General features: G+C 45.6%; 3 protein-coding genes across 3 annotated transcripts; all 3 read right to left on the bottom strand.

Annotated features, from left to right (window-relative positions):
* Window positions 1–12,809: 12,809 nt before the first annotated feature.
* On the bottom strand, window positions 12,810–13,673 carry LOC146063048 (taste receptor type 2 member 3-like). The gene has a single exon (XM_083175061.1). It carries the CDS (start codon window positions 13,671–13,673, stop codon window positions 12,810–12,812), a length of 864 nt encoding a protein of 287 aa, XP_083031187.1.
* A 23,844-nt stretch (window positions 13,674–37,517) lies between these two features.
* Window positions 37,518–46,230, bottom strand: LOC146063047 (taste receptor type 2 member 40-like). The gene is made up of 2 exons (XM_083175060.1): window positions 46,184–46,230; window positions 37,518–38,130 (listed from the first exon to the last, which is right to left on the bottom strand). The coding sequence occupies exons 1-2, from the start codon at window positions 46,228–46,230 to the stop codon at window positions 37,518–37,520; spliced, it is 660 nt and encodes a 219-aa protein (XP_083031186.1).
* A 4,407-nt stretch (window positions 46,231–50,637) lies between these two features.
* LOC146063046 (taste receptor type 2 member 40-like) lies at window positions 50,638–51,537 on the bottom strand. The gene has a single exon (XM_083175059.1). The coding sequence runs from the start codon at window positions 51,535–51,537 to the stop codon at window positions 50,638–50,640; it is 900 nt and encodes a 299-aa protein (XP_083031185.1).
* Between the last annotated feature and the right edge of the window lie 20,552 nt (window positions 51,538–72,089).

Below are 72,089 nucleotides of genomic sequence, written 5' to 3'. Positions count from 1 at the left end.
CTATGTATTTATTGTAATCCACCATAGAATCTTTCAAATAAAGGCAACTTTCTTTTTCCTTGCAATATTGTATCCTACCAATTAGCTGGAACTGTACTATGAGCTGCCTCTACACAATTGCTGGCGATTCACATATCAATCATAAGTTGCTGGTGCTTGCTGAAAAAGGCAGCTATACGTTGGTTACAAGCTGTCACCCTGACTGGGTTTAGCAGCTCTGTGTCTAGTGCAGTAGGCGGGATTGGAGATGGACTGGGATGCTGGCTATATCGTGCACTAACTGCTGGCGTTTGCTGGGTAGTGTAACAGGGCACTTATTATATGCTGTTCTTTGCCTTGCGTAATCTGATACTTCGCTCAGAGCTGTTCTATCAGTGTATATTCAGGTCTCTAATGCAGAATAGCAATATTATATGACTTCTCCATAGTATAGGTAAAGTATCTGAGGAGATTAACACTGGAAATAAAGTCTATTTTCAACAGCTCCACTTTCATTAATACATATGCATAAGTGGCAATTGCGGTGAAAAAGTCTTTACTTCAGACTATGGTTGAAAGCTGTTTGGCCGCTGTATCAGCTGAACCTTATTAGATAGGATACAGTTCATTCCCAGGCTTTCTTCTTAAATATTTCAGCTTTCGGTATTGATAACCCAGCTGCTCTGTTACTATATAGGGAATGGCCACCCCTCCTTGTCCTTCACAGGTTACACGGGGCTGGACTCACCACACCTCCATTCCCTTTTCCAGCAGGGCTGGCGTCATGGCCCAGCTGTAGCTCTGTTCTAGGTCTGTCAGTCAGCATTTCTATAGAAGCCGCTGGAACTGGCTCCTAATTGTGTGGGCTGGTCCAGGGCTGCACTATACTGCTTTGGGGGCTGGCTCCGTACTCACCACACCCCTCTCTCCTTTTGGGCTGCTGCCGGGCTCAACTACTCACTGCCCCTCTTCACAGAGACTCTCCATCTTCCCCTCACAGACTGCACAGCCCAACTGTTGCTCGCTCTCAACTGTCATGTCCTGACCCTGGTCATGTGACCAACTCCTGACCTCTTAAACAGTTGCAGAGACTGCTGGGAATTGTTCATCACTCAGACAATGTCCCCTAGCTGATTTCTCTGAGTGGCTCAGTCCATTTCCCCTCTGGTGGGGGGGGTACAGAATATATACTACTCTCTATGAAATTCTCTATTGCCTTCTGTGAAGGCTTTTGTATATAGGTTCAGCATTTTGGCTTTCTGTGAGAGTATTTATCTATCAATTCAATGTACCCTTAACTTCCCCTAAGGGGATGACATATATCTATATCAGTCACATGCCAGTATCTTACATTAAGAATATTTAGTATGGCATCATATGCCTATATATGAAGTTATCACACATGTATATGTAGTGATGGTAAAAAATTGAGCTAATGAATGTCCATTCATTTTAACTTTATGTTTTTACTCTTATGGAATTCCACGAATTTAAAATACAGCTATTTTGAGTATTAATAAATATATTGTAAAAGATACCGTTCTACTATTTAGGTTTTTTTCAGCCTGCGCTGGTACATCTACTTGCTTTTGTTCCGACTTCACGATCCAAGTGGGCATAGAAGGAGACTATAATAGTGTGCCGAGCACATTGAGCCATGGGGGGGGGGGGGGGACGTAATGCACTTATATGGTGGCCAAGTCAACATTGACACAAATATGTGAAATACTCGTATCAATCTTTTCCTTTGTCGACCATTTATATGTTGACCTTTTTCACGTGACGACCTATTGTCTGTCTTCCAATAGTGGTCGAGCTGTTGACTGTCGGCCTAGATACTTTCATCCTATTAACCCAAACCCATGATGATGCAATGGAATCCATACATGAGACCAGCAGTTAGGGATGCCGGCGGTCAGAAGACCAACACAGGCATCCCAGTGACCAGATACCTGACAGGGGCAGTATAAGTACACTTACCCACTCCATCTACCCACCTATTACCCTCATTACCTGATGTTTAACCCTTACCCTCCCCCGCAGCCAAACCATCTTTAGAGCCTAAACCTTTCCCTTGCACCCCCGCAGCCTAGCGCTAACCCTCCCTTATTAGTGCCTAATTAGAACCCTTACCCCTTTTTAGTGCCAAGCCTAACCCTACACCCCCCCTTCCTGAAGCCTAACACTGAGGGACCACAGATTACTTACGGACAGGATGCTGGCTGTCCGGGTTCCAGCATCTCCAGTGACGTTGTGATTCCAGCCCCAGGATTTCGCCTGCCGGCATCCCTTTCCACCAGCGTACTGACCGCATCCGGATGCTGTTCCTAGTGAATCACGCTATTACTGTATGTACCCTATCCATCAACTGTAATGGGATACAGATAGACAGCCTACACTCTTAAGGGAAAGTAGTCCTTTCCAAAATTCAAGATCATCCCTGAAATTCCAAGAAAGTGGAAAAGTATGGTCCTGAATTAACTACTGTGTGATAATGCATGGCGCTTCTAGCTATTGTGTATGTATTGCGATGAAACAAGGTTAGTTCCACCAGAGAATGCTGTAAAGGGTTAAAGAGGAGTCGTCCAGCTTCAGAGAGAGCTTTGTAGCCAAGTAGGAAAACCTGGTTCACTGCAAAGCCAGGAATGGGTCTCTGAGGTGTCCTTGAGGGAAAGAAGGGTGGGCTCTCAAACACACGGCTCCGTTCCAAGTTCTCATACCTTTACTGCCACAGCTGGAAAGTGGTCTGATTGCAGTAGCAGGGATTTAAAACCCTGCTCAGTCTGCTGCTTGGGGCACTGATGCCAAAAAGTGGCCAGTTTCAAGGCCCAAAGTATTGTAGCACCAGGGACTTGGACTTGGTCAGTGAATTTGACTCGCCATATTCAGTTCCCATTCCAATTTGTTCCTTGGGTGTAAAATCTGGCATTGTCAAATTTGTCGAATTTGCAGGCATTTTCGGCATGTTTGATGTAATAAAAATGTACTAAAAAACGGGCATGTCTGTAATTGGATACTGATAGATAGATCCAAGTATAATTTTGCATTTTGAAGGCTAGAAATAATTTTAAAAAGTTTATACTGTATGTTACCACTGTGCTGTAATTGGGTACTTGTAAGTGGATTTAAACATTGCTGAATACAGCTACAGTAATTAAAAAAGAAAACGGCCCCGGTTTCAAAGGTGGAGGGTCTGCGCATGAGCATATACAGATGGGGCTTGTCCCATCTTTGCAGGGCTGGCATTTCTAATGCCAGCTCTGCCATCACGCCAGCGAGCGCACCTCCTGGGCAACAGAGCATGCCTCCAGTCCCCGCCGCCGTCGCTGCCCCTCGCCCTCACTGCCACAAGTGCCCCCCTAACCCTGCCCGTCTCCGCTTCGTCGAGAGACTGGGACGCCTGTGCGTGTGAGATGCACGTGCGTCCCAGTTCAGTGTAGCCCCTGCCGCCGGCGCTCGCCAGCAGGGAAGGTCTGGCGAGCCCCGGCCAAGAATAGCAGGGGCTACATCTGTATGCAAACCCCCTGTGCGAACGCCATTGGTGTGTATCAGACAAGGTGGTTGCATGGGCAGGGGAACACCCAGCAGTGTGTGGGAGTCCACATAAAAATGGTAGGTATTCCCCTGGGAACGCAGGTGGGTTGATGCCTTCTCGGGGCAGGCGTTTGACATCACATGACGTCAGCGCCCATCCCCTTTTCAGCTACCTCCGTCTAGGATAAAGGTAAGTATAATCTTTGTTTTGTCAATTAAGAGAAAAAAAAAAACATTTGATGGTCAGCGACCATCCCAAACAATCACATGCTTGCTGCTTTAAAAATACAGTAACCGTTTTGGGTGTGAACCCATCACCGGGACCGCTGTTTAGGATGGCCACGGCACACCTTACACTGACTCTGTTGACCTCCTCGGACAGGTGACCGTAGTCTGCTGGGAACTAGGCTTCTCCTGTAGTCACCACGTTTGAAGGAGCGAGTTAGGCCTCCTCCAACCACTGATACAACCAGGTCTTACATGGTGACAAGACTACGACGACCGTCAGAGGTAGAGCTAGACACAAAAGAAGGTCTAGCTAACTGGCGCTATCTGGGAGTAACACCCTGCCTAGCGGCCCGATGCCAAGGATGGGGAGTGCAACCCAGTCGCAGACACTGGACGCAACAGAACCAGGATGCCTCCAACCTAAAACATGCCAAAGTAAATAATGAGTACACAAACACATGGTACCCCAAAACAAGCATATACCCACTACTACCGTGGACCTCTCCACACCTGGAAGAGCCAAACCGAGGGAAATATAAAGTTACAAAGGAAACAGCGCCGCTTGCCCACGAGTGAATAACAAAAGGAATATGGCAGCTTGCCAGAACTTTATAAATAAATAAAGAACAGAACCTGGCTCCACTGGAGCACTTATGTGACCTGAACTGGACACACAGCGACAGGACCATGACATCCAGCTGCACCAGATGGGAGAGTGCAGGCTGGGAACAACTGGCAGGACTGGGCAAGACAGGAACACTGACCATGACAAGACCAGGACCAGGACAGGACAGGACAAGATCAGGACAAGACCAGGACAGCAGTGAGGCCAGGACACACTGCAAGAAGCAATGAACTGACAGATGACCAGCAGGAAGCAAAGGACTGCAGTTTCCCGCAACAGGAAACTATCACCGGCAGGGTAGTGCAAAGGAGAATGCCTTAAGAAGGGCTCAGGTGATTAAGAACCTGTGAAAGATCCAGCCCCACTCCCATGCAGGGATAACAAGGTCATACCTCCCAGGCTTGTGCATAATTAAGCTCAGAGAATATTGACCTGTAATGGCACAGACTTATCACCGGAGGCCACCAGAGAGTCCAATACCAGAAACAGACTGAAAACAACACAGAATAGACATGACAGGACCGAGCCATAATACATGGCTCCTGACACAGTGAGAAGTTGGATCCGATTTGAGAGTTCCGGTAAAAAGTCCAACTTTGACTAATTTTTTACCAGTCCTTAAAATCGTCTGTCATTACATCCCGGCCATTGGCTTAAACAACTAGAACTAGAATGTTACAGCATTTGCAGCGAGCTCATGGAAAGCTTTTGGCAAAATCAGAAACTTTGGTACTTGTGAGTTATCCGGGCTCCCGATTTTTTGATTGTATGCCTTAAGTTAAGGCATACAATCCGATGCGATGCGATACGATATCGCATCGCATCGCATCGCATCCGACCATCGGATGCGATGACCCGATTTTTCCATAGGAATCAATGTTAAAATGATTCCTATGGAAAAAGGGGTCCTTCTCATACCCCTACTATCCAAGTGGGCATGGAGTTGGATATAAACCTGTGGCGAGCGTAGCGAGCCACCGAGCCCGAAGCGTGGCGAGCGAAGCGAGCCCCGCGAGGGGACGGTATTCCGTGTCCCCTCGCGGGGCTCGCTACGCTCGCCACGCTTCGGGCTCGGTGGCTCGCTACGCTCGCCACAGGTTTATATCCAACTCCATGCCCACTTGGATAGTAGGGGTATGAAAAGGACCCCTTTTTCCCATTGAATTCCATGTTAAAATGGACTCAGTCCATTTTAACATTGATTCCTATGGAAAAATCGGGTCATCGCATCGCATCGCATCCGATGGTCGCATGCGATGCGATGCGATGTCCCGATCCGACCCGATTTTAAAATCGGACGCCCGGATAACTCACAAGTACCGAAACTTTGTATACTTTTAATACTGAGCTGATTTACTGAGAAAAAGGGAGGCTGGTATGGAGAATTACAGCATTACACATTTAAGATAATTGACAGATCTTTAAATGAAAAAAGTGTTGTACTTCTCCACAAGGGAGGGGTACGGGTTGGGTGGCGCTGTGACTTGTGTTGAGTCACTAGCAGCTGCTGGTTTGTGTCGGGGTTGTCAAGCCCGAACTAGATAAATAGAAAAAAAGGGGGGAGGGTAGCAGCGCTGGTTGGAATAAAAATATATTAAATTAAAATAACATAAAAATAATGCAGATTGGACTGATTGTACAGTTAAAAGGAAATACAATTTATTATATGATAAGACCAAAATGGGCTGATAAAACACAGGGAATATGTCCTGGGGGGGTAAATAACAATGGAGGACTGTCCGTTCCTATTACGCCTGGAAGTAAAGTCATATGGTGCAAAATTGCAATAAACAAAGTTGGGTTTACCGTCCACCTGTAGACATGCTGTAGGGGTGTGATGAATCTCTCCCTGATATATGCCTAAAAAGGCATCCCTTATTCGCAATTTCTCAGGATTAGAAGAATCACCAGCAATGAACATAAAGCGGAGGTGCAAATGAATTCTTTATTGGAGAAATTTGTCCACAGGGGCTATAAAAGATCTGAACTCACCAAAGCCAAAATAAAAGCCCTGGCCATTAGCAGAGATGAATGCTTGAAGGTAAAATCCAAAACTGAACACAGCATCTTACCATTTGTAACCTCCTTCACCACCGCTAGCCCTGCAATATCGAGACACTCCAAAAGGTTATGGCCAATCATCGCAAGCGACCCGAATTTGAAGATCCTCAAAGAAACTCGTCTGTTACACTGCCAAAAACGTGGCAAAAATCTAAAAGATTGGTTGGTCAAGAATGACATCACTCAAAAGACCAACATTCAACGAGATCATTTTTTATCCAGACGACCGGGCTGCTATAAATGCGTGGGTTGTGCTACCTGTCGACATATGGAGACAGGGTCCTTCTTCACGCACCCTCATTCAGGTGCAAAAATCCAAATCAAACAGACATTGTCCTGTCAAAGCAAATACGTTATTTACGTTATTAAATGTCCTTGCGGACTCGCCTATGTAGGCAAAACTATCTGCACATTCCGTGAGAGAGCAGGACAACATAGATCAAGCATCAGGCTAGCATGTGAAGGTAAAGATACCGACCAGCCAGTAGCCCGTCACTTCCAAACTGCTAGACACTCACTAGCCCAACTGAGGTATAAAATCATCGACCAAGTTGAAATATCGATCAGAGGAGGTGACAGATCGAGACTATTGCTACAACGAGAAGCTCGCTGGATCGCAAGATTAGATACTGTGGCCCCACGGGGGTTGAATGAACAGTTATCATTTTCTTCTTTTTTCTGATCTAATATATTTTTTGACTAATCCTTTATCCCTTTATTCAGGTCATGAGTTCATTTGGACATTTTTTTCCATATTTGAATATCAATACAGTCATTTTGCATAATCATGGATGTGGTTCACCAATTTGGTCGACACACAATGTGTAGACATTTTACAAATGATTGTTTTTTCTTTTTTCTTTTTTGAGCTTTCATTTGGTGGTTCAATGGGTGTTTGCTGGGCTATCTCATTCATGTTCTTCCCTTAAGGAGTGGTGTTAGTTTCTTTTTCTACCCTCTTTTTTTACACTCTGTTCCACATTCTCTCTCCTAGGCGGTGAAAGGCTGAGATCCCCGCTAGACACGCTCAGCCACGGCGCCCGTCACCATGGCAACCATGAAGCCAGCGCTGCGCTCCACGAGCCAGCGTGAGCACGCGGATGCGCTTCAATGACAGGAAACTCCGATGACTGATGACGTCATCAGAAAGGGTCCTGCCCCACGCCGCACACGGAGGTCTGCTCTCACTGGTGCCCTGTCCTTTATAAGGTAAGCATTGTAATGTACTCATTATCCCTGACGAAAAATCCAGTAAAGATTTGAAACGTTGGCATTTTGATTGACCTTGTGTGGTCCCTTTTTGTCAAACCCTGGAGTGCCGCCCTACAAACATTGCTACAATACAGTGCCTATCGGACCTGAGGGAAGGCAACCAGGTGACTACTTTTGTTTTCGGAGTGCCGGTCCCTGCTGATACATATATATATATATATATATATATATATATATATATATATATATATATATATATGATCCGAGGGAGCCGGCACTCGGAGTTGCTAAAGGGTCTTCTAATGCCCTGGTGCCTTCCCATATGCCAGAGGGCTAGTAGATATGTGTCCGAGGTGGGCGGCACTCAGAGACGATGCAGAAGGTTAAACCATAAAACGGTTTATTGTGAAAAAAGATGAGGCAACGTTTCGGGGATGACCCCCCTGGCTTGAGAAAGGGGGTCATCCCCGAAACGTTGCCTCATCTTTTTTCACAATAAACCGTTTTATGGTTTAACCTTCTGCATCGTCTCTGAGTGCCGCCCACCTCGGACACATATATATATATATATATATATATATATATATATATATGTATGTATGTATGTATGTATGTATGTATGTGTATATATATATATATATATATATATATATATATATATATGTATGTATGTATGTATGTGTGTATATATATATATAATGGTGGTGTGAATTGTAATCCAGGCTCATGATAGATTGACTCTAGGTCAACAGGGTCAAAAGGTTGACAGGGTCAAGAGGTCAACAGTCAAAAGGTCGACAGGGTCAAAAGGACAACAGTGTCAAAAGGTCGACAGTCAAAGGGTCGGCATGGGAAAAGTCGACATGGGAAAAAGGTCAACCTTTTTCATGTCGAACTTTTGACCCTGCCAACCTATTGACTGTCGACCTTTTGACCCTGTCAGCCTTTTGACTGTCGACCTTTTGACCCTGTTGACCTTTTGACTGTTAACCTATTCTGGTTGACCTTGGTCGACCTTATGACTGTAGATCTAGACATTGTAGATCTAAAATACATAACCATGTGAATTATGCACTCTATGAAGCAAATGGGCTGATTCAGGATCATTCGTAGCAATCCAAAGTCGGCCCCAGACCTGATTGTCAGAGTTTGCACATGCACATTTCTGAGCATGTGCAAACCCCGGCACCGAATGGCTTCAGTGAGTTGCACACTCGCCGGGCTGTTTGTTGTGGGGAGGCAGGGCTGGGGGCAGATGGGGGTGGAAATGGGGCTGCAGTAGGGGAACACCAAACATCAGTGCCTGGACCCTCTTTGGCACCGTTTCTGTGCTCAGTAATTAGCGAATATCACTGCTTACTGTGCCAATGTGAATTAGGCCCTGTTTGATATATTGTCAACTGTTTTAAAGTTTTGTTTTATAGATAAGTTCATCTAGCGAGGCCTCAGCACACCATTCACCAGCGGCAATGGACATGCAAGCATGTATATTAATATAAAAATATTGTTCAAACATTGCGCTTTCTGATATATGTATATTTGGTGTATATTTTTGTAGTGTCTGTGCTTTACATAAACATAATAACTATTCAACCTGTGAAGTAAGTTTAGACAATGGCAGCAGGAGTCAGGTGATTTCCCTCATTAGACTTTTGGAAAAACAGCTTGAGAAACTGAAGGAGATGAAATAAATTGAGTCCACTAAGAATGTTGGACTTGTACAGATGGAGCGAGCTCCATCTTTGCAGGGGCTGGTGATAAAATTGCCAGCCCCGCCAGCGGCTGGCTACCGTCAGGGGCACACGCGCACGAGACGCACGCGTGCCCCTTTGCAAACGGAGCCTGCCGCCGGTCCCTGCCGCCCCCCCCCCCCTCCTCTGGTCCCCCTCACTTCACCGACCCCCTCCCCCCGAACTGGGCAGCATCTCCCTGAAGCGGAGACGGGCAGGGTGACGCTGCCCAGCCGCCGTGATACTGGGACGCACGTGCGTGTGAGACGCACGCGCGTCCCAGTCTCTATCTCCAGCGATCGCCAGTGCAAGGGATCTGGCGAGCACCAGCCAAGGATGATGCCCGCTCCATCTGTAGGTCAAGTCTATTATTTGCTTCACCAAGTACCAGAGGTTGGCACTATCCTGAAATTGGATCACTACATTTTGGTGACCATGCTTGATACGCCATGTATTTCTTACCACCCAACACAGATTTTCAGAATTGCAAGAGCTCTTAATGAGAAAATTGTAAGCTCAAGTGACAAATCCTCCTTCAGTTTCTCCAGTTACTGCTGCTGCCAGGAACAACTAGCCACTAATGATGCAAATAAGTCAACACAACATTTTGGCATCAGGTCAGGTCGAAAAGAATTGCTCCACATTAGTGACATGTTTTCCATAAATACAACTGATACAGTCACCATTCAAACAATGGTGGAGGATTATTCTAAGTGGTGTCCTTTAACACTGTGTAGTGCTCAAACTTCCCCAGATGAAGCCATGGATATTATAGGTACTACTAATAGTCCTTCATCTACAAACAACAGCAATAGAGCGGGGTATTAAATAATCAGAACCAGCTTAAGGTACTTTGGGCTCTGGTCATGTAAATCTTTAAAAAGTCAAACATCCATGTGAAGGGAGTAGTAAATCTGTGTTATGTGAATCATAGCCCTTAACCCTCCTACACAGCTCTCACTGGCTGCCTCAAAGGACACAAACACCCTTCTCCTCTCCTCCCCTGGAGGCTTTCTATACCCATGGGGGTGTTTAGAAATGCCAAAATTTCAAGTAAATCCCCAACTCCTTGGTATAACTTTCTGCTCAGCTCTCTGAAGATATATACAGCTATACTCCTAGATGCAGCCATTGATGTGGCCTAATGTGTACCCAGCTTTTGACACAATTACAAAATTTTATTGCAAAGACCTCAATCATCTGACAAAATGTTATAAGCATGTGGTACATAAATATTTTTTAATTTTATACTTTATAACAGCATAACAGCAACATTGATAAGTCCATAAGAATAGGCACCCACTCCATAAATGCAAAGATTACATTAAAAAAGCAAAATCACGGGTTACCTAAGCCCCGGGATTAACTCTGTCTCCATATTTTTAATGCAGCTAAACTCCTCATTGCCACACAGTGGAAACAGCCTTCTGCTCCTCCGATGCCAGCTTTAATAAATACAATTTGGTCCTTAGCATCAATGGAATATATTACTGCTCTTCTCCACAACAGAGTGGCCAAGTACCACGGTGTCCAGGGTCCGTGGTTCTCTCATTTCCAGAGACAACTGCCCGGTGTGGTATGATTTAATTACTCCTCGTAGTGCATATCTGTAACCGATATTATTCTGGTACTATCTTTATTCTTCACAATCCCTCCCCCACACCCCTTTTTCTTCTTTTTTTTTTACTGTTTACAAAAAAAAATGCACCAATGGATACGGTTATAAGTTTGATCTTTGTTTTTATGACTATGCATACAGAAACATATCGGTTTTGTAGTCATTTATTGTTATATCAACATACATGCGTACTGCAGTGCAATGTTTTCATTGTCAAACTTTCCTATGGTGTATATAAATAAAGAGATTTAAAAAAAAAGCTAAATCACAGTTTGAAACCACAAAGATATACAGTATATAAACTTAAAACAATTGCACGAAATGGTCTAACATGTAAAGCAGCTAAACCTGGTGAAACCAACTTGCGCAATGCAAAAAGTCTTGTTTCAGCGCTCAAACAGGATATATTTTGGTAATTTGAGCTCTTCCCCCACCCGAGTCCAAATGCCTGCACCACACCAGCAGCCGATCGCGCCAAAACTTCTGCCAGGCCTTGGTAAAGTAAGGCGGCATGGCTAATAGGTGTCATGGCCAGACCACCTTCTTTGAAGCAGAAGGGGTGCTGGTGTCTAATCCAGCGAGCGATGGGGTGCGTGTGTGATTGCAGGCCCATGCAGGGAGAGACAGGAGAGCCTGCTGCTGCCTATCTCCCCAGCACAGCAAATAGCACTGAGCAGCATGGACTAGGCTGAGGAGAGAGGCTGCTGCAGCAGTTAGTCCTCTCTCTCTCTCTCTCTTCCTGCCTGGTGCTATAGGGGCGTAACAGGCCACTAGCGGGCCCCTCCAAAAGTCCCAGGCCCAAGTAAAGAGCACCCCTAGTTCTCAGTGCCACTCTCAACAGTAGCAACAATTGAATAGCTCTGTTGCTAGAGCAACATTTGAATCCTCCCCCCCCCCCATACTTCACATGCTTCTCATGCTATCATCTGTCTTTTAAGCACCAACATCACTAGAAGTGGGATTTTCATGTTAATTTTTTGAATATTATTATGCTGAATTACTTATTTGACATTGACTACATACTGTATATCGCTATATATATATATATATATATATATATATATATATATATATATAACCAGATACCGCTATATATGTCTGTACACACTTTGCGACACGATCCTGCATAAAACCTCAGCTGTAATCTTCACATCCTGTATCAGACACTTATCTTTCAATGTTAAAGATAATAATATATTGATAGATGTTTAAATAAACATTAATCAGTAGACAAACTGGAATATCTGCAGTATTTCTTTAGCTTCACTAGGGGGGTGCGGGTCCGCGGTACACAGATCCCCAACGGCAAATAGCAGCAGTAGTATGAGAAGCACTGGTGCAGTCGACAGCTTACATCTAAATATATTCTATTGTGTCCCTCTAGTTCTCATTGATTTCATTGGGACATGACGGACATTTTTAAGAAGCTTGTGAGCCCTCTGGGCGGAATGAGGTACATCATTCCACCCACAGGGCTCACAAGCTGCTTAAAAATGGCCGTCATGTCCCATTGAAATCAATGAGAACTAGAGGGACAAAATTGAATATGGTACACCTGCCACCCATTGCGCCAATACTAAGTGCATATGTACTAACATATGGGATTAGCAATGCAAAGGGCAGCTATCACTCTGCAATTCGTTTAGGGGCCTGATGGGAGGAGCCAATGGGGAGGGTGTGACATCATGAGTAACTACACCGGGTCACACCAACCCAAGTGATGCATATACAGTCTACAGTCGATGTCTGCGGGTAGCCGGCACAGATCCATTTAAAAATGGGGCCACTTCCTTACATTGTAGAAAACTGCAGCAATGGCGCGTTACAGATTTACGTTGTTGGCTATTAACATAACAGAATGCAAACCTGGGTAGAAAATACAGCAAATATAGCACAGGAATTTATATAATGTATTTTTTAGCAGGAAGGCAAAAGGTGTCAAGTTTAAACCTATCAAAAAGAGGACGAAGAAGAAGAGAAAAGACGTCATATTTATAATTGTCCTTTTGTGGGCGACAAGCTGAGACTTTGTGAACCCTGAGTTACTGCTCATATTCCGGGTGTGTTTCAGGAGCGACGCAACCAGTAGGGAAACGGCGGCGCAGAATATGAGGAACGGGAAGAAGGATCCTGCAAAGATGATGATTACTAAATTTGTATAATTTGTTTTCAAAGCTATAGTTCCATCATTAGCACCATTAGTGACTTGGGTAGAATTCTTGTAACGCACTGAGTACACAATCCAATCACATGGCAGACTGGAGAGAACAGACACCAGCAGTGACGTCAGGAGCAGCCAGGGGACCATCCTGGAGATGTTCATCTTCAGTCTCAGGAATAACCTGTTGCTGTAGTTTGTGATCCTCACGCAGTAGAAGACGCAGAGCGCGGTGCCCCACCACAGGCTGCAGAACGCCACAAATGTAAGTGCGGTGACAATATATTGCAAGAAGTAAAATGGAAGTGGAATTGTAGCGTTTATGAAAGAGATAAAAGCCACATAAGAAATGAGGAAAAGTATTCTCACTGCTCCCAGGCTGGTCAGGAGAATGTCAATGGTCTGCAGAGAGCGGCCCCTCAGCCACCAGACGATGTTCTGTGTCACTATAAATGCATTAAGCAGGAATCCAACGGCCATCAGTAACCAGGAAACAGCTAATAAGGCAAATTCAGTTGCGTAATTCATCTTTTGTATGTCAGACCCAGGCACCTCTGTCAGGGGATCTGAGATCTCTATAACCAACTAGAGCTGTAGTGTTACTTATCCTGGATGAGACAGGCGGCAGAGTGACAGGGAAATAATGCTGAATTAATATTAAACACAGGATGACTTGCTATAGATTTTACATGATATTTGACTATCAAACTGCAAATAACTAAATCATCAGGATTACCTGTCACAGCAATGACAGCGGTTACTGATGGGCAGAGTGACATTGCCGTATCTATGTGTTCATAAAATCTCATATTTCAGTCAGGATTGGACATTTTTTTACTTTGTCCCTGAACCAGGTGCTGGGTGATTGGGAAATTGCAGAAATACCTCATTACTGATGGTGGGCCCTAAGACTGACATCTTTAGTTGAGTGCTCTATTGTGTGTGCAAGTAAAGCTACTACAGTGCTGGGTTACACTGTGGGGACGTCCTCGCAATTGAGGTGCACAGTATAAGAAATGTCTCAGGGTACTACTGGGCATTCCTGGCAGAGATTGGGTGGTGGCTTCTCAGATACATGAAGATGTATCGTCCGATGGGCATATTATAGACATATTGGTGGAGCACAGATGATCATCTGCTCACATAAATAGCAATACTTGGATGGAGAAAATAAACCTGCCATTTGGTTGGCACAAGTTTGGATGCTGGAACTAAGGATGCACCAACCGGTATTTCAGCACCTGTGAATGCAGATACCAGGAGTCTCAGCCATTGTACAATCAGAACGATGGATGCATGTGTTACCCCACTAATGTCACTGCCTGTGATTATATATTTATTTATATGGGGCATCACTGTGTAAAAGTAAATACACATTTATGAATGTGCACAGGTATCATAACAAAAGAGTGGAGTGAAACAAAGCAGTGTGTGATCTGTCTCTGAGGAGGGGGGCGGAGTGATACCGAGCACTGTGTGATCTGTATCTGAGGAGAGGGGCAGAGAGATACCGAGCAATGTGTGATCTTAATCTGAGAAGAGCGGCGGAGTGATACAGAGCAGTGTGTGATCTTTCTCTTAGAAGCTTGGCGTAGTGTTACAGAGCACAGTGATCTGTATCTGAGGAGAGGGGCAGAGTGATACAGAGCAGTGTGTAATCTGTCTCTGAGGAGAGGGGCGGAGTGATACAGAGCAGTGTGTAATCTGTCTCCGAGGAGAGGGGGGCGGAGTGATACAGAGCAGTGTGTAATCTGTCTCTGAGGAGAGGGGCGGAGTGATACAGAGCAGTGTGTGATCTGTATCTGAGGAGAGGGGCGGAGTGATACAGAGCACTGTGTGAACTCTTTCTTAGAAGATGGGCGGAGTGAAACAGAGCACAGTGATCTGTATCTGAGGAGAGGGAGGAATGATACCGAGCAATGTGTGAGGAGAGGGGTGGAGTAATTCAGAGCAGTGTGTGATCTGTCTCTGAGGAGAGGGACGGAGTAATACAGAGCAGTGTGTGATCGGTCTCTGAGAACTGTGATCTGTCTCTGAGGAGAGGGGCGGAGTAATACAGAGCAGTGTGACCTGTCTCTGAGGAGAGGGGTGGAGTAATACAGAGCAGTGTGACCTGTCTCTGAGGAGAGGGGCGGAGTAATACAGAGCAGTGTGACCTGTCTCTGAGAAGAGGGGTGGAGTAATACAGAGCAGTGTGACCTGTCTCTGAGGAGAGGGGCGGAGTAATACAGAGCAGTGTGACCTGTCTCTGAGGAGAGGGGTGGAGTGATGCGGAGCAGTGTGTGATCTATCTCGGAGGAGAGGGACGGAGTGATACAGAGCAGTGTGTGATCTGTCTCTGAGGAGAGGGCGGAGTGATACAGGGCAGTGTGTGATCTGTCTCTGAGGAGAGGGGCGGAGTGATACAGAGCAGTGTGTGATCGGTCTCTGAGAACTGTGATCTGTCTCTGAGGAGAGGGGTGGAGTAATACAGAGCAGTGTGACCTGTCTCTGAGGAGAGGGGTGGAGTGATACAGAGCAGTGTGTGATCGATCTCTGAGAACTGTGATCTGTCTCTGAGGAGAGGGGTGGAGTGATACAGAGCAGTGTGTGATCTATCTCTGAGGAGAGGGACGGAGTGATACAGAGCAGCGTGTGATCTGTCTCTGTGGCGAGGAGCAAAGTGATACAGAGCAGTGAGTGCAGTGTGTGTGATCTGTCTATGAGGAGAGGGGCGGAATGATACAAAGCAGTGTGATCTGTCTCTGATGGTGTGTACACACGTTAGATGTGCCTTAAGATCCTATCCACGATCTGATCAGATAGGATCGTGGATAGGATCTTAAGGCACATCCGATTTGCATCCTATCTTGACTATATAGTGCAGATCTGCACTATATAGACAAGGCAGCCAAGACTTTCTGGCTTCCGATACGTGAACGCGCATCGGGATCGGATCGGGATCGCAAGGGTTAAAACCCTTGCGATATGCATCCGATTTTGATCCGATGCCGATCCGATGCCGATGTTGACTATATCGTCAACATCGGAAAGGAAATCGGACCGTGTGTACACAGCATTAGTAAAAGGGTGGAGTGATACAGAGCAGTATGTGATCAGTCTTAGAGGAGAGGGGCGGAGGGATACAAAACAGTGTGTGATCTGTCTCTAATGGTCCCTCAGCCAGTTCTGTTCCCATTCCCTCAGCAGGGACACAGGCTAAGACAGTTCTTTTCCCATCCCCTCATGAGGGACACGGGCTCAGCCAGTTCTCTTCCCATCCCCTCAGCAGGGACATGGGCTCAGCCAGTTCTCTTCCCATCTCCTCAGCAGGGACACGGGCTCAGCCAGTTCTCTTCCCACCCCCTCAGCAGGGACACGGGCTCAGCCAGTTCTGTTCCCATCCCCTCAGCAGGGACACGGGCTCAGCCAGTTCTGTTCCCATCCCCTCCGCAGGGACACGGGCTCAGCCAGTTCTGTTCTCATTCCCTCAGGAGGGACACGGGCTCAGCCAGTTCTGTTCCCATCCCCTCAGCAGGGACACGGGCTCAGCCAGTTCTGTTCCCATCTCCTCAGCAGGGACACGGGCTCAGCCAGTTCTGTTCCCACCCCCTGAGCAGGGACACGGGCTCAGCCAGTTCTGTTCCCATCCCCTCAGCAGGGACACGGGCTCAGCCAGTTCTGTTCCCATCCCCTCAGCAGGGACACAGGCTCAGCCAGTTCTGTTCCCGTCCCCTCAGCAGGGACACGGGCTCAGCCAGTTCTGTTCCCATCTCCTCAGCAGGGACACGGGCTCAGCCAGTTCTGTTCCAACCCCCTCAGCAGGGACACGGGCTCAGCCAGTTCTGTTCCCATCCCCTCAGCAGAGACACGGGCTCAGCTAGTTCTGTTCTAATTCCCTCAGCAGGGACACGGGCTCAGCCAGTTCTGTTCCCATCCCCTCAGCAGGGACACGGGCTCAGCCAGTTCTGTTCTCATTCCCTCAGGTGGGACACGGGCTCAGCCAGTTCTGTTCCCATCCCCTCAGCAGGGACACGGGCTCAGCCAGTTCTGTTCTCATTCCCTCAGGAGGGACACAGGGTCAGCCAATTTTTTTACAGGAACAGCAACAAAATTCTCATATCTAGCAACCAGTAAGTGCACCACCAACCTCCATCCCTTTGAGCTGGTGCGCTCTAATCAGTAACCCCCTGGCAATAAACATGTAATCTCTGTGACAACTACTTTTTAACCCCCTGGCCTTTTACCCCCTGGCAAAGAGCAAGAAGTCCCCTGGACATAAGGTTGTAACCCCAGGCAATAAGCATATGTAACTCCAGTAAACAAACAAGTAACCCCTGCAATGAGCACCAAAACCTTGGCAACAAACACAAAACCCCGGGCAACGAACATAAAACCCCATGGCAAAGAGCATGTAGGTAAGACAAATTACAATTAATGTATGGGGGGGGTGGCACTTCTGTTTTAGCCTAGGGAGGCTGGCAGGGGTGTAACTAGAACTCTCTGAGCTCCATAGCAAAATTTTAAGAGGGGCCCCCTTGTACAGGGTGACACACACATGGATGTCACATGTGTGTCACAAAAATATTCACACAGGGTTAGGAGGGTACACAATATCATACAGGGAAGGGGGATGTTTGGAAAGTAATTGGTGTCAAAATACACATACTGTACACAGAGGAAGGATGTAGGGGGGACAGGATTTTACATACACGCACAGGGGTTGTGGGCTACAGGGGGGGGGGTCACACATAGGGAGAAGTGGCAAAGGGGAGTCATGGCTACAGGGGGGTCACACATAGGGAGAAGTGGTACAGGGGAGTCATGGCTACAGGGGGGGGTCACACATAGGGAGAAGTGGTACATGGGGGTCATGGCTACAGGGGGGTCATGCATAGGGAGAAGTGGTACATGGGGGTCATGGCTACAGGGGGGTCACACATAGGGAGAAGTGGTACAGGGGGGTCACACATAGGGAGAAGTGGTACATGGAGGTCATGGCTACAGGGGGGTCACACATAGGGAGAAGTGGTACATGGGGGTCACACATAGGGAGAAGTGGTACATGGGGGTCATGGCTACAGGGGGGTCACGCACAGGGAGAAGTGGTACAGGGGGGTCATGGCTACAGGGGGGTCACACATAGGGAGAAGTGGTACATGGGGGTCACACATAGGGAGAAGTGGTACATGGGGGTCATGGCTACAGGGGGGTCACGCACAGGGAGAAGTGGTACAGGGGGGTCATGGCTACAGGGGGGTCACACATAGGGAGAAGTGGTACATGGGGGTCATGGCTACAGGGGGGTCACGCACAGGGAGAAGTGGCACAGGGGAGTCATGGCTACAGGGGGGTCACACATAGGGAGAAGTGGCACAGGGGAGTCATGGCTACAGGGGGGTCACACATAGGGAGAAGTGCTACAGGGGGTCATGGCTCCAGGGGGGTCACACATAGGGAGAAGTGGCACAGGGGAGTCATGGCTACAGGGGGGTCACGCACAGGGAGAAGTGGTACAGGGAGGTCATGGCTACAGGGGGGTCACACATAGGGAGAAGTGGTACATGGGGGTCATGGCTACAGGGGGTCATGCATAGGGAGAAGTGGTACATGGGGGTCATGGCTACAGGGGGGTCACGCACAGGGAGAAGTGGTACAGGGAGGTCATGGCTACAGGGGGGTCACACATAGGGAGAAGTGGTACATGGGGGTCATGGCTACAGGGGGGTCACACATAGAGAGAAGTGGCACAGGGGAGTCATGGCTACAGGGGGATCACACATAGGGAGAAGTGGTACAGGGGAGTCATGGCTACAGGGGGGTCACGCACAGGGAGAAGTGGTACAGGGAGGTCATGGCTACAGGGGGGGTCACACATAGGGAGAAGTGGTACAGGGGGGTCATGGCTACAGAGGGGTCACACATAGGGAGAAGTGGTACATGGGGGTCATGGCTACAGGGGGGTCACGCACAGGGAGAAGTGGTACATGGGGGTCATGGCTACAGGGGGATCACACATAGGGAGAAGTGGTACATGGGGGTCATGGCTACAGGGGGGTCACACATAGGGAGAAGTGGAACAGGGGGGTCATGGCTACAAGGGGGTCACACATAGGGAGAAGGGATACAGGGGGGTCATGGCTACAGGGGGGTCACACATAGGGAGAAGTGGTACAGGGAGGTCATGGCTACAGGGGGGTCACACATAGGGAGAAGTGGTACATGGGGGTCATGGCTACAGGGGGGTCACACATAGGGAGAAGTGGTACATGGGGGTCATGGCTACAGGGGGGTCACGCACAGGAAGAAGTGGTACATGGGGGTCATGGCTACAGGGGGGTCACACATAGGGAGAAGTGGTACATGGGGGTCATGGCTACAGGGGGGTCACACATAGGGAGAAGTGGTACAGGGGAGTCATGGCTACAGGGGGGTCACACATAGGGAGAAGTGGTACATGGGGGTGATGGCTACAGGGGGGTCATGCATAGGGAGAAGTGGTACATGGGGGTCATGGCTACAGGGGGGTCACACATAGGGAGAAGTGGTACATGGGGGTGATGGCTACAGGGGGGTCATGCATAGGGAGAAGTGGTACATGGGGGTCATGGCTACAGGGGGGTCACACATAGGGAGAAGTGGTACATGGGGGTGATGGCTACAGGGGGGTCACACATAGGGAGAAGTGGTACAGGGAGGTCATGGCTACAGGGGGGTCACGCACAGGGAGAAGTGGTACATGGGGGTCATGGCTACAGGGGGGTCACACATAGGGAGAAGTGGTACAGGGAGGTCATGGCTACAGGGGGGTCACACACAGGGAGAAGTGGTACAGGGAGGTCATGGCTACAGAGGGGTCACACATAGGGAGAAGTGGTACAGGGAGGTCATGGCTACAGGGGGGTCACACATAGGGAGAAGTGGTACATGGGGGTCATGGCTACAGGGGGGTCACGCACAGGGAGAAGTGGTACAGGGAGGTCATGGCTACAGGGGGGGTCACACATAGGGAGAAGTGGTACAGGGGGGTCATGGCTACAGGGGGGTCACACAGGGAGAAGTGGTACATGGGGGTCATGGCTACAGGGGGGTCACACATATGGAGAAGTGGTACAGGGGGGTCACACATAGGGAGAAGTGGTACAGGGAGGTCATGGCTACAGGGGGTCACACATAGGGAGAAGTGGTACATGGGGGTGATGGCTACAGGGCGGTCACACATAGGGAGAAGTGGTACATGGGGGTCATGGCTACAGGGGGGTCACACATAGGGAGAAGTGGTACAGGGGAGTCATGGCTACAGGGGGGTCACACATAGGGAGAAGTGGTACATGGGGGTGATGGCTACAGGGGGGTCATGCATAGGGAGAAGTGGTACATGGGGGTCATGGCTACAGGGGGGTCACACATAGGGAGAAGTGGTACATGGGGGTGATGGCTACAGGGGGGTCATGCATAGGGAGAAGTGGTACATGGGGGTCATGGCTACAGGGGGGTCACACATAGGGAGAAGTGGTACATGGGGGTGATGGCTACAGGGGGGTCACACATAGGGAGAAGTGGTACAGGGAGGTCATGGCTACAGGGGGGTCACGCACAGGGAGAAGTGGTACATGGGGGTCATGGCTACAGGGGGGTCACACATAGGGAGAAGTGGTACAGGGAGGTCATGGCTACAGGGGGGTCACACACAGGGAGAAGTAGTACAGGGAGGTCATGGCTACAGGGGGGTCACACATAGGGAGAAGTGGTACAGGGAGGTCATGGCTACAGGGGGGTCACACATAGGGAGAAGTGGTACATGGGGGTCATGGCTACAGGGGGGTCACGCACAGGGAGAAGTGGTACAGGGAGGTCATGGCTACAGGGGGGGTCACACATAGGGAGAATGTGGTACAGGGGGGTCATGGCTACAGGGGGGTCACACAGGGAGAAGTGGTACATGGGGGTCATGGCTACAGGGGGGTCACACATATGGAGAAGTGGTACAGGGGGGTCACACATAGGGAGAAGTGGTACAGGGAGGTCATGGCTACAGGGGGGTCACACATAGGGAGAAGTGGTACATGGGGGTGATGGCTACAGGGGGGTCACACATAGGGAGAAGTGGTACATGGGGGTCATGGCTACAGGGGGGTCACGCACAGGGAGAAGTGGTACAGGGGGTCATGGCTACAGGGGGGTCACACATAGGGAGAAGTGGTACATGGGGGTGATGGCTACAGGGGGGTCACACATAGGGAGAAGTGGTACATGGGGGTATGCTGAAGTATTAATATGGCCCCTTACTGGAGATAAGGGGCTTAGCCCAAACACTGACACACAGCCCCCAAACCATTATCCCTCCTCCACCAAACTTCACAGCTGGTATAATTCTGTCAGGCAGGTAATGTTCTCCTGGCATCTGCCAAACCCAGACTCGCCCATCTGACTGCCAGTCACTCCACAGAACACGTTCCCCCTGCTCCACAGTCCAGTGTTGGGGCGTTACACCCCTCCATCCTATGCTTGGCATTGGACTTGGTGATGTGATGTTTGCAGGCAGCTGCCCGGCCATGGAATCCCATCCCATTATGCTGCAGCTGCACAGTTTGTCCTGACATTAATGCCAGTGGAATTTTGGAGCTCTCCAGCTATAAAATCAGCAGAGCCTTGGTGATATTTACACACCATGTACCTTAGCAGTTGTTGACCCCGCTCTGTGATTTCACGTGGTCTTCCGCTTCCTGGCTGAGTTGCTGCTCTTCCTAAGCGCTTCCACTTTCTAATAATATCACTTACAGATGACCATTTAATATCAATATCCATCAGGGATGTCATTTCACGAAAAGTCTTATTGCAAGGGAGGCATCCTATTACAGTACAACGCAAAGGTGGCATCCTATCGCAGTACCACATAAAGGTGGCATCCTATCACAGTACCATGCTTGAAGTCACGGAACTTCTTGCAATGACCCATTTTTCTTGTTTTTATACACCTGTTAGGATAAGTGTCTAAAGAAAGACGCAGGGAGAACAAAACGGGTTTTTGGGGCACACTTTAAGTAATAAATGAGTGAAAGGAATGTGAGGAAATGGGTGAAGTAAAATCTAACCTTTATTTCTTAATATTTAAAATACATACAAGCACACGTCAATTTTAATACAAAAGACAAATTTTTATGCAGAATTGCAAGCGAGATAACGCATCAAATTTTAGGCGTAGTAATTAATTATAATCAATATACGACAATGTTCTAAAATGGTTGTTACACAACGTCCATCTGGTAGGCGAAAATGATTTGCAGGGAATTTACCAGTCACAGAACAATTTGTAAGCAAGAAAAAGTAATGACATGAGTAACAAATGTATCAATAAAAATTGATTTGTTTAAATGAATCTTGCTACGGACCCTCAATTGATATCATACAATGTATTATCCCATATATGTTGTATCGGTCACAGGTTAGGTTGTTTTAGTATAACAAAGTTTATAGATGAGAGAGGGGAATGCTCTTCGTGTGCACTCGCTACTTCTGCTGTCTGGATGTTAATACAGCACTGGATATTCCCTGGTGGTCTCCCAAGAGGTACTGATCCAAACAGTCACTGCTTAGCTGCTGAGTTCGGATGGGATCAGGCGGCACAGCGATGTATGGCAGTATATATCGACAGATGAGAGAGCCTCAAAATGTTACTAGGAGCCAGATGTCACTTCTGCTTTTCACCTGGTGTCACCCAGGTAAATGAGAGAGTGAGCGAGTCCAGGTGATAGATGGTGATCAGGATGGAATAGGCAGGAGAAGAGAGAATAATGCACAGATAAACTGAATACATATATATGTGCCCACTGCTAGAGTTTTCTGGTTTGTAATTACCGTACCAGTAATGGAGAATACTGTGCACCGTACTACATGCAGGGGTGAGTAGGGTCTTTATGATCAGTAGATTAGTGTATGTGCGTAATGGTCACAGAATCATTAGCGGCACCATACAAGATAAAGTTTGTCTTGTGCTTTTATAAACAGCAGATAGAGAGAAAACAGTGGTCACCTCTTATGGTTTATAAATAGGCAGTTGGTTTTGTATAAATGAAAACAGATGCAACGGCAATTATATAATTATGACAATCTTATATCAAAACCTGGTTCTAAGACCCAGAGCGAAGAAGTAACCACTATTATGTAACGGTCAATAGGATTACTCTAAGCAGAGAGCGTTGTATTAAATTCGAGTAGGGCCAGTTTGGATGATAGTAATAAATGGCAGCAGGTAAAGGCGCCTGTAAACGAATAAGTAACTCTCAGGAAATATGAGATTTGTGCTTGTATATTATGTGCAAGGCGCAGGACGGTTGCTGCCAGCGTACAGGAGGAATTCCCTGTATGTTCAAAAACCAGTCTAAAGCAATGTTAGACGAACCTGTGAGAAGAATATACATATGAATAAGTAGTGCTAAAACCTAGCGCCGGCATTAAGCGCTGCGGGCTGCTCGTTGGAGTCACCCTGCCAGGTGAGGTGCGAGCGTCCGGCTAAGTGCTTGTATTGGTAGCAGCGGGGTCCCGTAACAGACACAAAGTCTGTCCGTGAAATGTTATACAGTCATGAGGATTAAATACCTGTGGATACAGCGGCGGGGTTCCGTCACAGACACGAAGTCTGTCAGTAAAGAGTTACACCGTCGGAGCTGCTAGACCGCACTTGCCGGGGGGATAATGGAGGAGTGGTCCGTGTGGCTGGGAAAGCCCTGACATCAGAGACACGTGTTTCGCCCCAATTGGGCTTGATCACATCGCGTCAATACTCTCTGAATAAAATTTGCCTGTGACACTTCTCTCAGTTATCATCAATTTTTTTTTTTTCACATAAAATTTTTATTAAGAATTTTTTTTTCTTAGAACAATAGCATAGATGGTGATCAGGATGGAATAGGCAGGAGAAGAGAGAATAATGCACAGATAAACTGAATACATATATATGTGCCCACTGCTAGAGTTTTCTGGTTTGTAATTACCGTACCAGTAATGGAGAATACTGTGCACCGTACTACATGCAGGGGTGAGTAGGGTCTTTATGATCAGTAGATTAGTGTATGTGCGTAATGGTCACAGAATCATTAGCGGCACCATACAAGATAAAGTTTGTCTTGTGCTTTTATAAACAGATAACTGTTCTATGTATGAATATATACATTATATATTCATACATATAACAGTTATCATCAATTTTATACACCTGTGGCAACAGATCTGATTAAAACCCTTAAATCAATAATTAACCCTTTAAGTGCAAACATCTCTGTGAGAGATGTTCAAAATATCCATTAAAAATGCCGGCGCGGCTCACATTTGTTATATAAATTCAAATAAAAAATGTTGCGTAAAGAAAAATATATTTCCTATATAAGGTGACATTACAGGTAATTGTGATGGATACGAATGTTTGCTTGGCAATTTTCACACCGATTTTGACAAATTCACTTGGCACTCAAAGAGTTAACAGGTGTGGCCAAATACTTTCATCCATATAGTGTATATAGCTATATATTTCACCAGATACATATTTCTGTACATAGTTTGCGACATGATCCTGCATAAATACTCAGCTGCAATCACCACATCCTCTATCAGACACTTTAATAATAATATTATTGATAGAATATTGATTATATATTGATAGATGTTTCAATAAACAATTAGACAAAATGGAATATCTGCATTATTTCTGTACAGCTGCTGTAGATCTGACATGTATATTACAGTCAACATCTGCTGTAAGCTTACTGCTGACAGAACCAACACAGATCCCTTTAAAAATGGCGCCACTTCCTTGCGCAGCAGAAAAAAGCAGTAATGGCGCGTTTCAGATTTACGTTGTTAGCTATTAACATAACAGAATGCAAACCTGGGTAGAAAATACAGCAAATGCAGCACAGGAATTTATATAATGCATTGTTTACCTTGTAGGCAAAAGGAGCAGAGTTTAAACCTATCAAACAGAGGACATAGAGGAAGAGAAAAGACGTCATATTTATAATTGTTCTTTTGTGGGCGACAAGCTGAGACTTTGTGAGTCCTGAGTTACTGCTCATATTCCGGGTGTGTTTCAGGAGCGACGCAATCAGTAGGGATATGGCGGAGCAGAATATGAGAAATGGGATGAAGGATCCTACAGAATTGATGATGATGACTATATTTGTATCATTTATTTTTAAAGCTGTAGTTCCATCATTTGTACCATTAGTGACTTGGGTAGAATTCATGTAACGCACTGAGTACAAGACCCATCCACATGGCAGACTGGAGAGAACAGACACCAGCAGTGACATCAGGAGCAGCCAGGGGACCATCCTGGAGATGTTCATCTTCAGTCTCAGGAATAACCTGTTGCTGTAGTTTGTGATCCTCACGCAGTAGAAGACGCAGAGCACGGTGCCCCACCACAGGCTGCAGAAATCCACAAATATTATTACAGTGACAATATATTGCAAGAAGTGAAATGGAATTGGAATCATAGCATTTATGAAAGCCATATAAGTAATTAGGAAAATTGATCTTGCCGTTCCCAGGCTGGTCATGAGAACATCGATGGTCTGCAGAGAGCGGCCCTTCAGCCACCAGACGACGTTCTGTGTCACTATAAATGCATTGAGCAGTAATCCAACCGCCATCAGTAACCAAGTCACAGCTAGTAACACTAATTCAGTTGCGTAATTCATCTTTTGTATGTCAGACCCAGGCACCTCTGTCAGGGGATCTCAGCTCTCTATACACAACCAGCGCTGTAGTGTTACTTATCCTGGCTGGGACAGGCGGCAGAGTGACAGGGAAATGATCCTGAGCTAATATTAAACACAGGATGACTTGCTATAGATTTTGCATGATATTTGACTACCAAAATAAAAGTAACTAAATCATCAGATCTCCTGCCAATGCAATAACTGCTGTTACTAATAGGCAGAGTTACATTGCCGTATTTATGTGTTCATAAAATATCAGGATATTTTCAATCAAGATTGGGGAAATGTGATTTTTAAAATTGTTTAATATTCCCCTGACCCAGCCGCTGGGGGATTGTAAAATTTTGTCAATGTATAATGGCCCTAAGACTAATCTAACAGACTGTTTAGTTGAGGGATTGTTTCACTATTGTGTGCGCAACAAAATCCCTAAAAGCTCCCACAGGGCAGGGTTACACTGATTTTACGCTCTTGCAATTGACAATAACGGCATATTTATATCTAATACTCTAGGGCAGTGGTTCTCAACCCTGGTCCCCATGTACCCCCAACAGTTCACGTTTTTCAGGTCTCCACACAGAATCACACATGAAATAATTAGGTCCAGGACCAAGGTTGAGAACCACTGCTTTAGGGTACTGGGCATTCCTGGCAAGGATTGGGAAGTGGCTACTCAGATGCACGGAGATGTACCATCTTATGGGAACTCTATGCATGTGTTGTGGAAGTGTTTGCATACACAGATGTTCATTTGCTCACAAAGAAGGCAATACATGGGTGGAGACACTGCAATTTTATTGCCAGGGGTTACATGCTTATAGCCAGGGATTTCATGCTCATTACCAGGGGGAACTCAGAGATCAACTGCGTAGACATAAAGGTACAATTTGAAATATAAAACACTGGAGGTTTCCAAGGCGCAAGGACAGAGGAGCAGCTCGATATAACCAAAAAAGCTTGTTCAACCAAAACAAGTAAACAATGATATACAAAAAAGAATAAGGCTATATTCCAAGTGCTGTCTGTATAGGAATTTTTTCCTTCTCCCATTCTCACAGATGGTGAATCAATAACTCACAATTCCCTGGAATTTTTAAAGCACATCTGGGTTTCTTTCACTTGGAAAATACTTTTATTGCCACACAGAAAAACAATATAAAAAAAGAACCACAAGTACACTGAAGAAATAGATCCAAGGGTGAGTGAGTGATGTTTTGTAGGATTCAAATTAGCAATACATCAGAAACTTTTCCGGATAAGTCTGAGATGTTTGGTGAATGAACACCCAGTACCTTGGTTCAATGTCCAACAGTGACAAGATGGTCCAATATAAAAGGAAAAAACTCTTTGTGCAAGTCCAGAAAGCCAACCAACGCGTTTCGATTAAAATCTTTTTCAAGGCCTGTCTCTGGAGTGCACTGCATCCATATTTATACCCAGGGATCAGGAAGTGAATACTCCAGGAAGAGGAGGAACCATAGAGAAATTTGTTTCATAAATGCATATCTACACATTTCATAAGAGTAGGTAACATAACTTATAACATAGCTTATTTATAAATAATTCAAATCATGCATCAAAATACAGAAAAAAACGGATGAATAAAGCTAAAAACGCCTGTGCGTTCCACACACTTGGAACGCACGGATATCCGGATCTATGATGACCGGCCTCACACCTCCTGCAATAACGCCTCCCACAACATAGCCGTAAATCACTGGCCAGGGACAGCATCTGCACGCAGCAGGCTGGAGCCGTCCTTACATAATGGCTATGTGCCATTGGCATCTGTCAAATGGTGGCTTGAACCAGCGCTGCGCCCGGAGTGGTCCCTCCGTCGCGCGTCATCTGGTATCCGCCTTCCCAAAAGACGTCAGCCAAATGCTGGGTTTCTGCGGCGCTTGTTCCCAAATATGAATTGGAACGCATAGCGCTGTTTTGAGAATAATATATGTGGAACGCACAGCCATATCTGACCTTCTATCATAAAAAAGGGTGCTGTTATTAATTGATTTTTACGTAAAACAGCATGTGTAAAGTGCTTGTGCCTGATAACAATAATTAATATAAGATGTAGTGAATATAATAAATATAAATAAAAATATTGATGTTAAAAACACAGATATTTACAGAGTTTTTAAATAAAACGAGATACATTATAGAAAGTCTATCGGATTAGAGGAGTGTCAATAAAATCTACTATAAATCAATTTAAAAACCACTTCAACTCAAAGTCTGCATTCAGTCCATTAGGGACCATAGTATCCAAATTAAAAATTTATTTCATTTCAGCTCTCGCTAATTTACTCTCTGTGTCTCTATCTTTCCAGTTTGCTTTAATATTCTGGATGCCCATAAACCTTTTTATTGCATTGACTGAGCAATTGTGTTTTAACGTAAAATGCTCCTAATGCACAAATAGGGTATGCGTGACTTGGCCCTTTTTAATATTTCTCACATGCTCGGAGATTCTTGTTTTTAGGGCCCTAGATGTTCGTCCAACATAAATCAATCCACATTCACATTCAATAAAATATATAACATTACTGGTATGGCAAGTAATAAAATCTTTAATTTTAAAATCTCTGTCATTTATTTTAAAATCTGTGAACTTTGATGTTTTTGCAGGAATCGCTCTACATGCTATACATGTTCCGCACCGGTAGAAACCCTGTGTGCGGACTGCATTAATGGCTTCAAAAGGAAGAGCACTTTTTACTAGAGCATTTTTGAGATATGGGGCTCTCCGATAAATAAATTTCGGTTTGGTGGGTAAAGAATCTTTGAGAACTGGATCTCTTAGGAGAACGCCCCAATGTTTTTTGATAACGCATTCCATTTGTTTGTATTCTGAACTGAAACCTGAGAAGAAGGCCCATTCTATATAACTCTTGTCTGTGGGTTCTCTTATTTTTTTCTGTAATAGAGACTGTCTATCCAGCAAATTAACTTCTTCCTATACGTTTTCAATGCTTTCCATTTTGTAACCTTTATTGATGAATCTTTTACCCATAGTAGACATTTGCGTTTCCAGGCGGTCAACCTCACTACAATTTCGTTTTAATCTAAGGAATTGACCCTTTGGTATTCCCCTCAGCCAGTTAGGGTGATGATTGCTATTTTGTGGAATATAGCTGTTGGAATCTGTCGGTTTTGAATAGCCTTTACTTTGTATTTTATTTTCTTTAATATAAATCGTGAGATCCAGAAAATTGACAGATTCCCTACTCATTTCAAATTTCAAAACTATATTCTTAGTATTTGTGTTTAGTAGTTTGCAGAATGTCAGGAGATCTGCTTCTGTTCCCCTCCAAAAAAATATAATGTCATCTATAAATCTGTGCCAGGATACCAAGTCCGCACCCGCGCCCCCAAGTATCTCATGATCCCACCTAGACATGAAGAGATTTGCGTATGCGGGCGCGAACTTGGTACCCATGGCTATTCCAACCTTCTGGAGGTAATAATCACCTTAAAAAAAGAAGTAATTATTTGTAAGAATGAATTCTATTCCTTCAAGAATAAATTTGATTTTTTCCTTTTGCATCTCGGATTTTTCCAAGTGCCATTTTACCGACTGAATTCCCTGTTCATGTTGAATAATTGTGTATAAGGAAGTGACATCGGCTGTCACCAACGTTAAATTTTCTACTTCTTTTATTGTTTCCAATTTTTTAATTATGTCAAGCGTATCTCTCAAATAAGATTGGCCTTCTTGAACGAAGGGTTGTAGGTAATAATCTATCATCTCCGAGAGATTAGTGGTGAGGCTGCCTGATCCTGCAATAATTAGACGTCCTGGGGGGGGCAATAGGGTCTTTATGTACCTTGGGGAGACAGTAGATAGATGGAATTTTCAGATTCTGTATGTTTAAATATTCAAATTCTTTCTTTGACAGGACACCATTTGCTAGATATTTCTCCAAAAACTTTAGATAGTTATTCTTAATTTTTAATGTGGGGTCATTTTTTAATTTTGCATAGATGTTGTCACTTTTAAGTTGGTTTTTTAATTTCTTTTACATATTCTATTTTATTTAGAAGTGCTATGCCACCCCCTTTATCGCAGGGCTTTATTACAATGGAATCGTCATTTTTTAGAGCCCTTATAGCTTCCCTTTCTTTCTTCGTGATATTTTGGGTCTTTCTCTTTTTAGTTCTATTTTTTATTGTCTTCAAATCTGAAATGACAGATTTAGTGAAGCAATCTATCATGATTCCTCTTACATGCACGGGGTTAAAAGTGGATTTTTTCTTAAACTTTGATGGTTCATTGGTAGTGGCCCCACCCACTGTTTCCTTTATTTTGAAAAAAATTTCACCGTCAATTTTCTTGAAAATTTATGGACATCTACAAATGTTTTAAAATGATCTATTTCATTATCTGGGGCAAATTTTAGTCCCTTTTTAAGGATTTTATCTTCCTCCTTTGTGAGGGCCCGATTAAGTTGAATATTTTAGTTGTTTCATTTTCCTCTAATTCCTTATTAGGTGTAATGTTATTTGATTTGGTTTTCAGTTTGTCTCGTTTTCTTTCTTTTTTTTTTTTCAGACCGCCTCTTTTCCCTCTGGGTCTTTTATTTTTGACGATTAATATCGTCCTAGGTAGGGTATGTGACTTCTGTCTAAAAAACTCGGCCTATTATCATTCCACCTGGGGTTTTTTGGCCTATTTTCATTGGGATCACGATAATCATCTAATGGATCGAACCTATTTTGATATGAGGGGTAGTTGCTTCGTCTCTCATAGGGTCTAAAATTACGTCTATAGGTGTTTTTGGGGTATATCCATTCATTATTATCTCTAGTATTATATCGGTCATTTCTATATCTTGGATGGGTGTTCCATCTTTGGTCTTCCTGATAAGATCTATTTGTGTCAAATCTAACTCTTTTTTCATTCGTATCATGCCATTATCAAAAAACATTGGGGCGTTCTCCTAAGAGATCCAGTTCTCAAAGATTCTTTACCCACCAAACCGAAATTTATTTATCGGAGAGCCCCAAATCTCAAAAATGCTCTAGTAAAAAGTGCTCTTCCTTTTGAAGCCATTAATGCAGTCCGCACACAGGGTTTCCACCAGTGCGGAACATGTATAGCATGTAGAGCGATTCCTGCAAAAACATCAAAGTTCACAGATTTTAAAATAAATGACAGAGATTTTAAAATTAAAGATTTTATTACTTGCCATACCAGTAATGTTATATATTTTATTGAATGTGAATGTGGATTGATTTATGCTGGACGAACATCTAGGGCCCTAAAAACAAGAATCTCTGAGCATGTGAGAAATATTAAAAGGGCCAAGTCACGCATACCCTATCGGAGCATTTTAAGTTAAAACACAATTGCTCAGTCAATGCAATAAAAAGGTTTATGGGCATCCAGAATATTAAAGCAAACTGGAAAGATAGAGACACAGAGAGTAAATTAGCGAGAGCTGAAATGAAATGGATTTTTAATTTGGATACTATGGTCCCTAATGGACTGAATGCAGACTTTGAGTTGAAGTGGTTTTTAAATTGATTTATAGTAGATTTTATTGACACTCCTCTAATCCGATAGACTTTCTATAATGTATCTCGTTTTATTTAAGAACTCTGTAAATATCTGTGTTTTTAACATCAATATTTTTATTTATATTTATTATATTCACTACATCTTATATTAATTATTGTTATCAGGCACAAGCACTTTACACATGCTGTTTTACATAAAAATCAATTAATAACAGCACCCTTTTTTATGATAGAAGGTCAGATATGGCCGTGCGTTCCACATATATTATTCTCAGAACAGCGCTATGCGTTCCAATTCATATTTGGGAACGAGCGCCTCAGAAACCCGGCATTTTGCTGACGTCATTTGGGAAGGCGGATACCAGATGACGCGTGACGGAGGGACCACTCCGGGCACAGCGCTGGTTCAAGCCCCCACTTGACAGATGCCTCTCCCGGCCAATGGCACATAGCCATTATGTTGTGATGGCTCCAGCCTCCTGCGTGCAGACGCTGTCCCCGGCCAGTGATTTACGGCTATGTTGTGGGAGGCGTTATTGCAGGAGGTGTGAGGCCGGTCATCATAGACCCGGATATCCGTGCGTTCCAAGTGTCTGGAACGCACGGGTGTTTTTAGCTTTATTCATCCGTTTTTTCTGTATTTTGATGCATGATTTGAATTATTTATAAATAAGCTATGTTATAAGTTATGTTACCTACTCTTATGAAATGTGTAGATATGCATTTATGAAACAAATTTCTCTATGGTTCCTCCTCTTCCTGGAGTATTCACTTCCTGATCCCTGGGTATAAATATGGATGCAGTGCACTCCAGAGACAGGCCTTGAAAAAGATTTTAATCGAAACGCGTTGGCAATCTGGACTTGCACAAAGAGTTTTTTCCTTTTATATTGGACCATCTTGTCACTGTTGGACATTGAACCAAGGTACTGGGTGTTCATTCACCAAACATCTCAGACTTATCCGGAAAAGTTTCCGATGTATTGCTAATGTGAATCCTACAAAACATCACTCACTCACCCTTGGATCTTTTTCTTCAGTGTACTTGTGGTTCTTTTTTTATATTGTTTTTCTGTGTGGCAATAAAAGTATTTTTTCAAGTGAAAGAAACCCAGATGTGCTTTAAAAATTCCGGTAAATTGTGAGTTATTGATTCACCATCTGTGAGAATGGGAAAAGGAGAAAATTCCTATACAGACAGCGCTTGGAATATTTCCTTATTCTTTTTTGTATATAAAGGTACAATTTATTGAAGGTCATTTAATTACCTCTGTATTTACAAGCCCACGGATCGCAATTTCCTATTACAAGCAAGTAGCTGCCATCCACCCTCGCTTATCAGGGGCTTACCATATTCTCAGATGGTTCAAATTGTTCGCATTAATAGTGATCACAATACAGCAAAAGCCCAAATTGATATTCTCATAGAAAAACTAAAAAGTGTGGATATTCTTTTCAGCCATTAAAACAAGTGAAAGATAAGGCAAAGATAGATAAGTGAAAGATAAGGCATTGGAATTGGGTCAGCAGAAGCTTTGCCAGGTACCAGGACCCCGATAGATGTTCCTGGAAACACACAGAGGGCTGTACTGCCTTGGGTTAATAAATACCAGGAAGAAAACAGCACAAAAGATTGTGCAGAAAGGTAGTTACGCTAGCTGAATGCACACAAAGAAAAAAGGCTTTATTGTATCCTGAATTCTTATGTATTTTATTTACATTAACAGAGTCAATAAAATTTAACTTTTAATAAATGGTTTTCATTAAAATACCCCTTTGTTGTGTTTCCTTTATTTATACTATATATAAACAGAGGGGAATGGATCGTTCTAGGTGAAATAAGGGGTTAAAATCACATATACTTAGATATTGTGCTCATACAAAGAATGAGAAGAAGTGAGAAGTGGTTAAAAAATGCCAGAGCCCGTCTTTTGCTGCACTGTATTTAGTTATACTTTTTCTAAGGAGACTCACTGGGTCTGTTTATGCGTACATATATAGTTGCCATTACTTGGCTTCCAGCCCAGTTTTCTCTCCTTTTGATGTATTTCATAGAGATTTATACTGGCTACTATTATTGCCAAATAGTTTCTACTTGTTGGATCTTAGCCCAGTATTTTTTCCTCTAGGGAGATATGTGTGTGTAGGATGTTATCTTTATTTGTATCCTTTTATTTCAAGCTCTCTCAGGGCTTGAGACTATATTTCTTAGTCAGGGGAAAATTGGCATATCTGCACAGTTTCACACAGACTGCACTCCTGTTAAATGTTTAATGACTTTACATTCACTATGCTCTCTTTTATTACACACCGAGTGGCTATGTTTATAAAGGAGATCCTTGACCAATCATGGGGATCCCAATTCTGTGTACAGTTTTTATTTGTAATATATCACATTTATAGTGTCGCTCTGTACATGAATCGTCAGTATAGTATTCCATAAGTCTCCTGCCTGACCCGATAATGGGAGCGCTATTATAGTCTTCCTTAGGAACTTGCCGTATTGACTATTCCTGTATGTGCCTGTGTTTAAGCGGGCTGCAATTTGTGTGATTCCGTGCAACTTATTTTATATTATATTGTGGTTCTTAGATTATACTGTATCTCAGTGTTTGTTCCCCTGTTTTAAGCTTGTTATATTAATTGAGTTTGCCACTTTGCATCTTAATTTATGTTGTATGGAGTTCCTTAAATTATGTCTCAATATTTATTTCCATATATCAGGCTCTTAATTTCACATTAGTTAAGTTTGCCACTTTGTATATTTAAAGATCTTTTTTATTATTTGGTATGTACCAGTACAGAGGTCTGGACCAGCAGTTGGAGCCCCGCTGTGGTCTCTTGCTTAGGAGCTTGTGATAGTGGCTATTCCTATGTGTGCCTGTATCTTGCAGGTTGCAATATATACTGTATGGCTGAGTATTGCTAGATAGATAGACTGTAAGTGGCTTCCCCGACTGGGTAAGCAGTAGCGCTATTCCCCCTCTACACACACATTTACTTTACGTTATATCACATATACAAATTATTTTATAACATGCAAGCAACACGTGTTTCACCTAATAAGGCTTTTTCAAGACCTGGTCTTGAAAAAGCCTTATTAGGTGAAACACGTGTAGGAGCTCTCTAGCTGCATGTTATGAAATAATTTTTATATCTCCATTCCATCATTTAACCCTCATGGTAGAAGGTCTGAAAGTTATACATCCAAGAGGATTCTCTCTTTAACAGCAGTTTTCCCTATTTCCTCCTCTAATATCCAAGGTCACCAATTTCAATCCTACAAACTTCATACATTCAGGATCTCCATTTTGGCATGTTAAAAAATGTCTAGGGACACTATGCTGCTTGAATTTATTCTTAATATTTCTATAGTGCTCCAACATCCGCACTTTTAACGCTCGTTTAGTTTGCCCCACATATCTTTTACCGCAGGGACAGATTATAAGGTAAAGTACATGTGTGGTATTGCAATTTATCGGTCCTTTAATTTTCAAATCTCTACCTCCCCTTCCCTTTATTTGTTTTTGTCCTTTCAAACCGAAGGGGCACATCTTGCATTTACCACAGCAATAAAATCCCTGAATGGGTGGCAATACAGTACAGATATTTATTAATTTTGGCATCAGAGGTAACAATCTAGGTAGCAATTTGTTTTTAAATAAGAGAAAAATATATTTTTTCTTTTTTCGAGGACAGAGCTTGTATAATGTTGCATAAAGGCCGAACAATCACACACCCATCTTCTGACGAGAAACATTGATTATGATTTTTTAAATTTAATTTGTTTTTAATGCGCAGCTTATATAACGCTGCTTGGAGGCCAAACTATCACACACCCACCTTCTAACAGTATATACTCTGGGTGAAGTACTCACAAAGAATAAATAAAGACGAGAAGAATTGATTAGGATTTTTTTTATTTCATTTGTTTTTAATGCACAGCTTGTATAACGTTGCTTGGAGGCCGAACAATCACACACCCACCTTCTGACAGTATATACTATGGGTGCACTACACACAAAGAATGAATAAAGACGAGAAAAATTGATTAGGATTTTTTTAATTTAATTAATTTAATTTGTTTTTAATGCACAGCTTGTATAATACTGCTTGGATGCCGAATAATCATACACCCACCTTCTGACAATATATACTATGGGTGCAGTACACACAAAGAATGGATAAAGAGGAGAAAAATTTATTAGGATTTTGTTTATTTAATTTGTTTTTAATGCGCAGCTTGTATAACGCTGCTTGGAGGCCGAACAATCACACACCCACCTTCTGACAGTATATACTATTGGTGCACTACACACAAATGAATAAAGATGAGAAACATTGATTAGCATTTTTTTTTAATTTAATTCTTTTTAATGTGCAGCTTGTATAATGCTGCGTGGACACAGAACAATCACACATGGAACTTGTGGTGTATACTATTGGGGTGCAGTATACCGCAAAAAAATAAAGAACAACATTTTTATACTGTATTTTTTTTCTGGACGGGCCTTGGATAACACTGCAAGGACCGGGGAGGCAGAACTATCACACAAGCAACTTGTTCTGCTTCTGACAGTCTTATATATGTATGATGTATTGGATTGCAGTGCAGCACACCAACGGGAAAAAAATTAACAATGACTGATAGCCTGCCTGTATACCCCACTACACTGACTGACAGCCTGCCTAACACACGACCAGTACAATTACTACAATTTAACTATATTATATAACCCAGCACACAAACCCCTCTGCAGTCTGCACAGCACAACACTCCTCAAAGTCTGCACAGCACAAACCCAACTGCACTACACAATGCCCCTCTAGTCTGCTCTGCACAACACCCCTCTGCACTGCACAACACCCCTCTGTCTGCACTGCACAACACCCCTCTGTCTGCACTGCACCCCTCTGCACACTAATAATTGATGTGACAACTGACAAGTGATTGATGATTCAAGTTCACGTTCACCACCAGGCTCCTGCACGCAGCACAACTAGCAGAGCTGTGCGCAGCTAGAAGCGTGAGTGTGAAATGGCACTGAATTCTCAGGACGCCAAGCTTTTATAGACTCAGTGTCTTACGAGAATCCGATGCCAGATTCCCGCGTTCGGCCGTGCTCGGGTTTCCGAACAAAGCCAGAATCATGTTGAATATTCAGAACTATTAACATATTAACACATGTGTAAAAGAAAATCAGATAACCGAATGAGATGTCTATATAAAAGCAGAAATGATCAAAAACAGAAAAGAATGAGTTTTATCAGCACACAGTCTCTGTATGGATACATGAATGCAATCCATGTGGAATTGTGCAATTTCATACAAGTCTGCATCAGCTCCTAGCTTTATACAGTATATCTATGTACATACCTCCCAACTTTGGATGAGGTGCAGGCGGGACGAATTGTGTGTAAATTTTGGGGGGCGTGGCCTAATTTCTGGGGCATGGCCTATACTCACGACTCTCCCGCGAGGCTACGCCTCCATTTTGATGCTATGGGGGCATGACCCAGAGGCTCTGTGAGCCTCTAGCCATGCCCCCAGCCCCCTGCCCCCATGCGCACAGCGTTTATTCCCTGCTGTTTAGCAGCCGACAGGGGGGACTCCCAACAGCCCCCCCCCCTCACCGCGGGAAACTTCCGGCCACGGGAGGGACAGCGGGACAGGCCCTGATAATCGGGACTGTCCAGCAAAAATCGGGACTGTTGGGAGGTATGTATGTATATTTGCCCTAATTCCACTTCACTCGCAAAGACAAATTCCTCCTCAAATGGACAAAACCATGCTCACTGCAGGTGGGGCAGATGTAACATGTGTAGAGAGAATAAGATTTGGGTGGGGTTTTACTTCAAAGCGATATCTATATTGCAGTGTAAAAAAACAGCAGTCAGTATTTACCCTGCACAGAAACAAAATAACTCACCCAAATCTAATTCTCTCTGCACATCTTAGCTCTGCCCCACCTGCAGTGCACATGTTTTTATCCATTTGAGAAGGAATTTGCCTTTGCGAGTGAACCAGTATAAGGGCCACTGTGTGGCGTTTGCAAATATCCATCCTGTGTTTTGTGTATTCGTCACCCCGTGCTCCGGTTCTATCTAGCACAATAGAAGGGTAGTTGGCTTCTGACTCTTCTGTACAATGTGATCACTTCTTTGCACAGCAGAAAACAGCAACAATGGCGCGTCTCAGATTTCCGTTGCTGACTATTAACATAACTGAGTGTAAAGCGGGGTAAGAAATGCAGCAATAACAGCACAGGAAGATGTACAATTGTTCTCCTGACTGAAAGGCAAAAGGCATCAAGTTGGATCCTATAAAGAAGATGACGTAGAAGAAGAGAAAAGACGTCATATTTATAATTGTTCTTTTGTGGGCGACAAGCTGAGACTTTGTGAGTCCTGAGTTACTGCTCATATTCCGGGTGTGTTTCAGGAGTGACGCAATCAGTAGGGAAACGGAAGCACAGAATATGAGGAACGGTGAGATGGATCCGACAAAGATGGAGATCACTACATTTGTGTCATTTGTGTCAAAAAATATGTTTCCATCATTAGCACCATTAGTGACTTGAGTAGAATTCATGTGATGCACAACCAATCCATGAGGCAGACCGGAGAGAACAGACACCAGCAGCGACGTCAGGAGCAGCCAGGGGACCATCCTGGAGATGTTCATCTTCAGTCTCAGGAATAACCTGTTGCTGTAGTTTGTGATCCTCACGCAGAAGAAGACACAGAGCACGGTGCCCCACCACAGGCTACAGAACATCACACATCTCCTTGCAATTACAAAAATATATTGAAGCAATTGCTGTGGAACTGTAAATATACCATTTATCGAAAAAATAAATGGTAAATAAGAAACTAGGAGAAGTATTCTCACCGCTCCCAGACTGGTCATGAGAATGTCGATGGTCTGCAGAGAGCGGCCCCTCAGCCACCAGACGATGTTCTGTGTCACTATAAAGGCATTGAGCAGTATTCCGATGGCCATTACAAAACAAGTCACAGCTAATAAAACACATACAATTGTGTAATTCATCTTTTGTATGTCAGATCCGGGCACCTCTGTCAGGGGACCAGATCTCTGTAAGCAGCCAGCGCTGTACTTATCCCGGGTGAGACAGGCGGCAGAGTGACAGGTAAATGACACAAACATTGTATCACTTGCTGTGACATTTGCATGATATTTGACTACCAAACTCTGAGCACCTGCCAATGCAGCCAGTGTCCTTACTATAAGCAGAGTTACATTGCCACCTGCATTTGCGGCCCTTATTCAGATTGACATGCTCACACACACATTCGAACGCAGCCTTGCAAGAGTAACAAATACGCACGCATCTGGCGTAGTCATGCCTATAGTGCACGCAAATGCATTAGCTTGCAACGCAGCAAAAGGGGAGTGGACTGGCACTGCATGCACACTAAACATTTAGCACAAACATCGGTGTTCACAAGCACAGCTAATAGTGTGTGCGAGCGAGCAGGCTCGGGACCTGATTCTCTACTCACCCACTAACAGCACGCTCGCAGCTCACATTACCCAAACATACATTTATGGCATGATGGCCCTCAATTAATTTAGTTGATTGAAATCAATAGTCAATTTGCCTTACAAGTAGGGAGAATAAGGTGTTCAGAATCATCAAATGTAAAATAACATAAACAACAACATAGATGTGTTTAATGATTTTCAAAAACATGCTAAGAGAACTAAGAGAGTTGACACATGTCGACTAATGTAAAATAGGTGTTATTTGAGGCTCTTGCGCTAGAGTCCGTGTCACTGTACTAAACTAGTACAGTGACACGGACTCTAGAGCAAGAGCCGTGTACACTCCTGTCTGATCTGACACGCAAGAGCGAGGTAGTGCACAGCAGCACACCTCAGACACAGCTCTGCGGTCAGCACACAGGCTGTAGAACTAGCGGCTCCAGCCAGCCAGCGGTAGCGCTGAAACGGGATCACACCCGTGTTCAGGCGCTTATCGCTACTGCATAGTGAGCCCCAGGAATACATACATTGTATCTGATAATTGTTACATCCTGGATAAGCACATACACTGTAAAACTGTCAATACCAGACATAACTTTTCCTCTCTTAAATTTCAACCACCGTGTTTTATAAAATTATAAAATTATTCAGGGACAGTGTGAAGTGGGGTCCCACTAGGGCCCTTATTCTGATCGGTGCGGATATTCCCGAATTCTGACGGTGCGGTCCGCACGCCACGCTGTGCGGCAGCGTGCGGCCATCGTCCGTAGAAACGCCCACGTGTCCTCCGCATTCGGACGTACTCACTCTTTAATAACAGGGCGTGTGTACGGACGACATACAAACCGTGCGTGTGCGGTGGAAACGTACAGATTCTGCACGGTCTTCCCGCACAAGCACGGTCTTACCGCGTCAGAACGTACGGGAAGCTGTCCGTACGCCCCGATGCGGAGTATTTACGCTCAATCCAACACTTTTGTACTGAGTACACACAGCGATCACATGACCCACTTAGGCAATTAGGCAACCTCCTGGAAAAGGGATTGTTAGTAATTTCAATCAATTAAATGCTCATCTATACTAACCCACATTCCTACTTCATTCATGACACACATTAACCCTTACAGCATGTGACCCTAACATACATCTATATACACTATGTACATTTTGCTTATTTTAAAGAATTTAAACAACTTACACATATACTTTAGCATGTTAGAAAAAAACACTGACAACTTTGAACTTTAAATAACGATTTATTATTATAGAACTGTAAAAAAAAAAAAAAATCACATTTCCCCATCAATGATTTCGTCCATTAGGTCCAACATTTGCCTCATCAGGCCTCTGAGTCTAAGGAGGGCCCCACGGCGACCCTCCTCTGCTTGGGCAGGCTCATCTGTGGAGGAAATTAAAAATGAAAAATGACTAATGATATTCATGCATACATTTAACATAGTCAAACCTACATTTTAAACATGCATTCTGAGAGGTGTGTGTGTATATATATATATATATATATATATATATATATATATATATATAGATATATATATTTATATATATAGATATATATAGATATATCTATATATATATATCTCTATATATAACTATATATATATACACACATATCTACCTATATATATGAGACATACACCTATACATACATGCATACATACTACATGGAAAGCCTGATTTTGGCCCTCTACCCTTTACTCTGTAGAACACCTCACAGTCATACTGCTCCTTCTCAATCCAAACCCACCCATGACTAAGCTCTGAGAAGCATGCTACGCGCTGCACCAATCACAATTCTGCAAACAAAGTTCAGTGTCGGTTATATGATGGAGCCTGGCAGGGGAGTTACACAACTCTCCGGAATGCTCAGTACATTTGTGCAATCAAGCATGGCTTGGCTGCTGATGGTCTGCTCCAGAAATCATTGTCAGAATGCCAGTTAGGGGAAGCTGCAGCACTAACCCACTCCCATGCTCAAAAGCATTACTAAGACCAAATACACACACAATTATGGTGAAAAACATACATGCAGACCGCAGGGGGTGGTTAGCTAGAGGAGGGCCCAGGGGCACTCACCACTTGTTACTCCAGTCTAAGCCACGCCTGGCCATACTCCATTTATGCCATACTGAATCTAGTTTACACAGATCAATCACCAGTAAACTCTACTCACCTATATGAGGCTACAGATTGTATGCAAGCAGCAGGGACATGTAACCCTTACATGAGCAAGTCATCACTATCTTCCAGGATACAGATTAACTACACAGGTTCAGTGGCACTTAAAATCGACCTGACAGCCATCTGCACAACCTGTGTCATTAATATGTGTCCAGGATGAAAGGGATGGTTTGGCCACCCTATCTAACCCCAAAGTGTGTCTGTTGCTATCCAGTTTGTTTTATCACTTTATAGTATTGGCAAACACTATTGAATCACCAGTGCTACAAAGCAAATAGAAGATGACTACAGGAATAATGAATCTTTATGTATACATACCACTTTCCTCCGCCTGCGCCACCTCACAGGCCTCCTCTTTAGCTGGTACCAGCTCTGCCTCCACCAGCTCCTCCTCCTCTGGCACCACCTCCTCTGGCTCCACAACCTCCTCCTCCTGTGCCACCACCTCCTCCTCAACAATCTCCTCCTCCTCTGGCACCACCTCCTCTGGCTCCACAGTCTCCTCCTCCTCTGGCCCCACCTCCTCGGCCATCTCGCCAGTGCCCTCCTCCTGGGCCTGGTACGCCTCTGCCTGCTCCCGTGCCTGTCTTGCTCTATCACGGGCTGTGTTTGGACAAAGTAAAAAAAGTGGCAATTAGTGGTAATTTATATTAAGCCTTATCAACCTATAAATGCAAAGGTTATAAGTACAGATAATTGTACAGCCAAACAGCTCCTCAGTGGCCTTTACAAAACACAGCCTGTAACATGGCAGGTATGCTGTGACATTTGGGCCATTTTAAGCATCACAAGCATTAATCCTCCCCAATAACATATTTTATGACCAATACAGGGAGTCAAACTCATATATTCTATGCCATGTTTAACTCATGATCAGGCTGCTGACCTTAGTGGATTAAATAATGTCAAGTAAGCAATCATGTACAAATCCACATTTACTGTTGAAATACTCACATCTAGCAATGCTGGCCCTTATAGATTGAAGCCTCTCTGGCTCCCTGCGCCGGAGGTCGGACCACCGCCGCTCCAGCTGAGCGATGGTCCGCCGCACATGGGTGCGGGCGTATATCCGCCGGCGGGCCACCGCATAGGCAGAGCGTTTCTGCCTATTCGTTATGAATGGGCCCGCACGCCCCAGCCTGGTCTCCATAACGGAGACCAGTGTCCTCAGCTCGGCTGCAGAAAAGGGTGCTGCTCTGCCATAAGCCGCCATCTTAGCAATGGCACAAATCAAACAATCATGTGCTGTCATTGGTTGATCAGAGTGATATTTGGTATTAACTTTATTGTTCATTTTTACACTAACAGCGTGTATGCGCCCGAACAGACGGCTAACCCATTGCATCGCACACCCATCCTAAACAGTGTAAAATAAGATGGAAACACATTATATCTAATCTATAACATTCACCAAACATGGGTCTAAGCAACAGGTGAAATAGTGTGCATCTCTAGACACTTACACCTAACTCCACATGCTGCCATGTGTACACTTACCTTCTACTGGCCCCTACTACAGAGGTGGAATGAAAAGTAGCTAGCATCTAACCTGAATGTGGAGTGCTTTCACATGTGATTTGGATGCTAGCACTGATTACTTGTGGCTAAGTGGTGGACTGGATTGACATATGGAATGGGTAGTGTCAGTTGTACTACATAGCAAACAAGTGCACAGTACAGAAGTACATTCAAATATACATTGCATGTCTGACCTCAGTTGTATTTGGTCATTGGTGTTGGAATCTGCATTTAGCAAATAAATCAGACTTACTGAGTTTGCCATGTTTTTTGGAAATATTTTTCAACACCAAGGGGCGGGACGTATGCGCCGCACGGTTGACGCTGGCGTACGGGACGCGGCCGTACGGAACGCAGGTTGCAGCTGATTAACGCCAATTACAGAAATAGTATTTAAAGTTGTCCTAGAAAGGCAAACAGTTGTTGCAAACATGCCAGGCTCAGAGTCAGAGGAAGACCAGGTGGTGCAGAATCTCTTGGCACGCATGGAGGCCAACACCACCTATGTGCCCCTCAACCCAGAGCACCCAGATGGCCTATCCACATCAGGCCAATCAGCAGCAGGGCCATCCTCAGCATCAGCAGAATCATTGGGAACACAGCAGGTGGCTTCCCAACAGAGTAGCCAGGCCAGCACTTCAGGTACAGCAACCGGTGGCCGTGGCAGTGCCCGTGCCCGTGGCCGTGCCTGTGGCCGCAGTGGGGCAACAGAGGAACCAACCACAAGAAACATGGCATATGAACCGCGGGAGCTTGACATCCTGGTGACCCGGGCACGTGATTTAATTGAGTGCCCAGCGGTGAAGTTGACACACACAAGGAGATGGAAGATCTGGGAGGAGATAACGGCGGAGATTAATGCAGTGGCTCCACAAGTTCGTTAGACGGAGCACGTTAAGAAGAGGCAAGTAGATGTGTGTTCCATTTGAGTAGGACAAGTCCAGTAATGTTAACATTCAATATTAGATGGAGTTGGTCAATGGGTGTTCACGTTGCTTGGAGGCACAGACATGTTGGCCATGACATAGAATTGATAGTTATTGGAGGGTGACTGTTTTTGTATCTTCTAAGGGTTGGTTTGAAAAATGAATATAATGTAAGTTTGGTGTCAGTAGTCACATGTTGTATTATGTTTCAGATTGCAATGGGTGCTACAGCAAACATGAGTAGTTACATGTATTAATATGTACACTTTGATTGCAGGTGGCACGACTTCAAAGGCAACCTCAAGAAGAAATTGACCCAGCGGTGGGAACACAGCCACACCTCTGGGGCTGGCCCCATGCCATCCAAGCTGGAGCTCACCCCCCTGGAAGAGATGGCCCAGTGCTGTATAGCAGTGGAGGAGATCCGGGGGGTTAGCACTATAGACAGCAAATCTCCCCAGCGGAAGTGATGGCTTCTACGCTTGAAGGTAATTATTTGCCAGGCCATAAGTAGATGTTTAACATTTGGCATGGAATGTGTGGTAATTGGTAATTTCTCGTTCAACAGCATCCCCACCGCTTGGTCCAGATTCTCTTGAGGAGGCCGTGGAGTCTGTGCCACCTGGCCCCAGTAGCAGGCCCGTGCAGCAGCCGCCGGGATTGTCCGCGGCTGAATTGTCCATGTGGGGCCGTGTGCTGGATAGTATTGTGCAACAGGGAGAGTCTGCATTAGAGCGGGTGCGTAGGGCCGAGGAGGTGCTGCAGGGTTTGACCACCAGCCAGCAGAGTATTGCTGAGAGCCTGCAGGCTATGAGTGCCAGCCAGCAAGCTATGAGTACCAGCCATCAAGCTATTGCTGCTAGCCTGCAGGTGCTGGCTGATCAAGCCCTGTGGCAAAATGACCTCCTCCTCCGCCATAATGAACTTATGGTGGAGCTAGTTACCAGCAATAGGGCCCTAATGTCACCCGCTTCGGGTGCATTACCAACACCATCACTCCCTGCTGCCAGAGGGGGAAGAACATCCACCCCCTCACCAGCATGTGCTCCACATGAGCCACCATCTGACTCTGGCCGTGGACGAGGCCGAAGACCTGCTGCACGTGGCAAGGAGCCTGCCAGGGGCAAACGTGCTCGCAAATGAACTTGTGTCCCCATTAATCTCCACCGTTATGTCTTCCCAAATCTTCCATTGAGCTGTGTGTGTCAGCATCCTGTGTCAACATCCGTGCCCAGGGTCACCACATTTCCCCGCGGTTCAAATGTCATGTTTGGTTCCCCTGTTGCCCTGTTTCGGCTACCATTACTGTGTGCTGTACTTGAAGTGTTGGTGCTGTACTTTTGTTGTGAAGCCACCTGATGTGTTCCTAATGATTCTGCTGTGGCTATTTCTTCTATATTATTTCTTTTTTGGCCTGTTATGGTCCCATTTGTTTTGTGTTGTTTTTTACATTTTTACCAAAGTGTCTTTAATAAATATTATTTTGGCCCCACAAATGTCTGTATTAATTGATACATGCAGAAGTGCCATGTGTATTAGTATTAATAATATTAAGCTGTGTTGATTATTTGCAGTGTAAAAGTGTGTGACAAGTGCAGCATGTAATGTTCCCTTTAAGCTGCATGCTTCCAATTGTAGCGTAATTAACAAGTAATGGGTAAAGTATGTGATTGTATTGGGTTCAGGTGACATTGGTTGAGGTGTGTCCGTCCTGATTAGGCGTTCCGATTGCCTAGCGCATGACCGAGTGGTGTCCGCAAAGCAAGAGTAGCCTTTTGGACACCGCACATTTCTTCCCTTTTTGTTCGCGTGCATTCGGCGTGCTGTCCGAATGCACGCCTACCAAAATATGTGTACTCCCCCGTGTCCGCCCATGTTTCCGCCCAGTTTAGCCCACTTTGAAACTACGCCCCTGTGTCATTCCGCATGACGCCCATAACACACTCATATTGGCCGAATGATTGCGGTGCACATTTCTGTACGGTATTAGTGAGAACAAGTACGGAGACCATGCGTGGCACATGCGCGTCGCGTTCTCCACGCATGCGCAGACGGCTAAAAAACGCCATCCGAAAGAATTCGGAAAAGTACGCACCGATCAGAATAAGGGCCTAGGTGAGGATATATTATATCCTTTTTAAATCACTCAATGTTGTCCTATGTGTTTTTCGTGTTTTTTTATATCTTCGCAACTATTGTAATGAAACCAATAAAAGTCATGTTTTATTATTAAAATCTCTTTTGGTGCACCAACCAAAGACAGACTTTCTCTGTTCTCGCCAATGCATTGTCTATGTATTTCTAAGGACCACCAATATCTTACAGACAATAGCTTCTAAATAAAATATAACTTTATTCATGTAAAATGGTGAAAATTCGTTTGGGTCTGAATTAGTTCCACACTTGCCCAGCCGTTTGCTCCAAGAGGGGCAGGGGGTGGCCGCAGGCAGCAGGATTGGAACCCATGACCTGTCACACTGAAGGCAGGCTCTTTACTGGTAGAGCTATGTGCTCCTGCATTGCAGCCTGCAGATTATAAATACAGGTTTAGTATCCCATATCCGGCCATCCCTTATCCGAATTATTCCAAAAACCGTGGGTTTTTTTAATAATTAAAAAAAAAATTTTTTTACCAAACCCCCCCTCCCCCTATCCTTTTTTTAAACTTACCAAGATCCCAGGCGTCCATGGTAGGCCTTCAGCATCCTCTCCGTCATCTCCAGTGGTCCCAGGAGTGCATTGCGTTGGTGTTTGCGCGCACCATGTGACGTCACCAGCGCGCCTGGGAACTCGCCCAATGCACTCCTGGGACCGCTGGAGATGCCGGAGATGGTGCTGGAGGCCTGACGTAGACGCCGGGGGACAAAGTGGACACCGAGGGACTATCGGGGCACCACCAGGGGACAGGTAAGTATGTTTAAAAGAAATTATTCCAAAATACAGAAAAATCCCTTATCCGGAATGCTTGTGGTCCCGAGCATTTCGGATAAGGGATACTCAACCTTGATATGAATCTACATAGGATTTTTCATTCAAAACCATTGCAGCTAGGCAGATCTATGTAGTGTGCAGCCACACATCCAATCCCTGCAGCCACACACTACATAGATCTGCTCTGTCAAAGTGCTGATTATTTCTGTGACAAATACAATTAACGTCATATAGTTAGAATTCTCATGTGTCATTTTGCAGGTGCAAATAGCTCAATTAGTAAGGTCACTCGGAGATCAGAGACACCATAGAGGGTAGCCGGCGGCGTCTGGTGGACTTCCAATGCTGTGAAATTTGCAGCCTTGCGTGTCAACCAGAATAAGGTCCTAGTGTAAAACAATGCGGGTTCTAATCCAGGGTATAGCACTTGCAAAAAAGAAACAAGGCAGAATAACAGCAAATCTACCCAAACACCACAAGTAACAATGTAACCCAAGTGTTTAGTCCCCAAGGGGATAATATTTAAATTCTTTCTATGCACTTAGGGGTAAATCTATAGCAACCAATCAGATTTGATTATCTTCTAGAAGGTGGTAAATGAATAAGACAATTGCTATAGACAATGTCCCATCTTAGTAAATTTACATCTATGGGGTTTATTTACTAAGTTGGGAGTTCTATTGAAGATGCAATCTTGCTAAGGGCAACCAATCAGAATCTACTTGATTATTTAGCACCTTCTAGAAGATAATCAATAGCATCTGATCGGTTGCCCATAGCAACATATCATCTTAGTATATGAACCCCTTTGTTTCTAATTGTTACAATAGCTTGCCTCTATCGGCCCCTCTGGTGAACGGAGGGATATGGGAAATGATTCTATATTTAATTGAAGTAATAGTAATGAATGGTAATTCATCCACCCCTTTTTGCTGACCTAATGACTGTTGGAATTCCAACTCACAGAGCGTCTTCTGGCATCCACAAGGCCACACCCCCTCCTGCTTAACCACACCCCTTTCCCTGACTAGATCTGTGAGTGCAGCACCAGGTGCCATAGGAGCATGGGACGCCTGTGATAGTACACAGTGTATGACTGTGGTTTCCCTAGTGTTGAGATTGCAACCTTGCGAGCAGGGCCCTCCTACCGCTATGTCAGTTTATTTCTACTCAGTTTGTTTAATCACTGTTGTTTCCAATGGTAACGCGCAACTGAATATGCTGAGCTATATAAGAAACTGTTAATAAATATCTAATATTGGCTTTTTTGTATCTGGTGGTTTGAGTATATTTTTGATTTGAGGACATATATATGATTACAGGACTTTTGTACTTTATTACCTATCACATCATAGTTGCATCCAAAGCTGTTTATAGAATACTGGGGGCTTTGGATTAGAATTTTTGGGATAGTTTACTTGATATAAAGTCACAGATTAATCACAATGCTGCGTGGCGGATGCACGGCCTGGCTCACCCTCATCGGGCCTTGGAATCTGCCTTATTTCTAAGATGCTGCTTCTAGTGGCGGAGTCCACGGGACTGGTGCATTGTACTTGGCTTAGGGCACAATACGGACCTTATTGCTGGGCTGAAGATCTGCGAAACCCTGTGCACAGCTGCAAATGCAATCGCGGCCTTGTGAATAGAGGAGAAAGCCATTTACAATCACTCACCATGGACCCCTCCCCTCCATTACCGTGTGCAGCAGCTGCGAAAGCCAAGAATCTCCGCAGGGAGATCGAGGCCGCTGCTGATGTCGGCGTCCCATCCTCCCTACAGTCGGGAGACGCCCGCATTGTTCTGTCGCACTCTCAGAAAACACCGGAGTGCAAAGAATGAGAAGAAGTGAGAAGTGGTTAAAAAATGCCAGAGCCCGTCTTTTGCTGCACTGTATTTAGTTATACTTTTTCTAAGGAGACTCACTGGGTCTGTTTATGCGTACATATATAGTTGCCATTACTTGGCTTCCAGCCCAGTCTTCTCTCCTTTTGATGTATTTCATAGAGATTTATACTGGTTACTATTATTGCCAATTAGTTTCTACTTGATGGCTCTTAGCCCAGTATTTTTTCCTCTAGGGAGATATGTGTGTGTAGGATGTTATCTTTATTTGTACCCTTTATTTCAAGCTCTCTCAGGGCTTGAGACTATATTGCTTAGTCAGGGGAAGATTGGCATATCTGCACAGTTTCACACAGACTGCACTCCTTTGGCTATGTTTATAAAGGAGATCCTTGACCAATCATGGGGATCCCAATTCTGTGTACAGTTTTTGTTTGTAATATATCACATTTATAGTGTCGCTCTGTACATGAATCGTCAGTATAGTATTCCAGAAGTCTCCTGCCTGACCCGATCATGGGAGCGCTATTATAGTCTTCCTAAGGAACTTGCCGTATTGACTATTCCTGTATGTGCCTGTGTTTAAGCAGGCTGCAATTTGTGTGATTCTGTGCAACTTATTTTATATTATATTGTGGTTCTTAGATTATATCTCAGTGTTTGTTCCCCTGTTTTAAGCTTGTTATATTAATTGAGTTTGCCACTTTGCATCTTAATTTATATTGTATGGAGTTCCTTAAATTATGTCTCCATATTTATTTCCATATATCAGGCACTTAATTTCACATTAGTTAAGTTTGCCACTTTAACATTGTGTGGACCATGGAGGCAGAACAATCACACACGAAACTTGTTCTGCTTCTGACAGTAGTATATATGTATGGTATATTGGATTGCAGTGACCACACACCACAATGAAAAAAAAATGAACAATGACTGATAGCCTGTATGTGTACACCACTACACTGACTGATAGCATGCCTAACACATGACAGTACAATTACTACAATATAAGTATATAATATAACCCAGCACACAAACCCCTCTGCAGACTGCACAGCACAAACCCCTCTGCTGACTCTGCACTGCACTGCCACAAACCCCTCTGCACTGCACAACACCCCTCTATACACTGCACAAACCCCTTTAGTCTGCAATGCACAATACCCCTCTGCACTGCACAACACCCCTCAGAGTCTGCACAGCACAAACCCCACTGCACTGCACAACACCCCTCTAGTCTGCACTGCACAACACCCCTTAGAGTCTGCACAGCACAAACCCCACTGCACTGCACAACACCCCTCTGAGTCTGCACTGCACAACACCCCTCTGTCTGCGCTGCACAACACCCCTCTGTCTGCGCTGCACAACACCCCTCTGTCTGCACTGCACAACACCTCTAATACACTAATAATTGATGTGACAACTGACAAGTGACTGATGATTCAAGTTCACGTTCACCACCAGGCTCCTGCACGCAGCACAACTAGCAGAGCTGTGCACAGCTGGAAGCGTGAGTGTGAAATGGCACCAAATTCTCAGGACGCTGAGCTTTTATAGACTCGGTGTCTCGCGAGAATCCGATGCCAGATTTCAGCGTTTGGCCACGCTCGGGTTTCCGAACAAAGAGGAATCATGTTGAATGTTCAGAACTCAGGTTATTTTGCTAGTTAATAATTTCGGCAATGCTGCCCCCTACTGCTGTAAATTTATAATGCATAGGTAATGTTTGAACATGATTAACACATGTGTAAAAGAAAATCAGATAACCAAATTAGATGTCTATATAAAAGCAGAAATGATCAAAAACAGAACATAGTGAGTTGTATCCGCACACAGTCTCTGTATGGATACATGAATGCAATCTATGTGCAATTGTGCAATTTCATACAAGTCTGCATCATATCCTAGCTGTATACAGTATATCTATGTATATTGGCCCTTATTCTGCTTCACTCGCAAAGACAAATTCCTGGAGTTTGTATATTCTCCCCGTGCTTGCGTAGGTTTCCTCCGGGTTTCTCTGGTTTCCTCCCACAATCCAAAAATATACTGGAAGGCTAATTGGCTCCCAACAAAAATTAACCCTAGAATGTCTATGTAGATGTGGTAGGGAATACAGACTGTAAGCTCCACTGGGGCAGGGACTGATGTGAATGTTCAACTATACTCTGTACAGCGCTGCGGAACATGTGTGTGCTATATAAGAAACTGTTAATAAATAAGGGCCATTTTGTGGGTTTGCAAATGTCCTTCCTGTGTTTTGTGAATTCTTCACCCCGTGCTCCGGTTCTCTCTAGCAGAATAGAAGGGTAGTTGGCTTCTGACTCTTCTGTACAATGTGATCACTTCCTTGCACAACAAAAAGCAGCAGCAATGGCGCGTCTCAGATTTCTGTTGCTGACTATTAACATAACGGAGTGTAAACCGGGATAAGAAATGCAGCAATAACAGCACAGGAACATGTATAAATGCTCTCCTGAGAGAAAGGCAAAACTCATCAAGTTGGATCCTATAAAGAAGATGACGTAGAAGAAGAGAAAAGACGTCATATTTATAATTGTCCTTTTGTGGGCGACAAGCTGAGACTTTGTGAGTCCTGAGTTGTTGCTCATATTCCGGGTGTGTTTCAGGAGCGACGCAATCAGTAGGGAAACGGCTGCACAGAATAGGAGGAACGGGAGGAAGGATCCTGCAAATATGGCAATCACTACATTTTTGTCATTTATTTCAACAATTATGTTTCCATCATTAGTAGCATTAGTGACTTGGGTAGAATTCATGTAACGTACTGAGAACACAATCCATCCACATGGCAGACTGGAGAGAAGAGACACCAGCAGTGACATCAGGAGCAGCCAGGGGACCATCCTGGAGATGTTCATCTTCAGACTCAGGAATAACCTGTTGCTGTAGTTTGTGATCCTCACGCAGTAGAAGACGCAGAGCACGGTGCCCCACCAGAGGCTGCAGAACACCACGCATCTCATTGCAATTACAAAAATATATTGAAGTGATTGCTGTAGAACTATAAAAATACCATTTATCGAAAAAATAACCGGTAAATAAGAAATTAGGAGAAGTATTCTCACCGCTCCCAGGCTGGTCATGAGAATGTCGATGGTCTGCAGAGAGCGGCCCCTCAGCCACCAGACGATGTTCTGTGTCACTATAAATGCATTGAGCAGTAACCCGACGGCCATCAGTAACCAAGTCACAGCTAATAAAGCAGTTGTGTAATTCATCTTTTGTATGTCAGATCCGGGCACCTCTGTCAGGGGATCAGATCACTGTGAGCAGCCAGCGCTGTACTTATCCCGGCTGAGACAGGCGGCGGTGTGACAGGTAAATGACACAAACATAGTATCACTTGCTGTGACATTTGCATGATGTTTGACTACCAAACTCGGAGTACCTGCCAATGCAGCCGGTGTCCTTACTATAAGCAGAGTTACATTGCCATCTGCATTTTGTACAATGTAACACTCCACACTACACAAAGCACTGTCTAAGTATTTCTTCTAAGGACCACCAATAAAATAAACATTGTCTTATGTGCAAAAGCTTATAAATATAATATAACTTTATTTACTGGATTTCCATGTAAAATGGTTAAAATGCACACCAAATACTAGATAAAACGTAAAGGGGACGATTCCCACCCCTTCATTTTGGTCTGAATTCACTCTCGTCCCCGATGTTCTGGGGTGAAGGGTTTTGGCAATTTCCACACTTGCCGAGCCGTTTGCTCTGGGAAGGGCGGGCAGAGGGTGGCAGCAGGGGAACACCTGTGATATCCTCATATAGGGAGCATAGATGTAATGTTCTAAAATGTATATGTTGATTTACTTTGTGAAAGACACTTGCAATTATGAACTAATGTTTAGATATAGTGTGAAAATGTGTCGGCTCCTTATTGGCCGCTAGGCGGCCAATAGAATCATTCAGAGGAGAGGCGTGCAAGATGAAACATCTCTGCGCCTCTCCTCAGTCCGATGCAGGGAGCTGCCGGAATCGCCGGCATTTGGCAGAAGACCTGGACTACTTCGGAACGAAGAGGACAGATCTTCGCAGGATGAGCTTGGTGAGTAGGATTTCCTTCCACAGGTCCCCCATGGATTTCTTCAGATCCAGGACCCCGGATTCTTCAGCTCTGGAGCCCCGGACCCCGGACCAGCCCCTGAACCAAGGCCCCGGACCCTGCAGCCCCAGACCCAGGAACCAAGGCACCAGACCCTGGACCATGGAGCCCCGGACCCTGGAGCCCCGGACCCAGGAACCTACTGACGGGCTCAAGATAGGTAAGTATTAGTATGTGTGGGCTTTGGATGTATTAAAGTTTTATTTTTATTGTGTCTGTGTGTGTTTATTTGACTATTTTTATTACTGTGGATACCTGCAGTTGATACGTCTCCAATCACATGTGTTATCGCAGCTACTTACTGGGGTTTGGGGTTTGTGTGCCAGAGGGACGCAAAGCATAATCCCTGATAAATTCAGGTATCGTGTCATACAGATGTTGGCATCAGGACCAATTGGATAGACCTGGTAAACCAGTTGAACATACTGACCAGATCTCCACTTACACTGGTATATCCTGGGTTGGCATCCCGGAATGCCTATTACACATTATGCCACATACCATAATGTCTACTACACATTATCCTACACATTGTAATGCCTATTACATATTATGCTACACACCATAATGCCTATTACACATTTTACTACAAACCGTAATGCTTATTACACATTGTGACACACACCATAATGCCCATTACATATTACGCCACATACTATAATGCCCATACCATATTATGCCACACACCGTGATGCCTTTTACACATTATGCCAAAGACCATTATACCAATTATACATTATGCCACACACCGTAATCCTCATCACACATTATACCACAAACTGTAATGCTCATTACACAATATGCCACACACTGAGATGCCTATTACACATTATGCCAAACACTGTAATGCCTTTTACACATTATACTACACATTGTAATGCCTATTACATATAATACCACACACCGTAATGCCTATTACACATTTTACCACACACCGTAATGCCTGTTACATATTATGCTAGCTACACTCAATTATGCCACTGACACCATTTTATGTCCCACACACACAAATGCCCCTTACAAATTATGCCCCACAGTAGGGCTTCTAGTTATTCACTGGCAGAGTTTTCATGGCAAAAGATTTAGCTTTCTGCATCTTCTCCTGGCAGTGCCAGTGTTCCGGCACTTCGCTATGCAATGCTATACATGCATTTAGGGCTGCTTACATGCATAATGCCCCTTACTATTGCTGCTTACATCGTACTTGCCTACCTTTAGAGTCTCCTCTCCGGGAGCAGCCCAGAGAGGAGACTCCTTGAAACTTTTCTGGGGGTGGGGCTTGTTGGCATTAAGCCCCGCCCCATAAAGCCCCACCCCCAGTCCTGTAAATGCCGTGATTCATGGCTCTTTGGGGAGGAGCTAGTACTAAATATCGCGATTTGTGTCATTTTAGCCCCACCCCATCCAAAAGAGCCGTGAATGGCGGCATTTCACTGGTAGAGGGAGGGGGTGCTGTGGCTGATGCGGGGGCCAGATTAAATACGGGAGGCTTGCAGATTTTCGGGACCCTCCCGGTCATTCTGGGAGGGTAGGTAAGTATGGCTTATACACAGAATGCCCCCGTAGTGCTGCTGTTACACAGTGGGGGTTACTCTGGTTGGCAAGCTCCGCTGCGTGTTCACACAGGGGGGCGATGTTTTGTGACTGTGCATGCCCAAAGTCAGTTATGCGCATGTGCAGCTGCTGACTGTGAGTGGCCCCAGAGAATATCATTTGCCAGGTGCTCGCACACAACAGTGTGGGCGAGGGGCATGGTGTTGCAGGTCGGGAATTCACCCATGGGAACGCCCAGCATTTCATGGACATTCCGATGAAAACACTGGGCGTTCCCATGGTAATTCCCCGATGACGTGGATGCAGGGGGCGGTCAGCGGATGTTAGCTGCCCACCCGCTTCCCACCAAAGATGTGTCTTAGATTTGCGAGAGCTTGAAAAATCATTACATGGTTGGCGACCAGGTGGGGCAGATGTAACATGTGCAGAGAGAGTTAGATTTGGGTGGGGTGTGTTGAAACTGAAATCTAAATTGCAGTGTAAAAATAATGCAGCCAGTATTTACCCTGCACAGAAACAAAATAACTCACCCAAATCTAACTCTCTCTGCACATGTTACATCTGCCCCACCTGCGGTGCACATGGTTTTGCCCATTTTCCAAACAAATTTGTACTGCGATCAGATCTGAATAAAGGCCACTGTCCGTTGAACTCTTCATGTGGGAAGGGGGAGGTAACGGGCACTAGGGGTTGGTTAAATAGAGACATAAATTGGCACTTGGGGAAGTTAATGCCCCATAAGGTTTATTGATCTTGGGGGAATTAGTGCGTACAATACTTATAGTGTGATACATGGTACTGGGGGAAGGGTGGGGGCAGGGGTAGCACCATATTGGGGACCATAATAGGTAGAGATAGGGGGGAGAGGTTGAAATAGAGGCATTATGAGTATGACAGATTTCCCTTAATTATATATATTACACATAAGCTTTTCGTGTAATTAAAGAAAGACAGGGTCTTTTTGTAGATGAAAAGGGGCTGATTCGGACCTGTTTGCTAGGCTGCATATACTCTCAGTCTAGAGAACAGGACAGCGGAGCCCCCATATACGTGCCGATGTGAAAGTTATTTTGCCATCAGCCCTCCACAGAATCTCATTGTTTATAGGTGTCTCAGAAGTCAAAGACCAGGTCCCGACATTTTACATCAGAGGTGGCCAAACCTGTCCTCAAGATCTACCAACAGTTCATGTGTCTCAGGCAACCTGTGGATCTATAGTAGGAATGACGGCAGCTGGTTTGAAATATGACGGTTAGTAATGACTACAGCTGTGCACCAGCTAGGTGATCTGGGTCATGTGACAGTTAGTAATGACTACAGCTGTGCACCAGCTAGGTGATCTGGGACATGTGACAGTTAGTAATGACTACAGCTGTGCACCAGCTAGGTGATCTGGGAAATGTGACAGTTAGTAATGGCTACACCTGTGCACCAGCTAGGTGGTCTGGGAAATGTGCCAGTTAGTAAAGACTACACCTGTGCACCAGCTAGGTGATCTGGGAAATGTGACAGTTGGTAATGACTACACCTGTGCACCAGCTAGGTGATCTGGGAAATGTGACAGTTAGTAAAGACTACACCTGTGCACCAGCTAGGTGGTCTGGGAAATGTGACAGTTAGTAATGGCTACACCTATGCACCAGCTAGGTGGTCTGGGAAATGTGACAGTTAGTAAAGACTACACCTGTGCACCAGCTAGGTGGTCTGGGAAATGTGACAGTTAGTAATAACTACAGCTGTGCACCAGGTAGGTGATCTGGGAAATGTGACAGTTAGTAAAGACAACACCTGTGCACCAGCTAGGTGGTCTGGGAAATGTGACAGTTAGTAATGGCTACATCTGTGCACCAGCTAGGTGGTCTGGGAAATGTGACAGTTAGTAATGGCTACACCTGTGCACCAGCTAGGTGATCTGGGAAATGTGATAGTTACAGGGCCGGTGTAAGGCTTCTCAGCACCCTAGGCAAAACTTCAGCCTACTGCGCCCCCCGCCCCCCATCCTGCCACCAATACCAACCCCTTAAGGCATACTTGCCTAACATTCCAGAATGGCAGGGAGGCACCCAAAAAAATGGTGATCCACCCAGCAACAAGTGGGCAAGTCCCCTTGAGGCCCCCCTTTGCCAACCACAATAAAGTACAAGGGAAATGGGGCAGTAAAGTAGGGAAGTATGCCTCAAGGGAAAGTATGGAGTTGAGGTCTTAAGGCCCCCATACACTATGAAATTTATCTGACCTGTAAAATTGCATCTGATTTCCCCTGAACTTCCCCAGCAGCTTCCCAGGAGGCCTACATACAATTTGACACTTGATGTGCCATTTTTTTCATCCAATTTGCGTCAGATAAATCACATGATTTATCTGACGCAAATTGGATGTGCCTTGAGATTTATCTGATGGGATGGCTCTAGGGAGTGGCCTAAACGGTGCTATACCTTGCAGGTATTACTGTTCTGCTCATTATCACACAAAAGACACAGGGGTTTGAAAGCTAAATTTTGGTCTATTTAATTACCGTTTTCAAGCTCATACAAACAGTAAATGGTACATACCTAAATAATCTCCACCAGCACAAGTCGTCAGCTCCCCGCTGCATGTCCGAGTCCAATGACGTCACTGTCCAAACTGGCAGGTATACATCGCTGGACGGTGACGTCATTGGACTCGGACACGCAGCGGGGAGCTGACGACCTGGGCGCAGCGTTGGTGGAGATTATTTAGGTATGTACCATTTACTGTTTATATGAGCTTGAAAACGGTCATTAAATAGACCAAAACGTAGCTTTCAGACCACTGTGTCCACAGTGAAAGAAGAAATAACCAATCAGAAAGCTGCAACCCTAATCGCTTCCATCGCTCTACCTACCTTCCCCAGCGCCGCCATGTTGGAGGTGGGAGGGGCCAGTTCCGTGCGTGCCGTCACAGCATAATGATGTCGGGCAGGACTGGAGCCGGGCAGCAGCACACAACAGGGCGGGAGCCACGGGACAGCGCGAGTTAAGCGGCAGGCTGAAAACGGCAAAGAGTGCCGTGGTCGGTGCCGAAATTTAATTAAATGGCCCCACTCTCCCTGTGCAGCGCTCCGTGTCTGCCCTGCCGCTGCCTGTCATATATTTTGACAGGTGCAGGCTGCGGCAGCCAGCAGCCCACAGTTACACTACTGAGTAGCCCACAGCCCGCAGTTACACTACTGAGTGTACAGACTTGGAGGAGGGGAGGAAGCGCCTTTAAGGGCCGGCGCCTACCTGCTTTGAAGGCTGTGCTGAGCGGGTAGCGCCGGCCCTGATATGGGGTTAAGGACCTAGTGACCGGGTATGGGGGGCATAGAGTGTAGGACATGGGGGTAAGGACCCAATGACAGGGAATAAAGGGCATAAAGTGTGGTACATGGGGATAAGGGCCCAGTGACAGGGTATAGGGGGCATAGAGTGTGCTACATGGGGTAAAAATTTAGCGATGTAGTATAGTGGGCATACGGCTTGGTACATGGGAATTAGGGCCCAGTGACGGGTTATAGGGAACATATAGTGTGGTACACTATCTCTCCCCCCCCATTCATGTATGGGCACAGTTATAGGGTACAGAGAGTGTGGTGAGGGTCTAGTGATGAGACTTTTTTTTTATCTGTAACTCATTTACTTGTTTGCTCTGTGATTATATATATATATATATATATATATATATATATATATATATATATATATATATATATATATATATATATATTATACATACACACACAGAGCAAACAAGTAAATGTCACAGATAAAAACAAAAAAGTCTAACCTGCTCATCACTAGACCCTCACACTCTAGTGGGAGTCCGGGCTCTGCTAACTGAGCCTTCATCCAGCAGCAGAGGAGAGGGGGGAGTGCTGTCATATATCAGCAGAGCAGGGGAGGAAGTACGGGCTGAGGGCTCTGCTGCGTGTGCTGAGTTGACATCTAGCAGCAGCACAGAAGATTCTCCCTGCCGCCCTCTGACCTCTTCTTTCCCGTGGTGCCTGTCACTTCCTGTGACATGTTACAGCTGCTGCTGCTTCTACACTGGGGGCTGGAGGAGGTCCACAGCGCCCGAGGGAGGTACCAGGAGATATATCGGATCTGAAACATCGTGGGTGCTAAAAAGCACCCAAGATGTGCCCAGATTCCGATATATCTTATCTTCAGCAGGTCCGACGCCCTGATCCGATCTGATGCGCACGGGACCGCGCATCAGATCAGATGTCAAACACATGCGATTTTCGTCCGATTTCATCCGATTTATCGGCCCAAAGGGCCGAAATCGGATGAAATCGGACAAAAATCGCATAGTGTATGGGGGCCTTTAGAAGTTCCACAGCCGCCACCTGCATTAAGTACAACAAAGATCTTCATAGACATCCTTGATTTTTTTTTGATAGGCAGACTTGGTGGCGCCCCCCAGATCCTGGCGCCCTAGGCAGCTGCCTAAAGCTGCCTAATGGTAGAGCCGGCCCTGGATAGTTAGTAATGACTACAGCTGTGCACCAGCTAGGTGGTCTAGGAAATGTGACAGATAGTAATGACTACAGCTGTGCACCAGCTAGGTGGTCTGGGAAATGTGACAGATAGTAATGACTACACCTGTGCACCAGCTAGGTGATCTTGGAAATGTGACAGTTAGTAATGACTACACCTGTGCACCAGCTAGGTGATCTGGGAAATGTGATAGTTAGTAATGACTACAGCTGTGCACCAGCTAGGTGGTCTGGGAAATGTGACAGATAGTAATGACTACAGCTGTGCACCAGCTAGGTGGTCTGGGAAATGTGACAGATAGTAATGACTACACCTGTGCACCAGCTAGGTGATCTGGGAAATGTGACAGTTAGTAATGACTACACCTGTGCACCAGCTAGGTGATCTGGGAAATGTGATAGTTAGTAATGACTACAGCTGTGCACCAGCTAGGTGGTCTGGGAAATGTGACAGATAGTAATGACTACAGCTGTGCACCAGCTAGGTGGTCTGGGAAATGTGACAGATAGTAATGACTACAGCTGTGCACCAGATAGGTGATCTGGGAAATGTGACAGTTAGTAATGACTACACCTGTGCACCAGCTAGGTGATCTGGGAAATGTGATAGTTAGTAATGACTACAGCTGTGCACCAGCTAGGTGGTCTGGGGAATGTGACTGTTAGTAATGACTACACCTGTGCACCAGCTAGGTGGTCTGGGAAATGTGACAGATAGTAATGACTACAGCTGTGCACCAGATAGGTGGTCTGGGTAACGTGATAGTAATGGCTACACCTGTGCACCAGCTAGGTGGTCTGGGAAATGTGACAGTTAGTAATGACTACAGCTGTGCACCAGCTAGGTGGTCTGGGGAATGTGACAGTTAGTAATGACTACACCTGTGCACCAGCTAGGTGGTCTGGGAAATGTGACAGTTAGTAATGGCTACACCTGTGCACCAGCTAGGGGGTCTGGGAAATGTGACAGTTAGTAATGGCTACACCTGTGCACCAGCTAGGTGATCTGGGAAATGTGACAGTTAGTAATGACTGCACCTGTGCACCAGCTAGGTGGTCTGGGGAATGTGACAGTTAGTAATGACTACAGCTGTGCACCAGCTAGGTGATCTGGGAAATGTGACAGTTACGAATGACTACACCTGTGCACCAGATAGGTGGTCTGGGTAATGTGATAGTAATGGCTACACCTTTGCACCAGCTAGGTGGTCTGGGGAATGTGACAGATAGTAATGACTACAGCTGTGCACCAGCTAGGTGGTCTGGGGAATGTGACAGTTAGTAATGACTACAGCTGTGCACCAGCTAGGTGGTCTGGGGAATGTGACAGTTAGTAATGACTACAGCTGTGCACCAGCTAGGTGGTCTGGGGAATGTGACAGTTAGTAATGACTACAGCTGTGCACCAGCTAGGTGGTCTGGGGAATGTGACAGTTAGTAATGACTACAGCTGTGCACCAGCTAGGTGATCTGGGAAATGTAGACCGTTGGTAGATCCCAAGTACCGGTTTGGCCAGTCCTGTTTTAGCGTATATCCCCAGTTTTCTATGCACAGTGCATGTATGAAGCAGCTTTGTACAGCAGATCCAGGTGTAGGCCAAGTATAGTATGTATTGTACCTGATGATGCATATTGTAGTTATGAGTGAGGAAGGTGGGAAGCGGCCGAGATGATGGAGCCAGAACTGGTATACTAAGTATGGATGAGGTCCATGGCGTGCATGAAATGTCTGGGGCAGAACAACAGAATGCCAGTAAAACTGCCTTATGCATTGTCATGGTTCAAGGATGAATCGTGAGGATGATGCTGAAGAGAACATTCTTTTCTAACTTACTCAGTCATTATGCTAGACAATGCTGCCATCTAGTGGTAGCAAAGCAGAATGCATATTTAGCTAATGCAGACTTCTTTTTGGGCCCTTGTTATCTTTCAATATTAATATAAATTTACTAAGCAAAATACGTCTAATAAATTAGTATTTGTATACTAAAATACGAATTTTTAAAAAATCTGGGAAAAATTTGAATAGGGTTTCCCTTATTTTTTTACAACCAGGTCCAAGGGCCGTTCCTGGTTCCCAAAATAAGGGGGACAAAGGGGGAAATTTACCAATATGAAAAACCTAGTTTTTCGTATTGGTATTTCCCCTACGGCTGCATACGACTGTTTCAGTCGTATGCAAAGTCGTGTTCCGGAGGGGAAATTACAAAGCAGTCAGATACGACTGCTTTGTAACCCTCCGATGGTGTAACCATTCGTATTAGCTGGCCATATATACGGCCGCTAATACAAATTTTTCTAGCAGTCTGCACGGATCACTCAGATCTGTGCAGGCTGCCGAGTGTAAAAAAAATAGAAAAATAAATAAATTTTAAAAAAAATCGGCGTGGGGTCCCCCCCACAGCCGAAACCAGCACCAGGCTGACGGAGCCTGGAGACGGTAATTAAAAATCAGGGAACCCGACAAATAGGGGTTCCCAGATTTTTAACAACCAGCCCCAGGCTCCTGCTCTGGGGCTGGTTCCCAAAATACGGGGGACAAAATGACTAGGGGTCCCCCGTATTTTAAGAACCAGCCCCAGGAAAAACCAGCCAACAGGGTAATGCCAAGTCCCCCCGGCCAAAGCATTCATCCCTACCGACCAGTCAGCCTGGCCAGGGGCCCTGGGGGAGTGGGGACCCCCCAATGAAGGGGTCCCCCCCTCCAGGACTTACCTGACCAGGCTGAAGCCTGGTACTGTCCCCGATGCCCCTGGGCGGTGGGCATCTGGCTGATTCAAGTGTAAAAAAAAAGATGAAACTATTGTTTTTTACTGTGGCACTACAAGTGCCAGCAAGCCTCCCCAGCAAGCTGGGACTTGGAGAACCACAAGTCCCAGCCTGCTGGGCATTAAAGGGCCCGCTGGCACTTGTAGTTCCACAGTTAAAAAAATAGTACAATAAACACACACTGACACAATGAAAATAAAAGTTGAATACATACATTACATACATACTGATACTTACCTTTCTTGATCCCGTAGGTAGCCCTGGTCCTAATGTCCTGTGTCGTCCTCCAGGTCCATGTCGGCGGTCAGTGTCGTCCTCCAGGTCCATGGCGGTGTCCGGGTCTGAAGAAATCCATGTTTGAGCTGTGGAAGGAAATCCTACTCACCTGGTCCTGTGCTGAAGAAGTCTTCTCTTGGTCCGACGTAATCCAGGTAATGTTCACAGCTGTCGCCGGTCCCCGCACTGTCCGCATCGCACTGAGTCAAGATGCTGAGATATTTCATACTCTGCGCCTCTCCTCAGGATGAATTCTATTGGCCGCCTAGCGGCCAATCAGGAGCCGACTTTCTTGGCTCCTGATTGGCCGCTAGGCGGCTAATAGAATTCATTCTGAGGAGAGGCGCCGAGTATGAAATATCTCAGCATCTCTCCTCAGTACGATGCGGAGACTGCGGGGACCGGCGACAGCTTGAACATTACCTGGATTACGTCGGACCAAGAGAAGACTTCTTCAGCACAGGACCAGGTGAGTAGGATTTCCTTCCACAGCTCCAACATGGATTTCTTCGGACCCGGACACCGCCATGGACCTGGAGGACGACACGGACCGCCGACATGGACCTGGAGGACGACACGGACCGCCGACATGGACCTGGAGGACGACACAGGACATCAGGACCAGGGCTACCTACGGGATCAAGATAGGTAAGTATCAGTATGTATGTAATGTATGTTTTAAACTTTTATTTTCATTGTGTCAGTGTGTGTTTATTGTACAATTTTTTTTACTGTGGAACTACAAGTGCCAGCGGGCCCTTTAATGCCCAGCAGGCTGGGACTTGTGGTTCTCCAAGTCCCAGCTTGCTGGGGAGGCTTGCTGGCACTTGTAGTGCCACAGTAAAAAACAATAGTTTCATCTTTTTTTTTACACTTGAATCAGCCCGATGCCCACCGCCAAGGGGCATCGGGGACAGTACCAGGCTTCAGCCTGGTCAGGTAAGTCCTGGAGGGGGGGGACCTCTTCATTGGGGGGGTCCCCTTCATTGGGGGGGTCCCCACTCCCCCAGGGCCCCTGGCCAGGCTGACTGGTCGGTAGGGATGAATGCTTTGGCCGGGGGGACTTGTATAAAAAGTCTCCCCCGGCTGTGGCATTACCCTGTTGGCTGGTTTTGCCTGGGGCTGGTTCTTGAAATACGGGGGACCCCTAGTCATTTTGTCCCCTGTATTTTGGGAACCAGCCCCAGAGCAGGAGCCTGGGGCTGGTTGTTAAAATTCGGGGAACCCCTATCTGTCGGGTTCCCTGATTTTTAATTACCGGCTCCAGGCTCCGTCAGCCTGGTGCTGGTTTCGGCTGTGGGGGGGACCCCACGCCGATTTTTTTTTAAATTTATTTAATTTTTCTATTTTTTTACATTAAAGCCTGCACGGATCTGACTGATATGACGGATGATATGATGGATCTGACTGATCCGTGCAGGCTTAAAGCAAATACGACAGGGAAAGCAAGGTGTATTTTCCTGTCGTATTTGCGTGGGTGTTTCACACCACTTAGCAGCCGTATTATCAGTACGGCTGCTTAGTACATCAGGAATCACCATTCTTTTGAATGGTGATTTCTGTCGTATCCTATCGATGGTGTAGACATTCGTATTTGTAAATACAAATACGAATGTTCCATCTTTAGGAATATGAATTGTTGTATTTTCGGGATTGTAAATCCCGAAAATACAAATTCGTAAAAAAAAGGTGTATTTCTGCCTACGAATACACCTTTTTTCTATGGATCCCCCATAATGACAAAATTACACTGTTGAGCTTTGTCCTCTCCTGCGGTGGCTCCAAAAATGTGGAGCGCGACGAGTCATGCTGCACAAGGCTTGGGCTTCTACAGTGCTGCTCCTTGGCTAGTGATTTTTAGAAAGTGGCCGCTAGCAGTGGCAGTGGCAGCTTCTGTATTCCAGTGTGAGGGACTATTGGGGCCGGCCTTCAGTGGTCAGCAATATGGGGATAGCAGCACACACATATCTGCCTCTCTTTGCTGCCCTCCATCACATGGGACAGCAGCATACGGACATACCTCACATTAACTTTCTTAATATGTGACCAGGGACTCCCACTTTGCCGTGTGCAGCCAAAAAGGGGTGTGGTCTCGCGGGAACGGCGGGATTGCAAGCCACATCTCCCATTTGTTGTCACTATGGGGGCATGCCAGCGCTGTGTGAGCTGCTGGCCATGCCCCCAGTCCGTCTGTCTCTGTGAATAGATGCTGTGCTGCGCATACACAACCACCCCATCCAGGGTTACGCTGCACCTGTATCTGGTCTCAGGCATGCAGTATCCACTGATAGGGGTGTTATTCTATCAACATCCTCTAGAGGGTGGTACGACTCCAGGTTCTGTCGTCCCTCTCCGAGTCCTAACAGGACTTTGGAAGCTGTTTTGCTTTACAGCTCAGAGCTTGGCGCTATCTGTATGAGTTACAATTGTATTTGTTCCCTCACACTAATGGCAAATACCTGCAAGCTGACTAGCCCAGGTGTTGGCCCCAGGCTACAGAGTTTCCACACAATAATCAGTATATATAAAAGGCTAAAGATGGCCATACACTACTAATGCAACCCCTGCTCCCCGCCGCCGGGAGGATCACCCGAGGTTAGAGGTCACTTGCCATAAGGACCAACCTCCAACTCAGGTCCGATACGTACGGGACCGCGCAATGGACCCAAGTGGACATCAAAAGCATCTGATTTGGGTCGATTTCATGGAACGGGTGGAATTGGCCAAATTGTGGTGTTGCAGTGTTCCGCACTGCCAACACCGCCACACTAAGGACACCACTGGCACTCCTGCACTGCCAACACCGCCAGCACACCCACACTAAGGACACCACTGGCACTCCTGCACTGCCAACACCGCCAGCACCCCCCACACTAAGGACACCACTGGCACTCCTGCACTGCCAACACCGCCAGCACCCCCACACTAAGGACACCACCGGCACTCCTGCACTGCCAACACCGCCAGCACCCCCACACTAAGGACACCACTGGCACTCCTGCACTGCCAACACCGCCAGCACCCCCACACTAAGGACACCACCGGCACTCCTGCACTGCCAACACCGTTAGCACCCCCACACTAAGGACACCACTGACACTCCTGCACTGCCAACACCGTTAGCACCCCCACACTAAGGACACCACCGACACTCCTGCACTGCCAACACAGCCGGCACCCCCACACTAAGGACACCACCGGCACTCCTGCACTGCTAACACCGCCAGCACCCCCCACACTAAGGACACCACCGGCACTCCTGCACTGCTAACACTGCCAGCATCCCCACACTAAGACCACCACTGGCACTCCTGCACTGCCAACACTGCCAGCACCAGCACACTAAGGACACCACCGGCACTCCTGCACTGCCACCACCGCCAGCACCCCCACACTAAGGACACCACTGGTACTCCTGCACTGCCAACACCGCCAGCACCCCCACACTAAGGACACCACCGGCACTCCTGCACTGCTAACACCTCCAACATCACCTGTCACAGTTAAGCTGTGTACACACGGGAGAGATTTCAGCATATATCGCTGAGCGACCATATTGCCAGTGATTTCATGTGCTGTGGGAGATAAATTGCCGGAAGTGTGCTCCCGCTGCCAGCCCTTCATGGTCGCTGGTCGCAGGAGCATGCTCCTCCGATTATGGCTAAAAATTGCTGGTCGCTGGTACACAATGCACTGTACACCCAGCGACCAGCGATTTCTAGTCAAAATGAGGTAAGCTGTGTACACACGGAGCAAAATGATTGCTGGCAATATATTGCTCAGCAATCATATTGCTCAGTGTCCCGTTTTCATCAGCGATGGTCACACTGCCAGGAGAAGAGGCACGAGAATTCGCTGGTCGGAGGAGCTAGAGGGCTGAAACCGAGAGCGTGCACCCGGTGATTTATCACCGGTGCACACTCCAATCACTGGCAATATGGTCGCTCAGCGACCATATTGCCAGCGATTTTTGCCCGGCAGTTTCTATTTCATCAGCTAGCATCTCTGGTCGCTGATGCAAATGGGACACTGAGCGATATATCACTCATCGCGAGTGATATATCGCTCAGCGATATATCCCCCCGTGTGTATGGGGCTTAAGCCTAAATCGGTCAGCGACCAAATCGCACCATGTGTACAGAGCTTAAGTGCACTACTCGCAGTGTAACCCTGTGTGTTGCTGGAGCAAAGAGGAATGGTGATGAGGGCTGAGGAGTGGATCTACCATGGTATAAAGTGTATAAGATGCTCTAGTGTAGTGTAATATGTATAAGGGTACTTATGTGTGGTATAACATGTATAAGGGTACCAATGTGTGGAGTAACATGTATAACGGTACTACTGTGTGGTGTAACATGTATGTACTAATGTGACTAATGAACCATACTATGCGGCGTAATGTGCTGTGCAAAGGCGTGCGCAGCCCATTTTATTAGAGGGTGCACCATGGGGGGGGGCGTGTCCATCACCATCTATTGGGCGTGTCCATCACTGCCTATTGGCATCAATGCAAATTAAATAGGTGACTTAGTTATGTATATGCACTTCAGAATACTAAAAACAGGGACAGTACACGCCGAAGGTACGCTGCAAAAATTTACACTGTAATGCCCATTACACATAATGCCACACACAGTAATGCCCATTACATATAATGCATTGCACAGTAATGCCCATTCCACCTAATGCCATCCAACATAATGCTCATTCCACATAATGCCACACACCATAATGCCCATCACACAGTAATGCCCATTCCACATATTGCCACACATTGTAATGCCCATTCCACATGCCAGGGCTTGACAAATATTTGTAAAAATAGGGACCATAGGGACAGCGCGCGCGCCTAAGATTTACACCGTAATGCCTATTACACGTCACACAGACATTACATAGTATACCACGTGCCATAATGCCCATTACATGTTGTGCCTCACACGGTTATGCCCATTACGTCTCAGACTATGATGCCCATTACACATTATGCCACACACCATGATGCCCATTAAACATTATGCCACACACCGTGATGCCCATTACACATTATTACACATTATTTGACACAAGTGATGCCCATTACACATTATTACACATTATTTGACAAAAGTGATGCCCATTACACGTTAGGCCACACACCATAAGGCCCATTACAAGTTGCGCCTCACACCATGATACCCATTACAAGTGCGCCTCACACCGTGATACCCATTAGACATTGTGCCTCACACTGTGATACCCATTACAAGTGTGACTCACACCATGATACCCATTAGACGTTGGGCCTCACACAGTGATGCTCATTACGTCTCAGACCGTCATGCCCATTACACATTAAGCCACACACCGTGTTGCCCACTACACATTATTACACATTTTTTGACACACGTGATGCCCATTACACATTATGGAGGGGAGGGACATGAGAGGGGTGGGCGGGGGAAAGGGGAGTGTAAGGAAGGAAAGGCTGGGAAGAGCAAGGGGGGGATTATATATATGTGAGTACAATATGTGTGTGTGTATATACATTTATACATATATATATTACATATATATATATATATACTAGGTGATTCATCGCGCCCTATGGGCGCTCTTCACACCGTCGTAAGGGACTGCGCCCCCTTAATTTGTGAACATTTGTATATGAGAAATATGGTTAGAATTGTATGTAAGATGGCCTGTATTGCAACTTGAGTTATAGGTGAGATGTGTTAAATAGAGAGCATATGATGTGGAAGGGGGTGTGTATTGTTTTGTTTAATTAATTAGCGGTTACAGAGTAAGATGTACATTGATAGTGTGGAGGGTACAGTGACATTTGTGGGTGTAGGGGGGCTGTGTGTGCATGTTGTTTAGGTGTGTGTGTGCAATAGTATAGTAGGGTGTTTCTGAGTCAGTGGCTCCACACTGGCAGAGGTCACGACACAGAAAAACAGGAGGCTGGGTAGTGATAGGGGTGTGTGCAGGGCCGGATTATAATGGGGGCACAAGGGGTCAGTGCCCCTGGGCCCCCCTCTAGCTAGGGGCCCCCTGTGGTTGGCATGTATTTAAAAAAAAGGTTTTGTGCATGGGAGTGGGGTAGTGCTGCAGCTTCACCTAGCTGCCAATGTGACAATGATTACATATGGGGTCTGGGGAATGTGACTGTTAGTAATGACTACACCTGTGCACCAGCTAGGTGGTCTGGGAAATGTGACAGATAGTAATGACTACAGCTGTGCACCAGATAGGTGGTCTGGGTAACGTGATAGTAATGGCTACACCTGTGCACCAGCTAGGTGGTCTGGGAAATGTGACAGTTAGTAATGACTACAGCTGTGCACCAGCTAGGTGGTCTGGGGAATGTGACAGTTAGTAATGACTACACCTGTGCACCAGCTAGGTGGTCTGGGAAATGTGACAGTTAGTAATGGCTACACCTGTGCACCAGCTAGGGGGTCTGGGAAATGTGACAGTTAGTAATGGCTACACCTGTGCACCAGCTAGGTGATCTGGGAAATGTGACAGTTAGTAATGACTGCACCTGTGCACCAGCTAGGTGGTCTGGGGAATGTGACAGTTAGTAATGACTACAGCTGTGCACCAGCTAGGTGATCTGGGAAATGTGACAGTTACGAATGACTACACCTGTGCACCAGATAGGTGGTCTGGGTAATGTGATAGTAATGGCTACACCTTTGCACCAGCTAGGTGGTCTGGGGAATGTGACAGATAGTAATGACTACAGCTGTGCACCAGCTAGGTGGTCTGGGGAATGTGACAGTTAGTAATGACTACAGCTGTGCACCAGCTAGGTGGTCTGGGGAATGTGACAGTTAGTAATGACTACAGCTGTGCACCAGCTAGGTGGTCTGGGGAATGTGACAGTTAGTAATGACTACAGCTGTGCACCAGCTAGGTGGTCTGGGGAATGTGACAGTTAGTAATGACTACAGCTGTGCACCAGCTAGGTGATCTGGGAAATGTAGACCGTTGGTAGATCCCAAGTACCGGTTTGGCCAGTCCTGTTTTAGCGTATATCCCCAGTTTTCTATGCACAGTGCATGTATGAAGCAGCTTTGTACAGCAGATCCAGGTGTAGGCCAAGTATAGTATGTATTGTACCTGATGATGCATATTGTAGTTATGAGTGAGGAAGGTGGGAAGCGGCCGAGATGATGGAGCCAGAACTGGTATACTAAGTATGGATGAGGTCCATGGCGTGCATGAAATGTCTGGGGCAGAACAACAGAATGCCAGTAAAACTGCCTTATGCATTGTCATGGTTCAAGGATGAATCGTGAGGATGATGCTGAAGAGAACATTCTTTTCTAACTTACTCAGTCATTATGCTAGACAATGCTGCCATCTAGTGGTAGCAAAGCAGAATGCATATTTAGCTAATGCAGACTTCTTTTTGGGCCCTTGTTATCTTTCAATATTAATATAAATTTACTAAGCAAAATACGTCTAATAAATTAGTATTTGTATACTAAAATACGAATTTTTAAAAAATCTGGGAAAAATTTGAATAGGGTTTCCCTTATTTTTTTACAACCAGGTCCAAGGGCCGTTCCTGGTTCCCAAAATAAGGGGGACAAAGGGGGAAATTTACCAATATGAAAAACCTAGTTTTTCGTATTGGTATTTCCCCTACGGCTGCATACGACTGTTTCAGTCGTATGCAAAGTCGTGTTCCGGAGGGGAAATTACAAAGCAGTCAGATACGACTGCTTTGTAACCCTCCGATGGTGTAACCATTCGTATTAGCTGGCCATATATACGGCCGCTAATACAAATTTTTCTAGCAGTCTGCACGGATCACTCAGATCTGTGCAGGCTGCCGAGTGTAAAAAAAATAGAAAAATAAATAAATTTTAAAAAAAATCGGCGTGGGGTCCCCCCCACAGCCGAAACCAGCACCAGGCTGACGGAGCCTGGAGACGGTAATTAAAAATCAGGGAACCCGACAAATAGGGGTTCCCAGATTTTTAACAACCAGCCCCAGGCTCCTGCTCTGGGGCTGGTTCCCAAAATACGGGGGACAAAATGACTAGGGGTCCCCCGTATTTTAAGAACCAGCCCCAGGAAAAACCAGCCAACAGGGTAATGCCAAGTCCCCCCGGCCAAAGCATTCATCCCTACCGACCAGTCAGCCTGGCCAGGGGCCCTGGGGGAGTGGGGACCCCCCAATGAAGGGGTCCCCCCCTCCAGGACTTACCTGACCAGGCTGAAGCCTGGTACTGTCCCCGATGCCCCTGGGCGGTGGGCATCTGGCTGATTCAAGTGTAAAAAAAAAGATGAAACTATTGTTTTTTACTGTGGCACTACAAGTGCCAGCAAGCCTCCCCAGCAAGCTGGGACTTGGAGAACCACAAGTCCCAGCCTGCTGGGCATTAAAGGGCCCGCTGGCACTTGTAGTTCCACAGTTAAAAAAATAGTACAATAAACACACACTGACACAATGAAAATAAAAGTTGAATACATACATTACATACATACTGATACTTACCTTTCTTGATCCCGTAGGTAGCCCTGGTCCTAATGTCCTGTGTCGTCCTCCAGGTCCATGTCGGCGGTCAGTGTCGTCCTCCAGGTCCATGGCGGTGTCCGGGTCTGAAGAAATCCATGTTTGAGCTGTGGAAGGAAATCCTACTCACCTGGTCCTGTGCTGAAGAAGTCTTCTCTTGGTCCGACGTAATCCAGGTAATGTTCACAGCTGTCGCCGGTCCCCGCACTGTCCGCATCGCACTGAGTCAAGATGCTGAGATATTTCATACTCTGCGCCTCTCCTCAGGATGAATTCTATTGGCCGCCTAGCGGCCAATCAGGAGCCGACTTTCTTGGCTCCTGATTGGCCGCTAGGCGGCTAATAGAATTCATTCTGAGGAGAGGCGCCGAGTATGAAATATCTCAGCATCTCTCCTCAGTACGATGCGGAGACTGCGGGGACCGGCGACAGCTTGAACATTACCTGGATTACGTCGGACCAAGAGAAGACTTCTTCAGCACAGGACCAGGTGAGTAGGATTTCCTTCCACAGCTCCAACATGGATTTCTTCGGACCCGGACACCGCCATGGACCTGGAGGACGACACGGACCGCCGACATGGACCTGGAGGACGACACGGACCGCCGACATGGACCTGGAGGACGACACAGGACATCAGGACCAGGGCTACCTACGGGATCAAGATAGGTAAGTATCAGTATGTATGTAATGTATGTTTTAAACTTTTATTTTCATTGTGTCAGTGTGTGTTTATTGTACAATTTTTTTTACTGTGGAACTACAAGTGCCAGCGGGCCCTTTAATGCCCAGCAGGCTGGGACTTGTGGTTCTCCAAGTCCCAGCTTGCTGGGGAGGCTTGCTGGCACTTGTAGTGCCACAGTAAAAAACAATAGTTTCATCTTTTTTTTTACACTTGAATCAGCCCGATGCCCACCGCCAAGGGGCATCGGGGACAGTACCAGGCTTCAGCCTGGTCAGGTAAGTCCTGGAGGGGGGGGACCTCTTCATTGGGGGGGTCCCCTTCATTGGGGGGGTCCCCACTCCCCCAGGGCCCCTGGCCAGGCTGATTGGTCGGTAGGGATGAATGCTTTGGCCGGGGGGACTTGTATAAAAAGTCTCCCCCGGCTGTGGCATTACCCTGTTGGCTGGTTTTGCCTGGGGCTGGTTCTTGAAATACGGGGGACCCCTAGTCATTTTGTCCCCTGTATTTTGGGAACCAGCCCCAGAGCAGGAGCCTGGGGCTGGTTGTTAAAATTCGGGGAACCCCTATCTGTCGGGTTCCCTGATTTTTAATTACCGGCTCCAGGCTCCGTCAGCCTGGTGCTGGTTTCGGCTGTGGGGGGGACCCCACGCCGATTTTTTTTTAAATTTATTTAATTTTTCTATTTTTTTACATTAAAGCCTGCACGGATCTGACTGATATGACGGATGATATGATGGATCTGACTGATCCGTGCAGGCTTAAAGCAAATACGACAGGGAAAGCAAGGTGTATTTTCCTGTCGTATTTGCGTGGGTGTTTCACACCACTTAGCAGCCGTATTATCAGTACGGCTGCTTAGTACATCAGGAATCACCATTCTTTTGAATGGTGATTTCTGTCGTATCCTATCGATGGTGTAGACCATGGGTCCTCAAACTGCGGCCCTCCAGATGTGGTGAAACTACAAATCCCAGCATGCCTTGCCACAGTTTTCCTATAAGGGAGTGTTAAAACTGTGGCAAGGCATGCTGGGAATTGTAGTTTAACAACATCTGGAGGGCCGCAGTTTGAGGACCCATGGTGTAGACATTCGTATTTGTAAATACAAATACGAATGTTCCATCTTTAGGAATATGAATTGTTGTATTTTCGGGATTGTAAATCCCGAAAATACAAATTCGTAAAAAAAAGGTGTATTTCTGCCTACGAATACACCTTTTTTCTATGGATCCCCCATAATGACAAAATTACACTGTTGAGCTTTGTCCTCTCCTGCGGTGGCTCCAAAAATGTGGAGCGCGACGAGTCATGCTGCACAAGGCTTGGGCTTCTACAGTGCTGCTCCTTGGCTAGTGATTTTTA

This window comes from Crinia signifera, chromosome 3 (assembly GCF_055691185.1).
Source record: "Crinia signifera chromosome 3, ASM5569118v1, whole genome shotgun sequence".
Taxonomy (NCBI): Eukaryota; Metazoa; Chordata; class Amphibia; order Anura; family Myobatrachidae; genus Crinia; species Crinia signifera.
Note: the sequence above shows the minus strand (reverse complement) of the source record. Positions and strands in the feature narration are given on the sequence as shown.

Excerpts from the sequence above, each read along its gene's own strand:
- LOC146063048 (XM_083175061.1), bottom strand. The coding sequence starts at position 13,673 with ATGAATTACGCAACTGAATTTGCCTTATTAGCTGTTTCCTGGTTACTG.
- LOC146063047 (XM_083175060.1), bottom strand. The coding sequence starts at position 46,230 with ATGACGGAGAGGATGCTGAAGGCCTACCATGGACGCCTGGGATCTTG. Across the intron at positions 38,131-46,183 it reads CATGGACGCCTGGGATCTTG|CCTGTGGTGGGGCACCGTGC; the intron begins GTAAGTTTAAAA and ends GATGTTCTGTAG.
- LOC146063046 (XM_083175059.1), bottom strand. The coding sequence starts at position 51,537 with ATGAATTACACAACTGCTTTATTAGCTGTGACTTGGTTACTGATGGCC.